This window comes from Cryptomeria japonica, chromosome 7, assembly GCF_030272615.1.
Source record: "Cryptomeria japonica chromosome 7, Sugi_1.0, whole genome shotgun sequence".
Taxonomy (NCBI): Eukaryota; Viridiplantae; Streptophyta; class Pinopsida; order Cupressales; family Cupressaceae; genus Cryptomeria; species Cryptomeria japonica.
In genome coordinates this window covers 828172324-828244412 of record NC_081411.1, presented here as the reverse complement: position 1 = coordinate 828244412, position 72089 = coordinate 828172324, and the positions used below count along the sequence as shown (strand labels likewise).

Sequence of the window (72089 nt, the reverse complement as noted above, 5' to 3'; positions counted from 1 at the left end):
AAATGAGGCCAGTGTTGCCAAAGCTTGACCGAACCTCATGTTTGGTGAGTATCTTGCCAGAAATGGAAGACACCTCCTGAGTTCATGTAGATCTGGGGGATTTCCTTGAAAGGACTAAGAATCCTCAGGTTGGTTCATTAATGGAGAAAATAGTTATGGTCTTGTGGAAGCTGTTGCATTTCCACTCGTCACGTCGTGTCCAGTTTTAGTGTTGGTTTGCATGAACAAATATGACTCTGAGAACAGGTGCATCAGAAATAGTGATGGTGAGGTATTAGTCGGTATTAATAGGGAAACAATGATGGCAACAATGGGTATTGTGCATAAAGAGGAGTATGAGGATTGGACCATTGGAAATTCATACGCCTATTTCTCTGAGAAGAAGAGCAAATACAGAAGTGTAATTGCAAGAAATTGGCTCTTGACGGTTCAGAAAGGAGGATCACGACTACCCAAACCCCTAACCAGAGAACACCTCATCACAGAGGTGAGAGACATCATTGTGCTTTTGAACAGAGTAAAGGGGAATTCGCATTCCTTCTACTGGGAAGACTGGATGTACTTCTTCATCCAAGTGGTTCTATTTAGTGACAAATTTTTGGATTGGTCTCAGGTAATTGTGGAGAGGCTTCACGAAGGACTAAGCAATTTTGTGGGGATGACTGGATTTTACATGTCTTCTTACCTGTTTTATATTTTAGCCTGCACAAGAGATTGCCCTGGATTACCCAATGAACCTTGGATTGATGGAATGAGGGTTTACAATTATTACCCTTTGTTGCAACAACAGAGATATATTTAACAAATTGACAGATGGAATGGAGTCTTTGCGAGAAGGCTGGCCTTTGAGCTTCAGGGTGATGTAAACAAGAGAATGTCCATTGAGGCTATGGGATTTGTGAGTATATATGGGAGTTTCTTTATCCAATTTCCATGGTTTACTTACATACAGGTAGGTGGTTTTGAAGGCCAACCATTCAAATTACCCAGGTACGCCTTTGATAGCTACGTGCTTACAAAAGTGAGAAGGCAATTGGCTTATATAGATAAAAGATTAGGGGCAAAGGGCGAATCTGGGGTGGTATTTCCCGTTGAACTTGGGTATTATAGTTGCAAATCAGTATCAGATGCCTTGAATTTGGAACTGGAGTTCAAAAGGATGAACCTGCAACCATATGTGGCTAGGCAAAGATTCAACAGCAAAGGTTGTGCAAGGGAGAACCTTAATATAGACAATCATTTCTGCCATGAACCTCAGATAGAGGATTATTGGGAAAACTACAAGGATGAGAAGGAAGTAAGAAAGAGGCTATGGTCAAGATTCACTTTACGACAGATAGCTATCTTGAGGCTCCCAATTAATACATCAGGTGTATTGGAAGATACAGAGGAAGACGTCTTGGATCCTGAGTTTGGTACTGAGATTGAAGGGAAACCGATTCTAGAAATTAACTGGAACAAAAGAGAAGATGATAGCATCCAAACAAGGACCTTCAATGTTGTCAGGAGAACATAGAGATGGTTAAGGAAACTGAAATTCAAGGAGGGTCCTCACATGTCCTCACACGAATCAAGAAGTGATTCACACATTGTGGTTCAATCCCCTGTTTCTACCACTAATGAAATTGTTGATGTTGCAGGTGTCTCAAAGCCCACTATAGAGAAAATACTGCCAAGAAGGTCAAGAAGGTCATCATCCAGTCTTACAGTTGCCCGAGTAACTCAGTCAAGAAGCAAAAAGAAGGGTAGGGAGCCTGTTCTGCAACATGTCATGGTGGACTTAGACCCCAGCAAAGAGCCTGAACAGATAATGAACTCACAGGATCAAAGCGAGCCCGGGATGCAAGAAATGGATACAAATGAAGAAGTGGGAATTCAACAGAATGCCACGAATACCCTGGCAATCGTTACCTCCTCAGATGCACCGATCAACCTGCCACCTAAAGAACCTACCCAGGCACCAAGATGGCTAGAAGCAGCCATTGGAAAGAAGAGAAGCATGGTGCCGGTCACCATTCCACTGGAAGACATGGTTAGTAAATGCTTAGGAAAAGCATTAAAGCCCAAAAAACTTAAAACGCGAGCAATGCTTGATGTGGATGACACCACAGGACACTGGACAACTGAAGTGGCCAAGCCCATTCCTGGGAGAGACATAGATAAGGCCACAGAAGAAGATTTTACTATGGAGAAGATAGATTTGGGGGTTGCATCAAGGGTCGTGGATGTAAAACATCTGGAATCCTCTACAAAGAGGATAATCTCAAGGACTTGGAAAGATGAAAAAGATAAGAGAGAAATGAAGCAAATGGTCACACAGATGGCAGAATACATCAACACTATTCACAATCCATATCCTCAACCATTGTCACAGATACCAGCATCATTTGATCCTAAGTCTCCAACAGACTAGAAAATGCTTGATCAAGTTCAAAGATATAGGGTAGTGACGGAGATGTTTAACAAGTGGTTGGACCTGATAATTCAACAAGGATCAAAATATATCATTAATCTGGTTAAGATTTATAAGGATGTAGAAACCGTGAGTAAAGAGCTCGAGCTGGAGATGGTCGCCCAGGAAAAGGAAAGGATTAAGTGGGTAGTGGTTCTCGCACAAATAAATGATGTCCAAAAGTATGGAGTGATGAAGTTCCTAGCTGAGAAACCGGTGGAGAATCTAGATGATAATGTGCTATATGTGTCAAAGAAGAATGTGGAATGACACAATTCAATCATCGGGCAGGGCCATGAAGAGTCCACCAAGCTACTCAGGGGACTGACTGACTTGATTGACACTATACAAAAGGATCTTAAATGTATTGATATCCAACTCATGAAGGAGGGAGCCAAGGTGATTGAGGAAGTTGCAGACATGATTAAAGTCTTTCAAGGCAGAGTCCATTCCATTCAGACCACAAAATCTTTGACTACTGATGACTTTTCAAAAGTAGCAAGGATTGAATCAATGCTCATTGTCTGTTCGGATCACTTAGAGGTTCATAAAGTGAAGGTCACGTAGGTGAATATGGATAAAGAAGTGTGGAAGCAAAGGATCATACACATTGGCCTGCCCTATTTCCAAGTTATCTAGAACTTTTTGGTAGCACACCTAGAATGGCTTGGATCTGCGACAAAGCAGGACAAGCCCGTAACTTCCTCAGCTACGGTGGATGCTTAGTTGTTCTACAATGAAATGTCGGTCTTTCAGTGGCTATTAGTTTAGTTCTCTTTTATGTTATTTTAATGATTTCTTTCACCGAAGTGAAAGTAAATGTTATTTGTTAATCATGTAAAAACTATGGCCTGGTGGCTATTTAAGCTGAAAAGCTTGCCTGTGAATGGGTTCCAAAAATTGTGATTTTGGGAGCAATAGATAAAATTTTGATATGAATTCTCTGGATGATACAATGACTGGTTATTAATGAAATGTTGTGTTATCTTTGAATCTGTGGGTTCTTAGATTTGCAATCTTTCTTAAGTTGATTATGGGCACAATATAATTTGATGATTAGTTACCATTGTAATTCTTTTCAATTCATGTTTACTATTGGTTGTTGGACGACTCACGCGATTGTATTGATTTGTTTGATCCCCCTTGCCCTATGAGGCATGAGAGAGTCTCGATTGAGCTATTAGTTTCTCTTGTTGAGTCCCCATTTTGTTTTGAATGTATGCAACAAGAATGTTATGAATCAGAGTCTGTGAACTCTCCTTTGAATATTCTTTGAGACATTTTCCTATGTTGCAGTTTTGAAGGCGTTTATTTGTGTTGATGGATAAATGCTGGAGCCTTTCAAAGCTTTCTAGTTAAAAGTGTTAGTATATCAATTGTATAATAAATTCATTGTAAATCATATGAGGAGCTGCCCTCTAATGCAGAGGTTGAATTTTCATTAATTCTTCCAACTGTTGGTATATTTATTTCTTTCTAAAGGGTAAAACGGAGTCATATTTTGCTTTAAGAAGATAATAGTTAAAATTTCAAGAAGGAGACAAATCTGTTTACCAACAACAAGAAAATTTCGTTTGGCTGATAATTACTTGAATGATTTGTTATTTGTTTATTTATATAAGGTTCTGATACTACTCCAGGATATCCATATGTGATTAGAGTAGCCAGGATGGTTCCTGATATCTTTTTCTTTATTTGTTGTTTGCGGATTGTTCCAATGAAGTTCTGGGGCATGTACGAATGGTGTCTACGTGGGAAGTGATAGTTCTGATACTAAATATGATTAGTACAGATGCCAAGCTAGCAATATGAGAGGGGGGGTGAATCATTCTAACTTAATCTTTAATAAAAACAACAGATTCAACCTTGGTAACCTTATCAGAAAAACAGTAATGCATGCAGACCCATAAATAGATAAGATCACAAACATATAACACCAGATTTAACGTGGAAACCCAAATAGGGAAAAACCACTGTGGGATTTCGGACCCACTAAGAAATATACTCTTCTAGAGTATGCTCGATTAAAAGCAAATCTTGTTAAAGATTACAAACACATTGCTAAATGTGACCCGGTTAAGGGATTTCCCTCAGATCTGTTAGGATCTTCACCTTGTTAGAAGTGACCTTGTTAAAGGATTTCAAACACTCAATAAGAATGTCACCTTGCTAGAGGATTTTACAAATAAGACTGTTAAGTCCACTCGGTTAAGAGATTTTCTGCTACTTCACAAAATAACAGTAATAAAAATATGTCTGCAACTTCACATCTAAAAATGCTAAAGCAGATTCTTATTTGTTCAACACAATCTAGACATAGAACTAATCTTGTCTATTTGTTGGGCTCCTATACTCTGTTATTCTAACAGGTCTTCAAGCTTCTGTGCTCGGTAATCACTATGTAGCATCCCTGTGCATACATTTTCCCACATGCATTGTTTATCAACAATTTCCTATTTATAAACAATCTTCCAACCACTTAATCTCCTTGATCTCCCATGATCAATCATAGCCATCAGATCTTCAATCTTGTCTAGGTTCAATGTGTCCTTCGATCTGAAAATGTTTTACCCCGCCTTGGAACTTGCATTTTCATCTTGGAACTTGTGCTAGGGTATTGTGGTTCCATCTGAGCTGTAGATCTTCCTGCCAATCTTTCATTGCCATAGATTCATTAACAATCTTCATACAGGGCTTACCAATCATTTAATCCGCTCCAGCTCATCAACTTCCTTCATTAAATATCACATGTAAACATTTAATGCATTCTGTTATAGCTCGATTACAACTCGGTAAATACTAAACTTCACTTGGTAGACATTCTGCCTTCATTAACCGATAGCGATAACCTTAGGGTTTACTGACTAGGTTCTTTGCTCGGTAACATAGTATAGTATTAACCTTTCAAACAATAGCATATGTAGGATATCAAAACAATCTAAACATCGTGATCTCATCATTGTCTAACTCGGTAATAGTTGCCCATTGAATAACTTATTTCTCCCCTTATTCATCATATTCTTTCTGTGTCTTTTACCGACATCTTTATACTCATCAAATCATACTTCTTAAGATATGGCAACATCATACTAAGTCAGAAAATCAATTTCTTGACATCAATGACAAAATAATAATATTAAGACAGTGAACATCCGTAATCAGTTATATCCATAGTCATCAACAACCTTCTCAATATCCTTATTGAAATGCCAACAATCTCTCATTGTAATTGGAATGCCAAAGATCTCACTTGTCTGTTATAATGCCAACAGGAATTTCACTAAGCTACATGATCCTATGCAAAAATACAGTCATGGATCACTATGGCTTACTAACTACAACATATACCTCGACCATTTGTACATGAACTAGAATAGAGGGGAACTTTCCTTGTCTGCGATGTTTGCTTACAGGTGAAATGCTCAATCGTGGTTTCAGATACCTCGACCAAGATCGATACTACCATGCTCAATGATGAAAATTAAGCACTGTGAATAAGCCATGGATCGCCATTTCATCTCATCTGTATATATTCCATTTCGTTGCATTCCATCCATCCATAAATCCATATTGCTGCATATCATTCATACATAGTCATGACAATGGATACTCTATTTTTCTCCTCTTAAATAGGAATGGGTCCTAGGTCCTCCATACCTTCTACCTAACATTGAATCCCCCCCCCTCATCCTCCCTATCTCGATCATCATCATAATTGCATACCTTGCATCGTTTCCCAACAACTCCATCAAGCCAAGTTCATCACCGTCCATTTCTAACAAGAGGGGTTGCGTTTCCCATCCTAGGTCATCCTATAAGCAAAGCAAGTTACTCTGTCTACACAGGTACATCGACTCATGCACACCTAGACTATCAACATATACTTTTTGATCAAGTATCTCTAGGTCTTATCAGGTAATCAATTATGGCAATCCTAGACTACAAGAGGCATTTACATCAATTACCTAGTCTCAATAGGTACGCTAAGTCCAACAAACGCCACAAACAACCTACAACACAAACACTATCAATTGATTAACCAATCAAATACAATCAAAACTGATAATTACATCAATTGTCTAAGTCTCAACGAGTATTTTGTTTTAGATACCTTGACTTCATTGGACAATTACATCAATTGTCTGAGTATCATCAGGTCAATTTGACTCACTTACTCAGACTTTATCCTATCCAAGCAAACAACTGACATCAACTGTCACGCTTTGACTCAACTGGGGCAATTCAACCGATTGCACCAGATTGTCCAACCAATTTTGATCAATTGTATAGTATCAATCAAAAGCACAAACATTACTTCACCTCGCTCACTATTGTGGTCCCTGTGAACTTCATAAGCCTCTCATTTCTCCATATTCACTCCGTTTTTCTTCCATTCTTTCACCATTATTTCTAATTTATTCTATTCTACCTCCACCCACCTTCTTTCTCTTTTTCGAGAGATCGCTCGATTTTTTGAAATTTTTCGGCCCATCTCTCGAAGGGGCATGCCACCCACTAAATTAACATTTATGGGGCATATTTCTCATACCTATCTTTCTTTCTTTGAAACGATGCGATAGACCGCACTGTCTCAAATAGGGGCAGATGTAGACACATAAATCTGTCCACTTAATTAAATGAATATTTAATATTTATTTGATTATTTAACCATCAGTCAATAGTTAATTAAATTGATATTTAGTTAATTCATCTTAAACCTCTTCTTCTATTAATTAAATAAATTATTCAATTTATTTAAATTAATTCATTAAACCATAATCAAATAATTAATTAAATGAATAAAGCATATTTGTTTAATTAACCCCTCTCCACATTGAAATTAAATAAATATTTATTTAAAACCTCTAAAACCCTCCCACTTGCATTCTCCTACCAAGTTGCACCAATAAATAAATTTTATTTCTAAATAAAATCCGATTTTCTCTCACCCACCAAACCCACTTGCATCCTAAACCCCTTCTAGATTCTTCAAATCCATTCTAAATTAGTCTAATCCCCCTCCCTAATTATTGTTACATTCCTAAGCAAAGAGAAGTCGCTTCTCAAAGCCTCCAAAGTCTTTGAAAAGCATTAAAGGCTTTTTATCCTTCAACAAGTTAACCCCTAAAGTCTTCCAAACCATTTATGGTTCTTACATAACCATTTATGGCTCTTACATAACCATTAATGGTTAAACTAAACTCACCCACATGGTTAGAGGCTTTTCCTCTAACTCAACCTTCATTTAACTCATGGGTCTCTTCAAGCATTCATTGCTTTGACCATGGTTATCTCCATTAACTCTTGCACAAGAGTTTATCCATTGGATAAAAATAATTACCCTTGGATAAAAGCTTTATTCACTAACTCAAGCCTAACCAAACCCTCCTAGGGTAACCTTCATGTCATCTCAAACATTTAATGCTTCTTCCCTCTCCTCTCAAGCCATCTCATGTTGACATTTGTCATCATGGGATTGAGTTGAAAGCCATCACATGGATTGATTAACTTTCAATCCTAGCCCTTGTTAAGATTACTCAATCTTGACCATCCATTGCCCTATTTCTTCTACAAATAGAGCTCTCATTCTTCATTTTTCAGAATCAGAAGTCTTTGTGCATCAAACTTATAGTCATTTTAAAGAGAGCATTTAGAAGCATTTGCATCGAGTTATTATACTAATATTTACATAGACTAATTAGGTGCTTTCTCATAGTAAATCATTCACACTTGCATAAGCTTTTGTTTTCATTTTCACAACCATCTTGAATCTTCATATGGCATCCATGAATAGTGCAAAAAGCTGAGAGCTACACTCAAGTGGGACTTGGAGAGGAGAGGAACAAGGGAGAAATATCTATGAGCATTTTGAGGAGCATCTTTGGGGGTCTTCTTTCCCTTTTTTGTTTATGTAGGCTTCTTATTGTGTGCTTTATGTCTCACTTGATGTGCAAGTTAAGGTTTTTAGGTTCATTTGTATTTGGTTTTGGTTGTGACTAATCTGGTAACGTTTGAACTGTGTCTTTTGTGCCTTGTGCCCCTTTTAGTGTGCATCACTATTTATTTTACTACTAGTTTTCTTATGTTTAACTTATTGGTTTGTGGAGGTTTTTATATATTCTAAACTTAAATCATGTTGACTGTTAAATACAGATTAAGAGTGCATAAAAAATCTTCAAATTTTTATCTATCAAAGAAGTTTGGAGTTTCTTAATTCATAGCTGAAGATTTCCACCTACAAAACTGTTTCTTTACGCAATCCTAGTTGAAGTCTCCTTCATCTAGCTATCATTTCATGCCTAAATATGGATTCAAGTAGTTGCATCTTCACTGGTCTTTTGATAAGAGTGAATCTGGTTCTATTTCTTCAGTAGTTTGAATTGTCATTTAATTGCCATTCCCTTAGTCAATGATCTACTTTGCAATATTGATATTACATACGCTATACTTGAATGTTATATATATATATATATATGCATTCAAAAAAAATGCATCACAAATTTTAAAAATATAAATTTTAACATTTTTACGTTATATTTTTGTGTTTAAACTTTAAATCATAATTATCTTTTTCATATTTAGACTTCAAGTCAAATTTGAAAATACATATATAATCAAGTTATATTGAGTTTAGTCTTTCATTTTTAGAGTAATATGAGGTTGGAGCTATACTTTCATTTAATAGTTCAAATTTGGAGTTGTAAATATAATTTTTGTCGTCTTAAGAAAATAAATTTAAACTTCTACTATAATTTTTCATGAATTTGAGCAATGGAGACTTGAAAAAGGATTCCCAAGGTAAATGTAACAAAATGCCAAGGCACAACCAAATGGGATTAGAAACTTAGTAAATGTAATGTAGTGAAGAAAACAACAAAATTGACAAGTGACATGCAATAAGTGAAAAATGTAATAGGAAAAATATGACAAAGGATAAATTTTAAAAAAATGGAAATGGTATGAAAAGAAGTGATATGCAACAAAGAACATGTGACAAAGAAATAATTGTGACACCAAATGATAGATGGATGGAGTGCCACGAGTTCCAATTAACAACTATTGGCATGCAAGCAAGAAGAATTCTAGTAACGTGACTCAACAAGACTTAAAAAAGAGGGTCTCCAATTCAAAAATATTAGGATTACGTTGTGAAGGGTCACTACAAGGTGCAAATAGTATTTTATTCTATACCTTCTAGGACCAAATTGATGGTTCCAACATATTGGGATACGTGGGATGAATAATATTTTAAGCCATTGTTTCGTTCCTTCGGTTCAATGATCCTTCTAGGTTACATGGTTCTAACAAAGTTATTTAAGAGCCCTAAGAGCATTTGAAAAGGCCAAACTTTGATACAATTCTTCTAAATATCCATGGCAAATAGGAATGTCTCATTAATACCTACAAGTTGATATTTGGTATGTCTATGATAACCTATCTCAATTTCTATCAACTTCAAACCATTTGTCTGTGTTGATGATGAATACATTCTTAAAAATGTCTTGTTTCCATTAAATGTAAGGGTGGCAACTAATATACTTTTTGTTCTACACCTCATGGGACTAATCTAATGGTATACTTTGGTAAATTATATTGGAGGCCTCATTTATTCCATAGGTGTCTTGATCCTTCTAAGCTACATAATTTTGACAAACTCTCTCTCTCTCTCTCTCTCTCTCTCTCTCTCTCTCTCTCTCTCTCTCTCTCTCTCTCTCTCTCAAGCTCTCTCATTATCCCCCCCCCTCTCTCTCTTTATATTCTCATATATCTATCTCTCTTTCTCTTCCCATATCTCTCTCTCCCCCTCTTGTAGTGTCCCTCCCTGATTCATCTTGTCTTTTGTGCATCAATAGATCATATTGATATAGCTTAGTTTACTTTATGATGATTTGATGGTATCTAACCATATACTAACCCCAATTCCTATGATGATGATTTTGATAGTGCTTGACTGTCTTCTACTGCGTTCGTGATAAGGGACGATGTCATACCACTCATTCGTGAGCATGATATGACATTGCGATTTCCTTCCACTTGTCTTCCTATTATATGATATATATGTATATATGTTGTTGTACATGTATTGGTGGTGACAGGGTTGCAGGTACCAGACATCGACTCCACCTGGCTTCATAGGTCTAAGCGTGTCTTATCCCAATGACAAGTTGATTGGAGATGACATGAGAACCCACCCTATACTCTAGGTTTAAGTTGATTACCCTTGATAGTTTAGAGTCTTGGTTTGAGTTGTTGTTTAGCATCAAGTGGTCTCTTGAGTTATCCTATGCTGGATTGTTTTTAGTGTTATGGTTGTTGAATGATTATTAATTAATTGATTGATTTACATAGTTTAGTAATGTTAAATTAAATTAGTAGATTTACATAGTTTATAATAATAAATTAAATAAATAGTTGATATAAATATTTGATAATAATGTTTAATTAATAGTTGGGAATTATTATTATTATTTATCTTTTGGATTTATATTTAATTAATGATTGAATATCATTATTATCTATCAAAGATTATTTGTTATTTATTTAATTGTTAGGTTGTGGCTTTTATATTAATTTGGGTTTTTTTTTTTGATCGATAAAAGGCCGAGGCCAAAGAATTTTATTAATTTAAAAAATAGATAGAATTACATTTACACCTCCATTCGGTGTGGGCATCGATAGGAAAGAATGGAGGGAAGAAAACCTCCGGTCTAGCCCAGATCCCTCAAGGATCAGAAAAAATTAAGAATGTGATACAAAATGGAGATACAAGATCACAAAGGGAACTTGTCCAAAATAATGAAGATTGTATGTAGAAATCCTCTATGTAAAGTTGAGCAGCAGATTGCCCATTTCTTGGGGTGATGCTGCCATTTGTGGGCAACAGTTCTTGCTATTCCTGAAACATAGGGTTAAGCATGCTCTACTCCTCATGCTGCACAAAATCTTGAGAAAATCTCTCACCATAATGTTAGGAAAAGAAAAACCGAACAGGTCAACTTATACAATATATCATACCTGCCTGGATGTTCACCCTGTTAGGATACACAACTCAAAATATCAATCTCAAAAAATCTCCAGAAACATAATGTGAGAGTGATTACCCATCAGAGAACATAAACTTAATAAATATTAACGAGGCAAATTCCATAAGTATTCCTGCAAAGAGATCGTGGGGAGCTACCATCTTAAAGAATATGGTTCGAGAGCCTTCCAGGCCCTAATTGAGTGTCATGGGAAAGCTTTAAGTGAGAATTTTTTTTATCAGGTCGACCCTTGATCTAATAATATGATGTTGGGGATTACTGGGAAGAAAGAGGAAGATTGACATATGCATCTGAGACTGATTAACTTAAAACTGAGAGAACGGGTAGGAAAATAGGAAACTATATATGAATATGATAATATAGATGTGAGTCTGAACAAAATCCTAATATATAATGTGAATGATAATAAATATATATAGAAGTATAAATACAAATACAAATACATATATATATATATATATATATATATATATATATATATATTTCACGACCATGGAAGGCCTAGAAAGCCTGAAGGTGGTTGGGGCCGATCATACAAAGGGAAGAGGATGATGCAAAGGATATACATAGCTTAACAAGTTTACGAAGCTAAGTTAAAGCAACCTAGAGACATTAAAGCCTGAAAGCTTCTTAAGAGACAAAACATCAAGAATATAGGGGACTGAAAAGGTAAAATAGAGATGAGGATAGCTAGGTAAGTGTTAGTCCTAAAAGAAGGCAATATCTACATAAATAATAATACCTATATATCCATGATCACATATATCTAGGAGTGAGATATGCCAGCACATTTATATGCCTATGCTCATTAATGTAAGGTATTGCCTCCTTCTAGTCTTAAAGCTTATCCTAGCAGAGCGGCGATGAACTTCAAAAAAGACTCATCGAAGACAGTAATTCCATCGACAAAAGATATCGAGGAAAGCGGAAATGGTTTTCATCGACGGGAAAAGGTCTTCGAGGGGATAATACCATCGGTGTAACGTAAAAGGGACTCACCAAAAGGAAAGTTCTCATCGAAAGAATAATGTCGATCAGACAAAAGGAAGCTACATCGATAAAAGATATCGATGAGGAAATAGGTTTTGAGGAAGCTAAAAGGCATGCCTCCGATACGCATGATTTCACCGATGCGACTTTATCGGTGGAAGATGATAAGGGAGCATAAAGAAAGGCTTCAGTGAGAGAATAGATCCATTCACCGACAGGGCATGATGATTTCGATGGAAGAAGTGTTTCGGTGGAAAAAATAAAGGAGGTCACCGAAGCTCGAGGTTTCTTTGACATAAAAACCCAATGGATATCAGATGGGTATCGGTGAGGAAACAACCATAGTGACCGAATACAGTATTTCAATGAAAGAAGGATTATCTGTGGAGTTAAATTATAAAAGCCCCCTATTGCTAAAAGAAATCATCATTTTCATTAATACCATGGTAGCTCACAAGTCATCAAGCGGGTGTAATAGCATCCTATTAAGATATCCAGGTTCAAATAATATCGATGAGACCCAATGATGTCTCATCGATATAGAAGGGCTATCGAAGAAAGGAAGCACCGATGAACTTCAGAAAAGACTCATCAAAGACAGTAATTCCATCGACAAAAGATATCGAGGAAAGCGGAGATGGTTTTCATCAACGGGAAAAGGTCTTCGAGGAGATAATACCATTAGTGTAATATAAAAGGACTCACCGAAAGGAATGTTCTCATTGAAAGAATAATGTCGATCAGACAAAAGGAAGCTACATCGATAAAAGATATCGATGAGGAAATAGGTTTCGAGGAAGCTAAAAGGCAAGCCTCCGATATGCATGGTTTCACTGATGCGACTTTATCGGTGGAATATGATAAGGGAGGATAAAGAAAGGCTTCGGTGAGGCAATAGATCCATTTACTGACAGGGCATGATGATTTCAATGGAAGAAGTGTTTTGGTGGAAAAATAAAGGAGGTTACTGGAGCTTGCAGTTTCTTCGACATAAAAACCCAATGGATATCAGATAGGTATCGGTGAGGAAATAGTCATAGTGACCGAATACAGTATTTCGATGAAAGTTATCTGTGGAGTTAAATAATAAAAGCCCCCTATTGTTTAAAAGAAATCATCATTTTCATTAATACCATGGTAGCCCACAAGTCATCAAGCGGGTGTAATAGCATCCTAATAAGATATCTGGGTTCAAATAATATCGATGAGACCCAACGATGTCTCATCGATACAGAAGGAACATTGAAGAAAGGAAGCGCCGATGAACTTCAGAAAAGACTCATCGAAGATAGTAATTCCATCGACAAAAGATATCGAGGAAAGCGGAGATGGTTTTCATCGACGGGAAAAGGTCTTTGAGGAGATAGTACTATCGGTGTAACATAAAAAGGACTCACCGAAAGGAATGTTCTCATCGAAAGAAAAATGTCGATCAGACAAAAGGAAGCTACATCAATAAAATATATCGATGAGGAAATAGGTTTCGAGGAAGCTAAAAGGCATGCCTCTGATACGCATGGTTTCACCGATGCGACTTTATCGGTGGAAGATGATAAGGGAGGATAAAGAAAGGCTTTGGTGAGACAATAGATCCATTCACTGACAGGGCATGATGATTTTGATGGAAGAAGTGTTTTGGTGGAAAAAATAAAGGAGGTCACCAAAGCCCGCGGTTTCTTCGACATAAAAACCCAATGGATATCAGATAGGTATTGGTGAGGAAACAACCATAGTGACCGAATACAGTATTTCAATGAAAGAAGGATTATCTGTGGAGTTCATCATTTTCATTAATACCATGGTGGCCCACAAGTCATCAAGCGGGTGTAATAGCATCCTATTAAGATACCTGGGTTCAAATAATGTCGATGAGACCCAACGATGTCTCATCGATATAGAAGGGCCATCGAAGAAAGGAAGCGCCGATGAACTTTAAAAAAGACTCATTGAAGATAGTAATTCCATCAACAAAAGATATCAAGGAAAGCGGAGATGGTTTTCATCGACCGGAAAAGGTCTTCGAGGAGATAGTACCATCGGTGTAACATAAAAAGGACTCACCGAAAGGAATGTTCTCATCGAAAGAATAATGTTGATCAGACAAAAGGAAGCTACATCCATAAAAGATATCAATGAGGAAATAGGTTTCGAGGAAGCTAAAAGGCATGCCTCCGATATGCATGGTTTCACCGATGTGACTTTATCGGTGGAAGATGATAAGGGAGGATAAAGAAAGGCTTCAGTGAGACAATAGATCCATTCACCGACAGGGCATGATGATTTCGATGGAAGAAGTGTTTCGGTGGAAAAAATAAAGGAGGTCACCGAAGCCCGCAGTTTCTTTGACAAAAAAACCCAATGGATATCAAATAGGTATCGGTGAGGAAACAACCATAGTGACCGAATATAGTATTTCGATGAAAGAAGGATACATGCATTGAGAGTTCTTATTTGTCCCAGATAATTCATGAAAGGATCCTGGGCCGCAAGAATGTGAGATAAAACCTGCATATATATATATATATATATATATATATATATATATATATATATATATATATATATATATATATATATATATATATATATATATATATATATATATATATATATATATATATATATATATATCTTCCACAACATTCACACCATATCCTTGTATTGTAATCCCATGGTACTGAAGAATACTGTCGGTTAAGATCTCTGTGGGTTCGGTAGCTTCCAGTATTTGCTCGGTGTGCATACCACATATAGTTCTTTTGCTTGTACCAACACTTCTTGATACTATGTCCATACCTATTGCAGTTTTTACAATACCCTTTGAATTTTGCCTTCTGATAATTGTTAACAGACTTTGTCCTACATTGATTAGATGTGTGACCATATTTATTGCAATTGTAACAATAACAATTGGACTTAGTATATATATATATATATATATATATATATATATATATATATATATATATATATATATATATATATATATATATATATATATAAATATGTATACATATATATATGTATACATATATATATATATACATACATATATGTATACATACATATATGTACATATATATGTACATATATACATACATATATGTACATATATATGTACATATATACATACATATATATATATGTACATATATACATACATATATATATATGTACATATATGTACATATATATATATGTACATATATATATATGTATGTATATATGTACATATATATGTACATATATGTATGTATATATGTACATATATATGTACATATATGTATGTATATATGTACATATATATGTACATATATGTATGTATACATATATGTATGTATATATGTACATATATATGTACATATATGTATGTATACATATATATATATGTATATATGTACATATGTATACATATATACATATATATGTACATATATACATACATATATGTACATATATATGTACATATATACATACATATATATGTATACATACATATATATACATATGTATATATACATATATATGTATATATGTGTATATATATACATATATACATATATATATACATATATACATGTATATATATATATATGTATGTATATATGTACATATATATGTACATATGTACATGTATATATATATATGTATATATGTACATATATATATATATACATGTACATATGTACATATATACATATATATATACATGTATATATGTATATATACATATATACATATATATGTGTGTGTGTGTGTACACATATATATACACATATATATACATATATACATATATATGTGTGTGTGTGTGTATACATATATATACACATATATATATACATATATATACATATATGTGTGTGTGTATACATATATATACACATATATATACATATATATACACATATATATACATATATATACATATATACATATATATGTATACATATATATGTATATACACACACACATATATACATATATATATATATGTATATATGTATATATATATATATATGTATGTATATATATATGTATGTATATATATATATATACATACATATATACATACATATATATATATATACATATATACATATATATATATATGTATATATATATATATACATACATATATACATACATATATATATATATATACATACATATATACATATATATATATATGTATATATGTGTGTGTGTATATATAGGTTTTATCTCACATTCTTGCGGCCCAGGACCCTTTCATGAATTATCTGGGACAAATAAGCACTCTCAATGTATATGTGTGTGTGTGTGTGTGTGTGTGTGTGTGTGTGTGTGTGTGTGTGTGTGTGTGTGCCGATGAGAGGTTGAATATGCGGATGGATGACTGAATCAAGGTGAGGGTTTGATAATGAAAGTTCCCAGAAAAGTATATACAAAATTATTAGACGAGGAGCCTCTCCTTGGGCTAAAGGATGGAAGACTAAATGGGTATGAAGGAGAGGAATAAAATCTATGATTGAGATTTGTGTTTTAATGATTATATCCGACCATGGATTGAGCCTAACTACCTAAGTTAAAGTTTGGGAGAATAGATATATGGGCATATTTAAACTGAATGTTTGTCTGAGTATCTATACGTAAATACAGGGGGCAGGAAGACAAATAAATAAGGGGGATAAAACAGAGTCTGGGAAAGAGAAACATAAGGGGATGAAAGGAGAAACATGCTAACGACCACTTAGGACAAGAAAACAAAGGAGGGGGTTGCCTTAAGGTGGCACAGACAAGAGATTGATGCCATCGGCTCCCAAGTTGGTCAACTCATCCACTCTTTTATTACCCTCCCTATAAATATGATTGACCGTGAACCTATCAAAATCTCTACATAAGTCAAGAGCTTTTGACAGCAAAGTATTTAGTCTCCAATTAGGCATACTACCTTTCCTCAGAGAATTGACAATTATAGCTGAATCTCCCTCAATTTCCAAGTTCTTAACTCCTAGTTTCCTACATAAATGCAGATCCTCCACCAGGGCCATAAGTTCCGCCCAATTGTTGGTGTTGATGCCAACCGGAGAGGCAAGGGTTGCTAGTTCCTTTCCTTCCCAATTATGAACAACACATCCTATCCCTGCTTGCCTTGGGTTGCCACAGGATGCCCCATCAAAGTTTAGCTTCACCCAACCTTCGCCTGGGGGCTGCCATCTGCATGCATCCCTTGATTGAAGACTTGCAATAGGACCATCTCCTACAAAGGGAGGAAATGATAAGCCTTCCCAACGTTTTATCATCTTTTCATCCCAATAAGTGATAGAGGCATTCTTAAGTGTGCCTGATGACAGTCGGTTGTTCATGAGCTCAGTGATAGCTGACTCTATCCTGTTAATGATTCTGGGAACCTCTAGTTTTTCATTCTTAAAGAGACGTCTATTTCTCTCCTTCCATAGTTCCCACATAATGGAAGAAGGAAGAGTTGTCCATAAACCTTCAAAGAGACAACCATGCCTGAGGAGAGGCCATGCCTTGAGCATTCCAAAGATGGTGTGGGGGAGGCTGCAGACCATTCAAGTTTGTTGGTGAACCAGATCCAACATTTGTGAGCAAAGGGGCAGTTAAGGAGGATATGATTGGTGTCTTCCTCGTTTGCTTCGCAAAGAGGACATCTACTAGGGCCCTCATACCCCATTCTTCTAAATTTGTCTGCAGTTAGGAGCTTGTTCTGAACCGTAAGCCAGGAGAAGATACCTGCCTTAGGCAGATAGTATTTATCCCAGCAAAGTTTCAAGGGGAGCTCAGTCATAGGTCTTAAAAATGATTTGGAGATGAGAGAGTACCCATCCTTGGAGTTGTATTCTCCTCTTAGGGAGCCACCCTAGACGAGCTTGTCCTCATTCTGACCTAAGGTAATGTTCCTTGATTTAAGAATTGCCATAAGTTTTTGTTTATCCCTTACCAGGATATCCTCATCTTCCTTCTCGATCCATTGCCAACCAGCCCCATCCTCTGAAGGGGAGATATAGTTGTTTAATAGGGGTCCTCTATGAGATTCAAGAAGGACACGAGTAGCACCAAAGTCATGGATATTATCAATAGCCTTATATCCACCTCATGAATCCGACTGGAAAAGAGCTTTATCCCCGGACCCCAGGTTCCAAGTAAGTCTATTAGAGATAATCCTCCTACAATCTAACATAAAATTCCATAGGCAGGACCCTTTGGGAGGGTTCGTTTCTCTGAAGATTTGGATAGGATTCCCTCCATTAAGGTATTTGTGGTGCAGCAAGCGAGCCCATTTGAGGTGGGGGTTCTAAACATCCTCCAGACCAACTTGGCACCCAAGGCTTTGCCCTGATCACGAAGGTTTTTAATGCCAATTCCTCCTTCTTCTTTAGGTTTGCATATCTTATCCCAGGATATGAGTGATATTTTACGATTGTCATTAGCACCTTGCCAAAAGAATGTCCTGAGATGCTTGTTGAGCTCTGCAAGTTTAGAAGAAGATAAATGTTGACAGGAGAGCTGGTAAATGGGCATAGCTGACAAGATCAATCTAACCAAGGTTGCTCTACCTACAGATGAGGGCCATTTTCCTTTCCAAGTGTTAATCCTAGACTTGATTTTATCCACCAAGTTGTCCCATAATTTTGAGGGTCTTCTACCCTTGTCAAGGGGAATACCTAGGTATTTGCAAGGAAGAGTTCCTTCACTAATCTCTAGGACATTGTTGATCACTTTCCCTAAGGGGGGGTCTATGTTGAACATAAAAACTACAGACTTGGCCAGATTCACCTCTTGACCCGAGGCTAGCATATAGGAATTAAGGATGCCTTTGAAGGCACTCGCTTCCCTTACACTTCCCTGCCCAAAAAGCATCGTGTCGTCGACAAATTGCTAGTGGGTAAAGGGAGGGAGGCCACTGGTAATGGGGATTCCTTAGATCCCACCTTCCTCTTTGGCCTTAGAGATGGATCTACCCAGGGCTTCAGCCATGATGATGAAGAGGAAGGGGGACATAGGTGTGTAGGGGAAAAAGCGAGACTAGGTTAACATGCCATAATCCTACCTTTTGACACACATTACGGAATACGAAAGAGCCTAGAGATATCGCACAATTGGCTACTTCTTTTTGTGAAAGAGAGAGCCACGGGATATCTATTAGGATTTCTATTCCTTTGTTGAAATTGGAAGATCAAATGATGCAAGTTCAATCCCTAACCCCAAAGTGCAAGTATGAACTAATAACAAGATTGCAGAATTGAACTTAAACAATGGAAAGCTGTAAATACAAGGATGAAATAAGAATGCAGGTGCGTACCCAGAGTTAAAATCTGATTGAAAATGTTCGGGACGGGGGCGCGGGCGCCACTGTCCTGATTCTGCCCCTGAAACTGCTCCAGAAACTGCTGTTTTTGCACTTTGGAAAAAGCTGTCAAAGTTGCTGAAAATGCTGTCGGACTAGGGCGCCCAGCGCCCCTGTCCCAAGGACCAGGGCGCTCAGAAGGGACCAGGGCGCCCAGAAGGGACCAGGGCGCAGGACCAGGGTGCTCAGAAGGGACCAGGGCGCTTAGAAGGGACCAGGGCGCCCAGCGCCCCTGTCCTGGCAGGACCAGGGCGCCCCCCGCCCCTGTCCTGGTCTTTTGCACTGAAATTTGGTGGAAAGGTTTGTCTCAGTCTTCTCTCTCCGGATCTGTGTCCCGCGGCGTCGTCCGAATCCCGAAACCTGCAATAATGTCTGAAAAGGGAGAAGGGCGGCTATATAGGGTTTTGCCTTAGTCAAACCCCCGCTTCGGTGATTTCCACCTCCACGAATAGCCAAGTTGTTTTGTAAAATGTATTGTGTGTGCAGACCTAGTGTGTGTGCAAGGTCCAAAATGCAAGAAAGCAAACTAGAGCAACCTAGAAAGTAAACCCTAATTGCTTGTAAATGATAATGCAAATGCTCTAAATCAAGATGCAATGTGATCTAAAGCATGAATAAATGATATATCAAAGCTTATGTAAGGACATGAAAACAATATGAAATCATACCCAACCCTCAAGGGAGGAGTACAAGCCAATCTTCAGTCGGTAATCTCCTATTGTTCTTCAATGTCTTCCAAGCCCTAAATGGATGAATGAATGAATTTGATAGATGCTTGATAGAATGTTGTTGAATGTTGTTGAAGTCTTCAAAGATCTGCTCTTTCGCTGCATATAAGGTCCTTGAAAGCCAAAAAAAATCCGATCCTTTCCAATGAGGAAAGAGAGCTTTTATGTATGAAACCCTAGGTTGTAAATTCGTATTTTGGCTGACCTAGAGATTGAACATCCCGCCAATTTCTTGGGGTTAAGCTTTATTTTATGATTGGATCGTGCTCCCAAAATTTCGGGAAAAATGTCCGGGACCATGTTGCACGGGCGCCATGGTCCCGACAACTTTTCACCAAATTTTCAGGGCCGTCAGATATGATGATTTTAGAGAGAATCCCAAAGTTACAGGTGATTTCAAGATGTTTTGACCCCCGAAATCAAGCCCCCAAGTTCGAAATAGGACCTAATTAGGGTTTTTGATTAAATGATGTATAGGAGGAATAAAATGAAAAGGGCACACTTTAATGAAAGGGCCCAACTTTATGATATGGGAGATGATAAAATAGGACCTTAGACCTAATTAATTTAATTAATTAAGTGCTAAAGGGGAAATGCAATGCAAAATGCAAAATGCGCCAAGGCGGGTGCTAAACTAGGTGTGAAATTGTACCACCCTAGCAAGTGCGTACAATTTACGACGCTACATTTAGCCCCCACTTTAGCGGTCATATGAACACTACGTGCATATGCAAGCTAAAGTACAGAAAAGTAAACATTATTTGAAAAAGGATATATCCATAAGTCTGTCGAACGAAGCCCCCAGCGGTATCTGCAGTACACAGTTAGGAACCACACCCTACAAAACACACGTTAGATCACAAAATCACCTAATGCTTACTAAGGAAGGTGATGAAAATTCGAGGGTAGCTATATGCCCCCCCCTGTTTCGGCTTGCTAATTTTAGTGAGTTGAAACAGGGTATCATGTTTACCACTTCGAATTGTTAAAGAATATTGATGACAAATGCTCACAAGAAGATTTGATATGAGATCAAAAACTAATGGAGAATCATTTGGTAAGAAAGAGGACTAAATCTCAATTTCAACACAACAAAGAGTGTGAGGATTTGAGAGTTCTCTAACACAAGATGAAGGATGTACATGGAAACAAAATGCAAAGAGAAGAAAAAGAAAGGAAAAAAAGGCATGAATACACACATTGGTGATCCATGAGTTAGACAAATATAACATCTTCTAGAATAAGACAAAGAAGAGAATAAGAATGCAATACTTCCTTCTTTTGCGAGGTGAAAGTGATTCTTAATGAAGGATGACGCTCCTTTTAACGCAATTAGGAGAGTGAATTCATTATAGATGTATTTTACCAAGTGCAAAAGAGGTTGTAGTCAAGGACTTACACCTCTTGTAAGAGAGAATCCTTGAACAAACAACAAATGCCTACAAGGAATAACATCAAGTAATAAAATTCACAGCATCCACGAAATAGGAAAAAAAAGTGGATCCTTAGATAAAAATAAGGAAAGATCATTGCCTCAATGAGAAGGACTTACACAATCTTCTAGGGAGAGATTTGGACATAAGCAAAAGAAGAGATATATGAAATCACTCTTGTCCCCATAAGAACAAGAAAATTAGGCTATTATGTTGCTTCAAAAAAATATGATTGCACTTGAAATTGTACCATCATGAATTACAATGAGCCCCCAGTAAATGAGCTACCAATGTCACATAATGATGAGCAACATAATAGCCATTAATGTTATTTAAAGACATGATAGATTGAATGAGGTATTTGAATATGACATGCTAAATGCTCAACTATAAGTGAGATCAAAAACATGTATAAAATTGAAGAAGAAAAGTCACAAGAACTCTTAGAAGAGGGATGAGTGTAATTTATTAGAGTCTTATCCCTGGAGGAAAGGACTTTATGATGAATAGGAGATAAAGATTCATAAGTGGATTTAGAAATTTCAGGGGATTCATAAAGAGATTTGTTCATTGCCAAGATTTCCTTATGAGAGGAATGAGAGTTGATAGAAGTAGAAGATGATTTAGTTGAAATGAGATCATCATCACTACTAAATATAGCATTCACATTGAGAGATGGTCTTTTAGATGCTTTAGTGCGTTTGCAGGGATTATAGCCAAGTCCAAAGGCATAATTGTGAAAATTAGTCTCTAGAGGAACTTTTATCCCTTGTTCATGAGCGCCACAACCATTTCCATGATACCCATGCTTAGCAAAAATGCGAAAACCACGACCATAACGACCAGCCATTTCAGGAAGAGAAGGTGGTTTTTCATAAGACAAAGAATCAAACTCTTCATAATAAGAGGTGTGAGGAGAAGAAGTTTGAGAAGCGGCCACAAAATTATTGCTCATAGATTCAGGTAAGACTGATTGATCTCTAGTTTCTTCCTTCTTTTTACCTTTAAGATCTCTAAGAGGAACCCTATATTCACCTACAAAGGTGGGATTAAAATCAAGAGATCCCCAATCGTCTTCCGCGAGAACCTTCTCAGGATCAAAAGCCTTTTCATGTGTAGACTCAAGTCCAGAAGGATCTTCTTCAGGAGCTTTAGGCTCATCCAAAGAATTTTGATTATCAGAGGGTGATGATTCATCCATAGGTATCTTGTTTAACGAGTCATCACTAGAAGAGGAAGGCTTAGAAGAACTCCCTTTGGAAGTAGATGTTTGCAAACAAGCCTGAAGATTAGTATCACCTATCAAGGTATATGTCTTATTGTTATAAATGAATTTAACTTGTCTATGCAATGTAGAGGGCACATCTTGCATACTGTGAATCCAAGGCCTCCCTAATAACAAGTTGTATGTTAAATTTCCCGACATAACATGGATAGGAGTAGGCAAAGTAACAGGTCCCACTGTGATGGGTAAGGTGATAATACCTAATGAAGACTTAGCCACATTATCAAAGCCTTGAATGGGATGAGAGTCAGGCTCAATAAGGGATGTATCCACATTCATCTTATGCAATAGATTAATGCTACACACATTAAGGCCAGAACCATTATCTACCAGTGTTCGTCTTATAGCAGTGTCATTTATGATAACCACAATCATCAAGGGATCATATTGTTGTCGAATTTCACCAGTAGGCAACTCATCTTGGGTAAACACAATTTGAGCTTTAGGATTCATCACAGAGTTAACCAAAGACACTATATTACTAGATGTATTAGGTGGAGGAACATTCAAATCTTTCAAGGCATCTTGTAACATTCCATGATGAGCAGAAGAAGTTTGGATCAAATCCCAAAGGGATATCTTAGCAGGGGTAGCTTTAAGTTGTTCTATGAGATCATAGTCCTTACTAAGCATTTGTGAAATACAAGGCGCTTGAGGAAGAATAGGTTGGGAAGGAGGAAGTGAAGTGGGGATAACTGGAGGAGGACTAGGTTGCCTATTGTTTCTTGTGTTATAGGTATGAGCAACCGCATGATAACTCTCTCTAGTCAGTTGCTTAGCATACTCATAAGGGCTCTTAGAAGAATAACCTCCTTGCACAGTAATAATAGGTTTCTTAGGAGTGCAAAAAGAATCATTAGCATAACCACCTTGAACCACTAAGATAGGCTTATTTAAAGGTTGAGAATTTTGAGAAGGACAAGCACCTTGGACAGTGAAGAGAGGTTTGTTAGGTGTCTCATTCACATGTATCAAATTGATTGAGGATGGTTTAGAAGAATGAACAAAAGTGTTGGAAGAATTATTGATAGTCTTCTCTTGCACTAAAATCTTATCACAGATTAAATCAATTTTAGGAGAGAGACAAGGGGTAGGCATTGATGTTCTAGTAGGAAGAGGAAAGGTCATATCATCCTCTATCATCAAAGGATCTACATGGGGAATAAACTCTCTAGGAGAAGGATCAACATTACCTTCTAAAGTCTCACTTTTGAGAGGGAGATCTTTGAAAGAGATGTTAACCATCTTGCTTTGAACTGGGGTTTCCTTATGAGTAGAACCAAGTTGAGGAAAGGGAGAATAATTGAGATTCAAGGAAGGTGAGAAATTATCAAGGGAGAGAGAATAATCTACACCTTCTTCTAATGGTTCATCCCAAATAGTGAAGTTGTTGAAAGGAATGTTTGAAGTATTGTCAATTTTGAGAGAGGAGATAACATTGTTTATTAATTCATCCTTAGAAGGGAGAGCATCAATAGATGTGTTAAACTCATCCTCTTTCCTCAAAATATGTTCAATATGATCTTTAGGGGAGAGAGAATTAAGGAAAGTGCTTATTATTTCATCTTCTTTCTCTAAGGGATGCTTATGGGTAAGGCAAACTTTAGGAGAAGGGTAAGCATTTATCATTAATTCATCATCTCTAGTGGGAATTTTGTTGGAAAAGGAAAGGCCATCACTAGGGATTGTAGGGATAATGTCATCTTCTTGCACACAAGGATCCTCATGAAGGGAGCATTTTTTAAGAGCCACACAGTCATCAAGGTCATCATCCAATAATGCATGATCATATCTATTAAAAGGTTTATCTTTTGATTCAAAAGGAGATAATTCCTCATAGAGGGGATTATTGAACACAACCATGTTACTAGATTCAGTGGAAGAGTTGATAGGAATGTACCCTTGAGAGGAACCATTTGACTTATCTTTCTCATCACATCTAAATGGCATAGTAACAAGGTTTATGAGTTTTTGGTAAAATGAAGGTTTGGTATATTTAGGTTTCAAAAATTCATCTAAAGCTTCATCTAACTCATAATCATCACAAATATGATCATCTTGCAAATAAAAATCTAACATTTTGAAATTGCATAAAATTTAAACACACAATGCAAAGAAACACACTTTTTTTTTTTTCTTTTTAATGAAAATGAAATGAAAACACACTAAATCTAGATCTAGATCTAACAAATGCAATGCAAGAGGAAGCAATGATAGATTCACGTCGGGTTCACCAAAATGTGTAGGGGAAAAAGCGAGACTAGGTTAACATGCCATAATCCTACCTTTTGACACACATTACGGAATACGAAAGAGCCTAGAGATATCGCACAATTGGCTACTTCTTTTTGTGAAAGAGAGAGCCACGGGATATCTATTAGGATTTCTATTCCTTTGTTGAAATTGGAAGATCAAATGATGCAAGTTCAATCCCTAACCCCAAAGTGCAAGTATGAACTAATAACAAGATTGCAGAATTGAACTTAAACAATGGAAAGCTGTAAATACAAGGATGAAATAAGAATGCAGGTGCGTACCCGGAGTTAAAATCTGATTGAAAATGTTCAGGACGGGGGCGCGGGCGCCACTGTCCTGATTCTGCCCCTGAAACTGCTCCAGAAACTGCTGTTTTTGCACTTTGGAAAAAGCTGTCAAAGTTGCTGAAAATGCTGTCGGACCAGGGCGCCCAGCGCCCCTGTCCCAGGGACCAGGGCGCTCAGAAGGGACCAGGGCGCCCAGAAGGGACCAGGGCGCAGGACCAGGGCGCTCAGAAGGGACCAGGGCGCTTAGAAGGGACCAGGGCGCCCAGCGCCCCTGTCCTGGCAGGACCAGGGCGCCCCCCGCCCCTGTCCTGGTCTTTTGCACTGAAATTTGGTGGAAAGGTTTGTCTCAGTCTTCTCTCTCCGGATCTGTGTCCCGCGGCGTCGTCCGAATCCCGAAACCTGCAATAATGTCTGAAAAGGGAGAAGGGCGGCTATATAGGGTTTTGCCTTAGTCAAACCCCCGCTTCGGTGATTTCCACCTCCACGAATAGCCAAGTTGTTTTGTAAAATGTATTGTGTGTGCAGACCTAGTGTGTGTGCAAGGTCCAAAATGCAAGAAAGCAAACTAGAGCAACCTAGAAAGTAAACCCTAATTGCTTGTAAATGATAATGCAAATGCTCTAAATCAAGATGCAATGTGATCTAAAGCATGAATAAATGATATATCAAAGCTTATGTAAGGACATGAAAACAATATGAAATCATACCCAACCCTCAAGGGAGGAGTACAAGCCAATCTTCAGTCGGTAATCTCCTATTGTTCTTCAATGTCTTCCAAGCCCTAAATGGATGAATGAATGAATTTGATAGATGCTTGATAGAATGTTGTTGAATGTTGTTAAGTCTTCAAAGATCTGCTCTTTCGCTGCATATAAGGTCCTTGAAAGCCAAAAAAAATCCGATCCTTTCCAATGAGGAAAGAGAGCTTTTATGTATGAAACCCTAGGTTGTAAATTCGTATTTTGGCTGACCTAGAGATTGAACATCCCGCCAATTTCTTGGGGTTAAGCTTTATTTTATGATTGGATCGTGCTCCCAAAATTTCGGGAAAAATGTCCGGGACCATGTTGCACGGGCGCCATGGTCCCGACAACTTTTCACCAAATTTTCAGGGCCGTCAGATATGATGATTTTAGAGAGAATCCCAAAGTTACAGGTGATTTCAAGATGTTTTGACCCCCGAAATCAAGCCCCCAAGTTCGAAATAGGACCTAATTAGGGTTTTTGATTAAATGATGTATAGGAGGAATAAAATGAAAAGGGCACACTTTAATGAAAGGGCCCAACTTTATGATATGGGAGATGATAAAATAGGACCTTAGACCTAATTAATTTAATTAATTAAGTGCTAAAGGGGAAATGCAATGCAAAATGCAAAATGCGCCAAGGCGGGTGCTAAACTAGGTGTGAAATTGTACCACCCTAGCAAGTGCGTACAATTTACGACGCTACATCATCGTGTCGTCGACAAATTGCTAGTGGGTAAAGGGATGGAGGCCACTGGTAATGGGGATTCCTTAGATCCCACCTTCCTCTTTGGCCTTAGAGATGGATCTACCCAGGGCTTCAGCCATGATGATGAAGAGGAAGGGGGACATAGGATCTCCTTGCCTGAGCCCTCTTGAGCTGCTGAAGAAACCTTCCGGGGAACCATTAACCAAGACCGAGAATTTGGGGGTGGATATACATTCAAAGATTAGGTTGATCCAGGATTTGGAAAATCCAAAGGCCTCCAAGAATTTGCATAGGAAGCGTCAATCAACTTTGTCGTAAGCTTTGCGTATGTCTAATTTGACTAGCATACTCGGGGCCCTGTTGAGCTGGACCGAATGAATGGCCTCTTGGGCTATAATAACCCCATCATAGAATGATCTATCTGCTATGAAGCTGGTTTTTTCTTCACTAATGATAATGGGGAGAAGATTCTGGAGTCTAGCTGCTAGGGTTTTGGTTAAGAGTTTGTACAAAGTGTTGCAAAGGGCTATTGGTCTGAAGTCATTAAAGCTTTCTGGATTCTCTTTTTTGGGGATGAGAGCTAAGAAGATATTGTTGATTTCTTTGAGAATCTTACCAGAGTTACTAATACCTTCTAAGGCATCTATGATCTTTGTCTCCATAAAACCCCAACATTTTTGGAAAAAGCTAGTGGGGAAGCCATCTGGGCCCGGGGCCTTGTTGGGATTCATCTTCATAAGGACAGATTTAACCTCCTCCTCAGAGATTTTCTTTGACAAGATTTTGTTGTGGTCATCGTTAATGAGTTTTGGAAGATTCTTGATAATATTGAGTTGGCCTATGAGGTTGGAGCCTTCAATATTGTTTAAGATTTTATCAAAAAACCTTGTTGCCTCAGAGGCAACATCATCCAGTTCAAACAAGATGGAACCCTGGCAATTCTTAATTTTAGAAATTTGATTGATCCATCGCCTCTGCTTAGTACTATTATGGAAAAACTTAGTATTTCGGTCCCCATCACTTAACCAAGTCTCCCTCGATTTTTGTTTCCAAAAGATCTCTTCATTGGAGAGTGTCTTTTCATACTCAGAGAGTAGAGCCTTTTCTTTGAGGAAGAGATGTTCATCCATCCCCTTCTCAAGAACCTCAATGTTAACATTCTTAAGATCATTTTCTATTACGAATTTTTTATCGAAAATATTTCCAAAATTAGTCCCGTTCCATTCTAAGAGTTTCCTTTTGATAAGCTTTAACTTGCTTGTGATAATAAACATCTTCGAACCAGAGAAAACAGAGCTTCTCCACCACTTCTCAATTAAGTTTAAAAAGTTATCATCTCTGAACCACATGCTCTCAAATTTGAAGGGACATTTTTTAGGGGAGTGGTCAGATAATAAGATTAGTTGGAGTGGGAAATGGTCAGATCCTGCTAAAGGGAGGGGTTCTGCATTCAGGGTAAAGTTAAGCTCTGGGAGCCCCCCATGGATAAAGAACCTATCTAGTTTCTCAGCAATGTTACAGAAACCAAGCCTTCTATTGTTCCAGGTGAAGGCATTTTTTGTCATCTGGATTTCCAACAAGGAGTTCCTATTGATCCAATGATTGAAATCTACAACCGTTGGAGGAAGTTTGTTGCTACCTCCTCTTTTGTGTGCTGCATTAGTGATAGCATTGAAATCGCCCCCAATGATGCATACATCATTTGGGAAACTTCTGAGGAAAGACTCCAGTTCCACCCACACCCTAGCCTTATCCCTATTTTGGATAGGACCGTAAACGTTAATCAATTTGAATCTTAGGTTATTTTTATAACTTACTACTTCTTCTCCCATCCAATTTTGCTTAATCTCTAAAGGTGTAAACGAGATGAATCTAGAGTCCCAAATGATGGCTAAGCCCCTTGAGGCCCCTGTAGCAGGGGAGTGCTTTAGCTGTCTAACGCCTAGTTTTTTTCTCAAAAAGGACTATCTCAGAGGAGTTCATTTTGGTTTCTTGGATTAACATTATATCTGGTTTAGAATCAGAGATGCAACACTTTAAGATGCACTGTTTGTTAGGGGCATTCAGACCCCTAACATTCCATGTTATGATTTTCATGGCTCTCTGGGGAGGAACTTCCCCTCCCCTACATTAAAAAGAGTAGATATTTTAGCCTGACCCTTGGTATCTCCATCCTTTGATCTTAGTTCAGCAAGGGATCTCCCTCTTCTCTTACTGTGTTTAGCACAGTCAGGAGAATCTTTGCTTCTGTCAGAGCTGAGAATGCCTAGAGTATTTGGGTTATCGTTTTCTAAGTTATCTAATGCTATAAATAGATCATTTGTATCTAAGTTGACTCTAGTAACATCCACTAGATTTTTGACTAAGAAATCCCTTTGTCTTTCCAACTCCTCATCATCACAAATTTCAGCAACCAATTGATCCATGAGGTCGGTTACTACTTCTTCCCTACAAAATTAGCAATGATGTTAACTTCCCTAGCCACATGATCACTCTCAAATTCTACAATTGTATCAGAAAATAGCTTTCAAAGGTGGAGAGCGAGCCTTTTCCTCCTCAAAGCCCTCCAATCTTGAGGCTAGAGAGATTGGATGATCCTGCAAGGATGCTAATCCTGGATCCGGGGAAAGCCTATCCGTCACTGCTAATTGCTTAGAGGTAATTAGTTCAATTAAAGGGGGAGACCCCAAGGGATTCAGCTTTTCTGGTGGAATGAGAGAGCTAGATGATGACATATTTGTCAGACCGAGCTGCTCTTTCTGAGGGATAACCTCATTGATTTCACCATCTTCCAGATCTCGATCCCTGAGAAGAGAGTAATCTATAGGTGAATTTATAGTTAGCAGTGGAGGAAGAGGGGAGCGAGAGGGCTTAATAGGGGGGCTATGAGGGCAGAGGTCTGAGGTGAGATTAGGGTTATTATCAATCTTATAGCCCTCTAGGGTGAAACCCCCTCCTTCCATGAAACTGAATGGTGCGCCATTAGACATGGGCAACGATTTAGGGAAAGGTTTCTCGAGGGGGATCTTCCTTGGCATAGAATCTTCAAAGAACCATTATAAAAGGGTAATTCTAGGGTTAAACAAGATTTATCACATTTAAGAGTTATAGACTCTAAAGATTTAATGTTAATATTCATTTTAACAATTAGGAGCTAGTTAAAGAAGCTTAGGGCTGATTTTTTGACTTCTACAAATTTACCTATTTTGTTGCCTATTATTCTGAAAAAGTCATTATTTCACAATTCTATAGGAAATTTATCCGGTGAAATTGCTCTATTAACCATGCAGGAATTGAATTGAGATGGGAGAAAGAGAGGTTGCCATTCCTAGCAATCAAACCCTAGACCCTTAAATGTTAATATATCCCCATTTAACAATGAATTTCTTAGACTCTAATTACCACATTCAATAGCTAAGAAATTCTCAGGAAGGATATCAATTTTTACCTGGTTATTGAAGGAAGATGACACCCCGTTGGCAATTTGTTTAGATGGGACCCCCCAACCTTTCCACCGAGCAAAGATCATTATGTCATTGCAATGCATTTGATACCTGGCCTGGGTATGATTATCAATTTCAATGACCAACTCGTTAGGAGAAGCTGGGGAATTTGAAGGTAGATCTGACAATGGGTGCTCGACTTCCTTAGAATTGTGACAACTAGGGGTTTCCATATCCTCTGAAAATTTACCCAAAGATTTTCATGAAGGAAAAATATGACAAGCAGAGGAACTCTTTGAATGGTTAGGTTTTACAAAACCCTCCTCCCGACAATGACTAGAATTCCATTTGGGGCCGTTTGGTTGCCCTAAAGCCCTGTTATTTTTGTGGCTCACCAAATCACGATCCCAGCCCTTGTAGAGAGGGGGGGGGAGCCCTAACTGCATTAACCAAAGAGTATTTTGTTTTTGCAAAGAAGGCCTCTTGATTGCGGGTCCGTGGTATGACCCTTCCAGGATCCTCAGTCCCGGAGTTGTTAGCCAAAACAACAAAATGATTTGCAGAGCCTCTGTAATTTCCCTGCGGCGGATAAGAACACTCAAAAAGGATGTCGATGCATTGCATCGCTTTTTCGCACGCAGAGGCATTTTTGCAGAAAATAATCTTTTCACTTATTATTATTAATTTGGGTATTTATTTATTCACCCTTGATTATTTTATTATTGGGCCTTTATATTTAATTGTGTCGTGGGTTAATTTATCATTGGTTGTTTATATTATTATCCCTCCTTTTACCCTTTTGGGAATAATTAATATATTTTCTCTATCTACCCTATTTTGCTATTGGTTGTGAGTTTGGGGTAAGTTTATTAAATGATATTTTATTATTCTTACCTTGGTTTTTGAGAAGGGTTGGTAAGAAATATATTTTATTTTATTATTTTGATTGGCCAACATTTTCAATAGTTTTGGTTTTAATTTTCTATTTAATGAGTTTTCTGTGCATTCACTCGGGTTGGCTTTTGGGAAGAATCTTTTGCACATTCGGCTTTGGCTTTGGATTTTGCTTGCTTGAGGATTGTTGGCATGACTAGAGTATTGGATTGTTCTTCTTCAGATTCATTGTCCATAATTTCTATTGTTCCATGTTGGAGTTCTAGCTTTGTTCTTTGCATTTGTTTTTTCAAAAGATTGTCTGCACTGAGTTTGTTCAGGTTGGGTTAATTGAAAATTCATTTGGATGATAATATTACATCTTGGAATAAATTTTATTAAAGGGAAAACTTTATTCATCTCTTATTGGTTTTGTCGTTATTGTTTCTCCGTGAGAATTTCTGAGAGGTTCCTATATGTGGATGTCGAGAATGATCTTTCAGTGTGATCTCTTGTTATAGCTTGTGATTTGTTACTTTGATCATTTCATTAGTTTCCTCTCTCTTGGGTGCCTCTGATGACTGAATTTTCGGGCCATAGCATTACCCTTTTGATTTTATTTTCTTTCTGCAAGTTTCTTGTTCCATTTGTATATTTTAGAGTAAATGTGCTATTTTAACATATGCGCTAAAACTATTAGCATATGCGAGATTCTATTTAGCAAATGCGTGAAACTGTTCTACATATGTTGTATTATTTTATAAATGCGTTATAGATTGTTCTAAATGCGCTTCAAAATTTTATATATGTGCTATATGAATTAGTAAAAGTGATGTAGGATTGTGTAAATGCACTGTTCTACGGAACAAATGCGCTAAACTGTCCGTCTGAGTCAGTTTTGTCAGTTTTAGGTGATTTTTGAGATTTCTGTACTTGTTTTCCGATATTCAGAGGTTGTTTTTTGATGCCTGAGTTTTGCTAGGATTGATATATGGTCTGTGTAATGTTTCATTTGGCTATTTGGGCTTATATATGTGATTGTTTGTAGATAGGCTCCTTGGTTATAATCCTTTATGTTGGTTCCTTGCATTTTCTTAAGAGGTTGTCATGTTGACTCCTTTGGACTATCAGATCTTGTTTGGATTTGAGCCCATGGTCATGTTGAGATATTTTATGTTGAGAATTGTTATGCTGTTACTCTAAGGTCTAGGTGCATGCAAGGGGGAGAGTGGGCTTCTAAGTGAGTGACTAGGAACATGTGGAGCAGACAGCCAGGTCCACCTGGGGTCCAGATCACTGGGAGTTTTCCTTTGTAACCAAGTGATAACATAATTAATAATTCTTGGGGTTTGGGTAGAATAGTTCATCCTAATAAGATAAGAAAAGGTTGGGCCCCTTTGCCTTGCCCACTAGCGGCGGTCTGGGATAGGACTAGGAAGGCCTCGATAACCCAGGAAGATAATCTCCCTCACTTCATAAAGGTTGAGATGGCTCTGCATGTGCATTTGGGGTAACCGAGACTAGTGCCCAAGTACCTACATGTTGCATGTGATGACACTCTTTTCTCTACAAGTAGGTCCTAGTTCCTTTAGCCTTGTTGGTGTGTCGCCTCTGGAGGTTTCATATTGGATTGTATGTTTTGCATCCTTGTTGTATTGGTCTTTCCTTGGTTGTTAGGTGTCAGCCTATATCTAAAGTGTGAGTGGGATCTTGTGTCATCTCCTAGCATGAGGGGTCCAGTTCCTTATGGTTCCACATGGTCAGGTGGTTTGATGCCTTCTTCCATTGGGATGTTCTTCATTGGATGCTTTTGCATGGATGTGGATCTCTTGTCTTCACACTATGGATGGATACTTGTAGCAGATTGAAGTATATGATTATATGGCATATGAATGTAATGGATTTTTGATGTAATTAGTTATTATGTAGTAGATGGTATAGTATTGGACATATTGATGATCATGTATATCTTGTGATTGATTCATTAATGGAAAATGGGATTGGCTCTATGGTTGTGCATTTAGTGTTGTATGTATGTCTATTATGGTTTAAGGAATGGATTATTAATGTGGTAATTGGTATTGGTAATAGAGTAAGTGATTGAGATTAGGAACATTTGGTATTGATGATTTAATATGAACATAATGGGGTTAATTAGTAGTTGCATGGTTGAAGATTGCATTTATGATAGATAGATTAGAAATGATCTTGCATATGTGCATGGAAGGAATAGATGATATAAGAAGTGTGGATTGGATTAGTTGTAACTATGATGTATTTGCTTATGATTAGTAGTGTAAGTAATGACGTTGATTTACCCTAGGGAAGAAAGATGTTATATTGTGTTTAATTTCCGCTTGCGTATCATGTTTGGTGATTATGTTCATGATGGGTAATTGTATATCATGTTAATGGATGTTAGATGCATATGAGTAGTTAGTTGATTATGTTGCATTAGTAGTTGTTTTTATTTTTATTTTTTTATCTTTGTTTGCATGTTAGTTGGTTAATTTCTCTAGGGTATTTTGGCGGCATTACACCTTTCTACATCCTTATTTCTCTCTCTCTCTCTACCCATAACTATTTTTCTATCTCTATTTCTCTATATTTGCACACCTTTCTTTATCTCCTTCTCCCCTGTCTTTATATCATCTTATATCTCTATCTCACCTCTCCCTTTTTCTCTATATTTCTCTATCTCTTTCTCTCTATCTCTCCCTCTCTATCTCCCCATTTCTATCTTTCTCCCTCTACCATTCTCTAACTCTCTATCTATTCATATCTCTCTATTTTTTATATCTACATCCATCTTCATCTCTCCCCTTCTATCTGTAAACATATCTCCGTCTCTCTATACATCCATCCATCTCCCTCTTTCTCCCTCCCTCTTCTTAGACCTCTATATCTATAACTCTTTGCCTCTATATTTCTATCTTTCCATATTTCTTGTTCCATCTCTCTGTATCCCTATAAATATATCCTTCTCTCTCTCTCTCTATATATATATTACTTCTTATCTCTATATTATCTTTCTACCTCTCCCTCTCTCTCCTCTCTGTTCTCTCTTTTATCTCTCCCTCTCCTTCTCCTTCTCTATCACCATCTCTCTCTATCTTTTTCTCTCTCTCACCTTCCCCCTTATAGCTCTCCTTTTTATCCCCATCTCTCAATCTTTCCCTATTGCAAATATAACATAATCTTATTGGTAACAAAAATATATAATCTTCTTGATTCAAAGATATTATTTGAGCCATATTTGGATCCATGTAATTCGATGTACATGGTTGTTTTGAAATTATCATTTCTCCCTTAAGATCTTTGTTGCACAAACAACATATTTTTCTAAGTGGCCTACCAATTGACCTCATGTGTTACATAGATATATGCAAAAAATAGACCAATTTTTTTCCTAATTGACCTCATAACATGACCATGGAGTCTAATAATCTTCTCAATTCAAAGGTTTCATTTTAGTCATGTTTGGGTCCCTATAAGTGAATGCATATTTGATTTGAAACCTACCAAATGATCTCATGTACTACACACATGTATGCAACAAATAGACCAAAACTTTTCGTAATTGACCCTCCACACCTCTTCGATGTACCCATTGCATACAAAGGTACCATTGCTAGTTTTAGATTCTAAATATATGGGAGTGGATCCCGACCCCTTGTCCACAATTTGACAAAAAAAAAGAAAAAGGATGCTTCTATATCTCAAAAATATATTTTAAATAATTTGTAAGTAAAAGCTATATATATGTTTATATTTTCTTATAGCTACAAATCTTAATTATACTAAATTCATTTTGTAATTCATAGAATTATCAACGATATGGATGCATATATTCATCGAATATATCACAAATTGGCTATCTGGGTCTGCGAGCAGTGCAGCGCGAGGAGAAGGAGAAGTAGCTGAAGCCGATTAGTGATGTGATACACGCGAAAGGCTATTATACACTCAGGTCAGTCTTAAGTTAGGGTTTTACAATTCTGTTATTGATTTTTTTAAAAGTTCTTTCAGCTGTTTTGTATCTCTGTTAAAATTGACGAATTTGGCCTAAAATTGCAAAGAAAGGGTAAAATTCAGCATCCACAAAGAAGATTGAGAGCTTCGCGTATAATTTACGAGGCAATTCATTTAATTTTATGGATTCAATGCAATATCCTAAATAATTTAATGTCTATTCAACCCAAGGGTTTGTGGATCTGGTCCTATTTTCAGAGTTGTGGGACGATGTTTCTTCTATGAATTTAGGTGACAGTCCCATGGAGGGGGGCTAGCTTGGCCTGCCGAATTATTTTGGAGCTACTCACAGGTAAAATAATTCCATAGAGCATCCAATATTTGTTGGAAGAACAATCCATACTCGAGAGCTTTAAGGGCCGAGTAGCTCAGTGGTAGAATGATCTGCACACCTGAATAGTAATTTGGTGGTAAAGCTCGACTCAGAGGTCTTAGGTTTGCGTCTTAGTTTTGGGACTTTAGTACTTTGTTGTGGAAGCATCTGTACATAAAACATTTAAAATACAGAGGGGAAAACCAAATATGAAATATATGGGTGTAATCATCACTAGGTAAAAGAGATCTTAGAGAATTCTATACATTTCAAAATATCATAGATTAGATTTGTAATTTAGGACAAAATTTGTTTCTTATAATTTTAGTTTTTCGTTATTATTATTTTAGTATACCTATGGTTGTGGTTCTTCCGGCTATTATGATCTTTTTCTAGGAATATCCAGAACCAATATTACTACCAGAATCATTTTGCTTCAGGTATGGAGAGGGGTTTCTGGAGAAGTCTACTATAGGCTTTTTGCTCCTAGATATAATTTTTAGTAAGTGTTTTTTAAAATTTTTTTATAATGTCGAGGATCTATTACGGGCTCCTGCCCTACTATATCATGAACACATGTTTGCATATAACCATAGAAACCACAGAATGTAGTTCATATGACTTCCTTCCAACAAAACATAGTTCTCGAAAACCCTAGGCATAAATTGCAAGTGTAGCTACAAAAAAACTATTTTACAGATAATACGTTACCAACCAAAGCAATATTGGCTCTACCGTAACCTTTACCAAATTAAACATCACCACAAAAGCAAAGAGATTAATACCACTTCTCCACAAACACTACCGGCACCTCCAACCAAAGCAATATTGGCTCTACCATAACCTTTACCAAATTAAACATCACCACAAAAGCAAAGAGATTAATACCACTTCCCCACAAACACCACCGGCACCTCCAACCTCAGATAGGGGAACTATATTGTAATGTACCCCTTTGAAATGGGATTTAATAATAAATAATAATAAATTAAAATATAAAACAATAAATAAAAATAAAATATAATATAAAGAAAATTTCAGTAAGTTTAATCAATAGTCAAAAATCATGAAATGAAGAATTTTGAATTTCAATTGATCATTGTGTTGGCCTCCTTTAATGGTTTAATAACTAAACCCTTAAAGCTATAACTCAGAGATTACACATCTATACTAAGTAGCTATCAGACTCATTATGAAGATTCATTTAACTTATCAACCCAGGAATGTAAACTTGAAATGGGTTAGCACTGTATGTGCACTAAGACTCTGTTATGGCCATCATGACTTAAGCAAAGAACAGTGCTGGAATTGGAATGCTGTAAATAACTAATGAAGGAAACTGAACTTAGATTAACAACTAATCCGAACATGCGAATCTTAAATTAACAGAATCTACAGGAATGAAATTTCAAACAAACAGACAGGAAACTACTCTGCTTGCTTTGGCTGCAGGAACAGACACAAAACAGAGTTCTGTAGCTGCAGGAATAGTCAACTGTTGGAACGGTGTTAACTACTGAATGAAGAATAACTACCAAGCTAACCGAACAAAGTTCTCACCAAGTGGGCCCCCTTGAGTGAGACTTCCAAGATTAACACAAGTGCTGAAAACTTAGAATATCATTTTTTTCATCAAAATAGAAGTACACAATATATGACAGCATGCTCTTAAATTGTATTTCAAAGCTAAAAGTAAACTTACAATATAAGAATATTCAACCTTCCACAAGAGATCATCCAAACATTATTTATAGAAAGAAAAACTACCAACTATCCTAACTAATTGGGCGACCAGCTCTGTTAGTTTTCGTGATCAGATTAACAATAATGAGCAAGAAATAATAATGCACACAAATAAAAAGGGCACACAACACGAGTCTACCCTAGGAAAACCTCCCTCTTGGAGGAAAAACCCAGCAACAACAGATCCTCAGATCTGATTATTCATTATGAATAAAATTGCAGTTTTACAACACTTATCTCAGACTGAATACATGTGCAGATATCTTCAGCTTCAAATGACCTTTTTGTAATCAGCATAACCGTGCCTTCTTCAGCATGAACAATAGACTTAAGTTCGCATCAATCAGAGCAGAGTCGCATCCATAGATCAGGTATCTTCACACCAAGGGAGAGCAGATATATTTCGTACTGTTATTGCAGATCTGATTCGCATATATATTAATTGTATCAAGATGCATTCTATGTAGCTTTTATATATGAGGATTGGTGCCTTATTGGGTCGGCCCAATAAGACACTTTTTGACGCTAAAGTCTTTGTACTTTTCCCATGTTATATGTGCAAGATAGGGTCGGCCCTATATCTCACTCCACAATTTATTTAGGTTCAGCCCTACCTTGGGCGCTAAGGTAGATGCTACAATCTCACACGTTTGACCTTGCTTGGCATGTGGAAGAGAAAGGGCCCAGCCCTTTCCTAATTTGTGCACATAGATAGGGCCCAACCCTATGTGCCCTTTTACATAAATACATTAGATGGAGATAGGGCCCAACCCTATTTACACGCCTCCTTAATGAAGAAGGGCCCAACCCTATAAGGATTCAGATGATGCCTTAAGGCAATCCGAATCCTTTTTATTTTCCTATGCTAGCTACACAAAAAAAACAACAAGCTCCACAACATAAGGAGGGCACCATTTATTGAAAGCATGAAAAGAGGAAAGGAAAGCTCATGCATGCGTTTAGCCAAGTCAGACAGGACTTCCTCAACAAAAGTATAGTGTAGCATGCGCCTAAATAGACTCAACTGATTGTACATGATTAGTTGAAAAGGTAGTTGCAGCATTAAGTAGAGAAAGCTCCTCTACGTTGGTTACTCCTTGACTTCTTCAACAACCGGCCAGCTGGTAAGAGTCCTACTCCTTGTTGCAAGCTTCATCATAACACCACTTTTTTAGTTTAGACCTACAAAACATGTTAGCACATACAAACAACCACATTTCCCAAATCATCTTGAAACAACATTCTTTTCAACACATGCACATTTACTAGATAATTACATAGCATATGCATTAGTATCATGAATTGTTTCAAGGTTAAACTTAAGCCCAAAAGGTAATAGTTTCTAAGAAAATAGCATAGTAAATAGTGACATCACAATATCAAAGTCTAAAGTATCATCATGAACAACATAATAAATTCTTAGAAAACAGGACTATAAACTTGTCTCATCACATTGTATGTTTAAACTTATACAATTTCAGTCTCACTGAAATGTTCATATATATATATATATATCGGATGCTACTGTGTGGAGTTGATTATGCAAATGGAATATTATATCCTATGATATTCATCCAGTGAATAATATATTATTCCATTATATCTTCAAGCGAATCATTTGCAAATATTATTTCCTACTTTTTGTTTTTATTAAATTATTGCGGCAGGTTGATATTAATAAATATGCTTAAATGACAGATTGGTATTGATTGGTGCTTTGTTTCCTTGAGTTGCCAGCCATACATTTTATTAAGGGAATCCAATGCTTAGAAGAGAGTTTCTAATGCAAGAATCTGTTTTGTCTGGCTTCATTATTTTTGATCAGTTTGGAGAGTTTAGAAATACTCAAAAAATTTCAGTGTGCTTTATAACAGTTGCATTCAGATTCTTTATATATATTCTTTCACATGTCAGCCTCACCAAATTTGTCCAAGAATGAGGTTGTGAGCCAACCTAGTATATGTTTGTGTTGATTTGCATGCAATTTCAACATGAATGATGAATGTCCTTAAATGCTATAACATATCATATAAATTAACACAAATGCACATTATGTCAGCTCACAATGACTAGTAAGAGATAGTCAGTAAGATTTAATTTGAATTTGAATTTTAAAAAGTTTAGGGTTCATATCTGCACATGCAGAAATAACCTGGGTTAATTTTGCACCTTTGGATCTGAAATAGGGTTCTGAACAGCTAGATGTGGAGATTAAATTTGGATCTTTGGATATTGTTGAGAAAAAGTAGCGAAAACATTTGGAATCCAAAAACACAGAAAAAATCACAAAAACGAGAACTAATAGACTTTTTTTTTAAACTTTAAAAGCCATCCTAATTGCACAGAGAGTGAGAGTAAAAGTAAATAAGGTTTACACAATGAACTTTGAAAATAAGACTTTTTCTCATTAATTTTGAGATTGCTGATTAGAGATAATTGTAATATAAATCACTTTAACAATGTTAATAAATAACTCTGCCATAATAATATTGAAACCTTCATACAATAAAACAAAACTAAGATAAATCAGATCTGTTAACACAACCATTCTTCATTCTTCTTAACTAGTAAGTCCTCGAGTCTTAATCTATGCACAAAATGGTAGCTATATTGGTAAAATTGACAAGAGGTCTCCCTAACCTCTTCACATAGCTCGTAAGTTTACTGCAGTGACACGCCTGGCATTTCAGGAAGAAATAACCTGTTTTAACAACAATGTTTTATATTAATCATTATGATCATGAATATTTACTATAATGTTATCAATGTTGTGGTAGTAGTAATAGTGCCTATGTTAAGTTATCACGGTACTACTACAATGCTATTCGTAATGTCCCCTTTTGGGATATACCTGAAATTTGCCCAAAAATAACAATAACAATTCATTTACAAGAGCATTGTTTTACTAAATTTCACCATAGTAATTAAATTTAGTTAACATTAAAATAATAATGGAGACTATTTTTGTAAACTTGCAAACTATAGCTTCAACTGTATTATAGAAATGTGAGGGGAAAGCACCATAGGATGCCAGGAGACTATCCTCCCCAATTAAGCCCAAGGGTGCTGAATATCCAACCCTTTGGCCCACAAGTATCAACTCAATGGGGGTCCACGAGTACCAACTCAATTGAGGGGACTCATACTGTTGCATCTTTCTATTATTTTTCCGTGCCAGTTTCTAATATGATTGCTTTGCTAAAATCAATAAATAATTACTTATCCTAAATCTTTGATGGATTGGCAATGTAATACATAATAAATAATTAAATAAATTAAAGACTTCATGAGAGATTTCATGATTAATAATAGATTTTCTGTATTGCATACCACACACTTTGTTCTAAATATCACATGGCTGCCTTAATTCTGCATTCTGTTTAGAACTCCAATTGCTGATCTTGTTCGATCCATATGGCTGCTGTTTTCTGAATGCAAATTATATATTAGAATTTCTGATCTTCATAGATGCCTTTCTACAAATGGGAATCTACCTTAAATAGCCTTCAAGAGAAGATGTGGGGTCACAACCTTTGCTAAGGATATATCTTTTCATAAAAGAGTCCTTTCTAAATTAACTGCTGTCCCTTCACTAATCGCATCTGCTTGGAATCTATGGTAATTTAGGCCTTGTTTAGATATTATTCTTTATGCTCTCCAGGTTGCTGCTTTAGACCAAAGAAGGATTAATTGTTTGGGGAATTAATCGACAAAACAAAAGTATAAGATTTTTTGAAAAAATCGGGAAAAAATCAGATTTACAAAAAAACATAAAAAATTGCAGAAAAACAATCAAAAACTACCTTTTTTAACATTTAAGAGCATTTCCATTGCATAGAGATATTGTAGGCAAATAAAATAGACACTTCAACACATGAATTGTTGAAAATAGATTTTCGTTGTTTATATTCATATCATCGATTGCATTGCACAAAACATACCACGACATTAATAATATATAGATGGTGATAGATGTCAAAATGTCGATTACAATATAGTTCAGATAACACATGAATTGTAGAAAATAGATTTTCGTTGTTTATATTCATATCATTGATTGCATTGCACAAAACATACCACGACATTAATAATATATAGATGGTGATAGATGTCAAAATGTTGATTACAATATAGTTCAGATTAGAAACATGTAGCAACAGGTGAAAAATATAAAAACTTGAATAATGCTTCCGTGGTATTTGGTGAAAAAATAAATAGGTGCCCTCGACTTGCAACCATTTGAATGCCAACACCCCCCATCAAAATAAGATTTGGCAACAATAAGATTCGGATAAAATTCGGCAAAGCAAAAAATTTGGAAAAAAAAATCGTGATTAAATTCACCTATATAATTTTTTTTTAAAATATAAGTATAAAAAAAATTATATAAAATTTGAATGCATTATGACAAATTAAAAAACATTTTAATATAAATATATTTAAAAAACTAATATAAATATTATTATTATTTATAATAAATATATTAAATTCTATATGTTAACAGATAAATTTATTATAAGTAAAATTCTAATTTAAATATTTTAAACTACTAAATTTAATACATAAAAAATCCATAAAAATATAACAATTGAATACATTATTTATAAGTATAAAAAAAGCTTAATTTAAATATTATTAATAATAAATAATAAATACATGAAATTAAAGTTCGTATATCAAATACTAAATATATTATAATTAAAGAACTAATTTAATATTTTTAAATATTTAATTTAAATATTTAAAAAAAATAAAATTAAAAAATGAATTGACAGTGTTTTAAAAAACATATATTGAAAGGTATTAAATTTTTTTTTTTTAATAAAGTAGAAAGCTATGGCCCCTCTTCTAGATTAGCAACTTTGAAAAGTCCCACCACCTAACTTTTCATATGTTTGTTTTGAGAATATTTTTAATTTTTTAATTTGACATACGAAAAACCTACAACCTCGATATCAACCCCAATAATATATTATTATTAAATCCTTTAAAAAGAAATTTTTGACTCTCTTACATGCATTGTATGGAGCTACATTTGACGCAAGTATAATGGTTTATTTTGTTTCTTTATTGGCAAAAGAGTCTTCACACTTTTTCTAAGATGAATTTCCAATGATGTTTTTTTTCATAAACTATGCAATCATTAATTGCAAAAAAATATTATTTATAGAACTGAAAGAAATTCTTAACAGTGAAATTTTTCGATCGAGTTAAATTTGTCTTGTCCCGCTCCATTCGGCAAACCCTATGACCCTACCTATGCCCTCGACTTGACCAAAAAAAATTATGTCTGCCCTCGACTCATGTTTGCTTTGTATTCATGCCGTTTAGGGTTACATGTTTTTTTCTGCGTTTTTTTTGCGTTTAAATCACATTTTTTTCATGTTTTTTTTGTCGATTTTTTAGGAAAAACTATTGACCCAGTGTTGACCAATTAAATCTGATTTTTTGGGGGAAAAAACCGGCAAGCTCCCCGACTCGCAATTAATTGGGTATAATTGCGATTTTTTTCTAGATGTTTGCTTCTTTGCAGTTTAGACAATGCTGTCCCTTGTTGGAATATTTAGACCGAGTAACATATTTTATTTTATATATTTTCTTATTTGTTATCTCCTCAGGTACTTGCTACTTTTGGTAATAAATGTCATAGCTCTTAATCAAGGAATTGCTACCTAACAAATTCCTATTGACCCTCATTAGGAGAACCACCTCTTTTATATTCTGAATTCATCAAGGTTTTAAGGTCGCGATGCGGCGATCTCTCCGTACATGGCGTAGACATGACACTACTGGACACTGTATTGATGAAGAATGATACAAATCACAAAAATGACATAATGCTGGTGATCAATGATCATAAGAAGACTAGCAATCAGAGAAGGTTATTTATGTCAAAAGACAATTGATGACATCATCTCAAGTGATATATATTCTGGCTCACTAAGCTAGTAAAATAGTAAGGACTAACGTATCCAAGCCACTACACAAAATGAAGCTCCAATACTAGAAGGAAATCACCACATGGACAACTACAAAACGCCTGGGATAGTAAAATTGGGCAAAAAAAAGACAACATTCTAATTGGCCATGATCACCATATTTCAGTAGGATCAAACAATAAATCAAAGACTATACCTAGTAGCTTTTTATGTTGTTGCTGCCCTTGTATTCATCACATTTGAAGTTATCAGTAACTGGCTGCACTCAATATGTCATTATCACTTTGGCCACGTTCTTTTACAAAATGTTTGGCCACGTTCTCTGTGTTTTGGTGTTTAGTAACTGTTGTCATTTTAAGACACTTGGTTCATCAGTGAGAATCGATCAGAGATATGTTTCATGGACCAACGCTGCCCCTAGTTGATTAAGGACAATGCCAATGGTCATGAAGTCTTAAGTGTTGTCTTATCGGGAGGCAGGTTCCAAGCCTTTCCCTTCATGATCCCAGAACCCCCAGGTTCCAAGCTTTTCCCTTCATAATTGTTGAATCTCGGAACCCCCAGGTTCCAAGCTTTTCCCTTCATGACCCCAGAATCCCGGAACCCCTAGATTCCAAGCTTTTCCCTTCATGACACCGAAATCCCGGAACCCCCAGGTTCCAAGTTTCCCTTCATGACCCCAGAATATCGAAACCCCCAGGTTCCAAGCCTTTCCCTTCTTGACCTCGGAATCCCAGAACCCCCAGGTTCCAAGCCTTTCGCTTCTTGACCCCGAAATCCCGGAACCCTAGGTTCCAGCTTCTTGACCTCGAAATCCTGGAACCCCTAGGTTGCAAGCTTTTTCCTTAATGACCCTCAAAATCCCAGAACCCCCAGGTTCCAAGCTTTTCCCTTCTTGACCTCAGAATCCCGGAACCCCCAGGTTCCGAGCTTTTCCCTTCATGACCTTGGAATCTCGGAACCCCTAGGTTCCAAGCTTTTTCTTTCATGACCCTTGAATCTCGGAACCCCTGGGTTCCAAGCCCTTTTCTTCATGACTTCGAAATCTCGAAACTCCCAGGTTCCAAGCCTTTCCCTTCTTGACCCCGGAATCTCGAAATTCTTAGGTTCCAAGCTTTTCCCTTCTTGACCTCGAAATCCTAGAACTCCCAGGTTTCAAGCCTTTCCCTTCTTGACCCCGAAATCCCAAAACCCCTAGGTTCCAAGATTTTCCCTTCTTGACCTTGGAATCCTGAAACCCCCAGGTTCCAAGCTTTTTCCTTCATGATCCCAGAATCTCAGAACCCCCAGGTTCCAAGCTTTTCCCTTCTTGACCTCGAAATCCCAGAACCCCTAGGTTCCAATCCCTTTCCTTCATGATCTCGGAATCTTGGAACCCCCAAGTTCCAAGCTTTTTCCTTCATGACCCTAGAATCTTGGAACCCCTAGGTTCCTGACTCCTCTCCCCTTGTGGCAGGACCCGACATATGACTTGCGACGACTTGTGACACTTCCAGATGACGTGATCAACACTCAAGGCTCTTAATGCTCCATCGAGCCTTGCGACTTGTCTACTTTCATTCATGGAGCTACAGGGGCACATTTAATGTTTTTTGCAGGATTGCCATCAAGAGGAGTCCAGGGTCATGCTTATTTATGGTTATTTGATGGCTTTCATGTCAGGTTTGCATGCTCTGACTTTGGAATGTCAGACAATCCACCTTCTAGAAGTACTTTTCTTTTTGGGATTGCTTTGTTAGGGTATGGCCAGTTTGCTTGCATGCACACCATGTTAGGTCTGTGCACTTCCCTGCCTTCCTTGACTAACATGCCAGGGTCAAGGTTTCTCCTCTTTGACCATTGGTCTCTCCTTTGCAAACAGTTTGCTATATATAGGCTTTTAAGCTGTGTTGCATGGGTACCCGTACCCAACCCCCTAGAACGTGTATTGGAGACTGGTACGCCTCTCTCGTACTGGAGACCTGTCACGAGACGTCTCTACACATAGCAGACTCCACGTCAATGAACCCTCCTGTCTCCACCCTAAATAACACGTGCAAAAGTCAAAAAGTTTGACGCGATGCATTGGCAGAAGCAAAAACCACCGACGTGAGCCCCATTTTCAGACATTTGTATGACATTTTGAATTGACTCATTTCACATTTGTGTACTTAAACTTCAAAGTGAATGTTAATTCTTGTTTTGAAAGTTCAATGCCATTATATTTTCAGATTTTCTATAAATTATTAAATTATATTTAAAAAAAAATTGGCGTCTCCAAGTACCCTGTCTCCTATTTTGAAAAAATAGCCGTACCGGTACCGGTACCAGTCTCCAACGTCTCCGAGTACCCCCGTACCCATGCAACCTTGCTTTTAAGCCTCATTGTAAAGGGTTCTCTCCTTGCTGGCTTGAGCTACACTTTATTCTTTCACTTCTTTTGAAGATTTGTATATTTTTTGGCATTTCTGCAATTGTAAGTTTGGCCATTGGCTTGAGAATGAATTGAAATTATCATTCTTGCCTTCCTTCAATTTATGCATGTTGTGTATGTTTTCTTACCTTCATTGTAAGTGTATGTTTTTTGGTTTTCTTTCACGTATATGTTGTGTTAACTTGTTTTAGGGTGTGACTTGTGGGAAACCTTCTCCCCTTTTGACATTCAACAAATTCTAACCTCCATACATGTGTTTGGGGTCATTCATGCAACTGAAGTTTGTTCCTCTACTGGGTATTTCGATTGGTTCTTTGTGTCAAATTTGGGTGGGGAGAGAAATATCTCTTATCTTGGTGCATCATCTCCTTTAATTTAACATTTCTTTCTTCCCTTTTCCTTTGCACGCTGTTAGGATAGGTTTAGAAGTAGAATTTGGAGTGTTGAGTTGGTTCAACACTTGCACTTGGATTGAGGAGGAAGCCGGCCTTCTTCGGAGATTCAACCCCATTGTGCAAGGTCCCACACTTCGGGGTTGTTTCCATACCTGTTGTGACGTATTCACACATCGCCCCATTGCAAATGGGGACCTCTACTTTTTTTGCTTTCTGGGGTTTGCTTTCTAGGTTTTTAGGGTTTTGTCTGTTAGCCTTTGCATTTTGAGTGTTGCCAGTGGGATCACTAGGATGGCAGGTTCTGCTTGAGCTAGGGAGAGTCAGCAGGTGCTCCAGGTTAGGGTTTCTTTGAAAGTCTCCCTTAGGCCTAGTTTTGCTCTTGTTGCTAATAGTGTCTTGTTTGAGTTTCAGGAGGTCAATGAAGCTTGGTGAGTGAATATCATCTTTGAAGGTCTGAGTTAGGTCAAATTGGTGAGTGATGAAGTCGGGAATGTCATCCTGAGCCTGAAATTTGACTAAGTCTGGAAAATTGAAGAATCCTCCAAAAACTAGATTTTGCATTATAACTCCTGGAGGTCCGAAACCACTCTCAAACATCCTGACAGTATATATGGAATATAACTTAAAGTATAAGAAAGAAGAAAGATATAAGGAAATGTCACTTATACTTTAAGTTATATTCCATATGGCGTTGAAGGACCTTATAGAAGAAGTACAAATGGAATCACTGCCAAAAATTTTTCAAGACAAACAAGTTATGGTGAGTGAGGTGGTTCATCATCAACTCCAACCTCCCGAGACTATGCATGAAGGAGAAAGGCCACCAAAGATTATATTTGATCAACTAGAGGAGATGTTTGAAGCTCAATCCATCAAGGAGACTTTCATTTTTGAAGATATGTTAACAAAATTTCATGAAGATGCTTGGTTTATGCAAGATGTCTCAATGAAAACAGAGAATGTTGAGCTATTCAAAGGGGCGCTGAGCTTGTTTCAAGAGGAGCTTCCTAATCAAGGCCAACACACCGTGAATGCTTGTGGAATGGTTCATCATCAATGGCGACCTCCCGAAGCAACTGGTGATCTCGCTTCCGACAATGCAGTTTCATCTGAGCATGAACAATGCCAGGTTGTCTCTTTCCCTAATCCTAGCCTTGAAAGTTATTATGATTTTGATTATGTGGATTTTGGGAAAACAACTTGCATCTGGATTGATCATGGCCCTAACGAATTACCCCAGTTGATCATTTTAAGTGAAAACTTGCCTGAATATGAGAGATGCATGGTGAGAGCTTGCTTTTCTGTGTTTAAGGATGAATTTGCCCGATTGAGAACCATCACGTTTGCCATGCTCCTATTGCACTACCTGAGAAACCATGTAAAGACATGTGCATATTTCGCTTCCTTGAGTCCTGTTGAGTCTGGGAGTCTTGTATATAGGTTTAGAGTAGGTTTTCCTTTTGTGTGTTTTAGATTAGAGGTCTTTTGAGCCTTGTTCTTAATTTGCTTTGAGTCATTTGACTCATGATCCTAAGTGGCTCAGGTAGTTCAGTTGTTTGCTTTCTTTAGATAGTTTGCTTTTTGGTGTGCGCTTTAGCTTAGTTTGCTTTTGGGTTAGTCGTTTGCTTTAGTTTAGGTGTCTTGAGTGGGAACCTCCATTCGTGAGAATGGCGTCTGTGTTGTTGCTCACACATTGGCAACATCTTGGATCTTATGTCAGACTCATTTCTTAGATATCTATTCATGAAGTGCTCGGAATGCGAGGCTGTTCCTCTCCAACTTTATCATCTGATCAGGACCTGTATTTGACTTGGAAGGGAATCATTTTCTGTATCTTGATGCTAACATTTGTTGATTACTATATCTTTACACATTAATAGACTGCGAGTCATTATGGTTTTTAGGCAAAGCTATGATTAGTGAAAAATCTAAAATCTGACTTCAGCGCCACCATAATCCTCAAACCCTAGTAAGCTTCACTGCTTACGAGCCAAATGAATTGACGGAATGAAAAAGCAATATCAAAAGGAAAAAATGAGCAAATGAAAGAGAAAAATCAAGAAAAAATGAAATGAAATGAAATATCAAAATTGGCTAATGGGAATTTGCGAGTAACTCCATCGGGGCTATGGACGCTCGACTGGCAATGGAGCAATGTTCGTGAGATTGCGGCGATAACCTCGTCGGGACTATAGACGTCTGACTGGCGGCGAGGTTCTATCCAGGATGCTTATGAAGTTTAGATATACTACGTAGCCAATCACAGGGGAACTTGAAAGTCATAGTTGTCTTGTCGAGAGGAATGAATACACTTGCACACACCTGGGTAATCAAAGACTAAGTGTTTGGATCTGGTTAAGGGTTTTCCTTCCACTTTGAGTGCATTTTCTAATCTCTTGATAAGTTAGGTTGAATTTTCGGGTGGTTCTAAGTGTCAATTGAGTCTTCATCTCTGAAATGTATAGGAACATTTATTCGAGGTGGCGCTAGATGTTGTGACGTATTCACACATCGCCCCATTGCAAATGGGGACCCCTACTTTTTTTTGCTTTCTGGGGTTTGCTTTCTAGGTTTTTAGGGTTTTGTCTGTTAGCCTTTGCATTTTGAGTGTCGCCAGGGGGATCACTAGGATGGCAGGCTCTGCTTGAGCCAGGGGGAATCAGCAGGTGCTCCAGGTTAGGGTTTCTTTGAAAGTCTCCCTTAGGCCTAGTTTTGCTCTTGTTGCTAATAGTGTCTTGTTTGAGTTTCAGGAGGTCAATGAAGCTTGGTGAGTGAATATCATCTTTGAAGGTCTGAGTTAGGTCAAATTGGTGAGTGATGAAGTCTGGAATGTCATCCTGATCTTCAAATGTCCTGAAATTTGGCTGTCTGGAATGTCATCTTGATCTTGAAATTTGACTAAGTCTGGAAAATTGAAGAGTCCTCCAAAAACTAGATTTTGCATTATAACTTCTGGAGGTCCGAAACCACTCTCAAACATCTTGACAGTATATATGGAATATAACTTAAAGTATAAGAAAGAAGAAAGATATAAGGAAATGTCAATCTTTCTTCTTTCTTATACATAAATGTTATATTCCATATATGAATCTTGACGGAGAGGCTAAAACTAGAATTTCGCTCCTGACCCTTCCAAAGGGTCTAGAGCGAAATTCTTGAAGGACACCTATTTTCCCTTGGAGATGGTCAAATCCTTGGTTTTTATGGCATAGATAGGTGTGGAGTGACGTGTCCTTGCCTTTTGAGGTGGTTTGGAGTTGAAAGAATGAAGAAATGTGCTCAAAACTAGAATTTCGCTCCTGACCCTTCCAAAGGGTCCATAGTGAAATTCCTAGAATCCCTCTTTTCCTTACATTTTTGTGTTAAGCCAAGTGTGGATCAGGGTAAATTAAGATTGAAGATGTCCTTAAGCATGCCTTTAAGTAGCTTGTGATCATCAAATGTGAAGGAATTGAGCTAAAACTTGAATTTCGCTTTTGACCCTTCCAAAGGGTTCAAAGTGAAATTCTAAATAGGTCTTGTCCCTGGCCATGGTTTTGAGCAAATTTCTCCTTTCAAGCCATTTTGAGGTCAAGCAAGTGTTGTCTTCATGAGAGAGGGATCCAAAGTTGAGTGTTAAAGGAAAACAAGGTATGAAGAATGAATCTAGGTGAAGGAAAACAAGTAAATCTTGAATTTTGCTGCTGACCCTTCCAAAGGGTCCAGAGCAAAATTCTCAAAATCACCTAATTTGCCCATGATTGAGATTAAGAGATGGATTCCCAGGCCTTGGTGGAGAGAAGACTAGTGTATGCTTGCCTTGGGAGGCATTTTGGAGGGGAGAAATGATAGAATTTGAGCCTAATCAGGAATTTCGCTCCTGACCCTTCCAAAGGGTCTAGAGCGAAATCCTTAAAAACTCCATTTTGCTCCAATTTTGCATCAAACTTGGTGTTGGTTGAGATTAAGGGGATCCTTAAACATGCATTTGAACAAGTTGTGGTCACAAAATGTGAAGATTCTGTCCTAGTATGCAAATTTCGCTCCTGACCCTTCCAAAGGGTCCGGAGCGAAATTCCTTATAGGTCATGTCCTTGGCCAAGGTCCAAAGCGAAATCCTCTTTTTTGGTCTTTTTGGAGGTCAAATCAATGATGTCTTCAGGAGAAAGCGATTCAAAGGTCAAGAGAAGTTCAAGGCAAGGAGATGATGAGCTAAAATGCAAATTTCGCTCCTGACCCTTCCAAAGGGTCCAGAGTGAAATTCTTATAGGGTTTGTCCCTGGGGAGGATCTTGAGCGAATTTCATTCTAATGCCTTTTTGTTGATGATTTAAGGTAGAAAATGCTATGTGAGATAAATATATCATGTGTACTTAAATCATCTTTTGGTTTGTTTTGTAGGTGGAAGAAAATCAGGCCAGGACAAGGACCACCTATTCCAAGCCCATCATCATCAGGGACGTTCCAAATGCATAAAGGAGGACTCAAGGTATTTTGAAGCGTTAGAAGACTTCGAGTGTTCGAGGAGTTGCAAGCTAGCCTCAAGACCTCATTCTACCACATGAAGAAACCACATGATGACAGAGAACAATGACACTTCAAGGCGAGGTATGCTTCCGGAGAAAGAAAACTTGACAGTAAGGAAGCCTCATCAAGCACATAGAAGATCAAGGAGTGCATCTTTCTTTGCATCAAGGACAGAGGAGGATCAACCAAGATACAAATGTCAGACAAGGTGGCATCCTAGTCATTTTTTCTCCAGTTGGATTGGTCCACCTCAGCATGTCCAGATTTAATGTACCTAATTTATCGGGGACTGCACTAACTTCGATGTACCTACCCCTGCTTCCTATTGGTCCTCACTCCTGGAATGCAATTTTCTCATTGGCTAAGGAAGTTTGTTATAATAAACCCTAATTAGGGTTTCTATTTTTTAATCCTAACCATTGATTCTAAGTCAATCAGAGCTGTCAATTTGTAAAGGGCTCTCTATATAAAGCTCTGGCTCCTCATTTGTAAAGGTTAATAGTCAGAGAATAATTAGGAGTCAGCAAAAGAGAGATAGTCAATAATTAGTAGCTCAATAGTAAATAGCATTTTAGAGTAGAGTAGAAAGAGAAGGCAAAGATTGTTACCAAGAGATTGTTGCAAAAGACATGTAAATTTCATTGAAGGAATGGTGACTTCTATGTGTCGATTCTACAATTTGCATGGTCTCTATACTTTTCAAATTTAATTGCATGTTATTAGATGAATGGAGGAAATTTGTATGATCAATGGTGAAATTTGTATGTCCATACTACTAGCGGTTTGTTGATTGCAAAATCGCCTTGCGTAGTCAACTGGAATCATTCAACTTAAGCTTAACTTCAATTATCGCTTATTCATTGATATGCATCAACTTGACAATGTCTATGCTTGTAGCAGTGATCTGAACATCATAAAGCTTTCCTTAGAAGATCGCACTAATCTTGTGGAGATGATCCTAGCATGTCAAAGCAAGACTTAGTTAAAGTTTCATCAAAGGTCATCCATTGCTCCTACATTTTTAGTGTTAGAATTAGATCTTTCTCCAACCCTTATCCTTTTCCCTTTTTAAAAAATCAAGGATTAGTAAAGACCCACGTTCTAGTCATCGAATGTAAGTCCCCTTGTGATTCCAGCATAATCACATCATACTGCAAGAGCTTATCCACACGTAGAGAACCTACAATCAGAACCTTGGAGCTATTCCGATTGATCCTTCGGCAAAATCTTCAGCATTCGGGGAAGCTTTATTCAAGAGAGGATACTGTACCTTTAGGTATTTTATTCTGTGTTTGGTCGTGTACAAAAGACACATCAACAATACCTCACAAGGTTGTTGAGTTGATAGCTCAGAAAGGGTGCAAAATTCTGTGACAACAGTAACCACCAGGTCTTTTCCTTTTGAGTGCATATTTCTTGTTTTTTCATCATAGAAATCTGGGACATTGTATGCTTGGATCCTTAAATTTTCTTTTTCCATATAATTTTTAACAAGTTGTTCATCAACAACTTGTCCTTTCATGGGGCTAAAAATGTGCTTTTTTAATTTCATTTCTATTGAAGTTTGAAAATGCGGACTTGGCATGGATTCAGCTGTCCAATGCATTTAGAGCACACAAAAGTCTATTTTGATCATCAATTTGTCATAATTCAAACATTACATATGTCGTATGACCTGCAAATGCTCAAAATTTGAAATTTCAAAGTTTCATAGTCAAACAATACATTGTATTACAACAAAACTATAAATAATAATTAACACCATAACTGTTCACACATGATGAGATGTTGAACAATAGCCAAATGCAATTGATATCCTTTGCTCCTCCTTCCTAGTGTAAATTTTCTGGGCCTCAAACTAGAATATAAGTTGGTATTAAAATGATGACTGTTTGTTTCCTAAAAAAATGTCTTCATTTTCCTCCAACACATCCAACTTTGCAGCTTCTACTGCTCCTCTTTCCAATAAAGGAAGATCTTCATGAGTGAGCATGACATCCAATATGTTCTTTGACAGTCCAATCAACAAAGGGATTGATGTCATCCACATCAATGGCATCATGAGAAGAAATCTCCACTTTTTTTATTTGAAGGGGAAGGTTGCACTGGACAAAGACAAGGTGACTGAGGTGCTTTTTTCTTTTTTTCATGTGAATGCGCTCAAATAGGCTCCAATTGCATTCACACCTAGAAGCAGTACAGGGCTGAGATAAATTATGGAAAACAAAGTATTGATACATACTAGTTTTAATATTTTAAGGCACCTTAAAATCTTCTTCCAACCCCTTCCCTTAGTTTGTTTTATCACTTTGATGCTAAACACAGTCTTTTGGGCCAAATAAAAGCATGCCAAGAACTAATTGCTAAAATTATAAATTGTAGGTTTTTTAAAAGGATTCTGCTAGGCAAGTCCACACCAAAAAATCGTGAATCAATCTCAAAACTTGGTCTTGTTTCATCAGAAACTTGCGAGTCCTCAGTGAGTTCTCAGCTAGGACATGGGGCATCTTACAGAAAGACTTGTGAGTCAAGTCAAGTCTATTGAGTTTTCAGCAAGTTTTTAACTATGATTTATGTAGACAGCAGCCGAGCCATTATTCATCAGCAAAAAAAACTTCACCTTGGAGATTTCCAAGATCATAGTAATCTACAAAACAATATGAAGAATAAATTCAGTAAGAGACTTTGTAAGGTATCTGTTACTCTGGATTACTTCATCCTTTCTATCTCTCCAGATATGCTAAAGAATCTTGGTGGACAAAATTGAACAAAACTTATTAAGAATATTATCAAATTCATTCACATAATCAAATAAATTCACATAATCAAATTAGGTTTCATTCCATGAAATGTCCCAAGCTGAGATATTAGCTTGCTTTACAAATTTTCAAAAGCAGAACACAAAACCTAGTGTTTTGGTTTCTATCATGAATATCTTGATATGCGTATGGTGAGAACATATTATAACTGGGATATGAACAATGAGCAATTAATTTTATTTATTGGTGGCAAGCTACCCAGTTTACAAATTCTGCAAAATTGGAAAATAAATGCGTTGTCTCCAGCAGTAGGCCTTCCAAAGTGATGCATGCAACTTTCCAATCAAAATTAAGAAGTTCAGATCTTGGTGGCCATGCAATCCAATCTGCGTTACAATGTCAATGCAAATATTAATGAGGGATTTAGTGGTAACCGTAAACCTTTTAGTATCCATGTACAATATTAATGGAAAATATTATCTGGCAGTTGTAGTATCCCCAAATAGGGATAACAGAAAAATAACAATATCTCCTAAACTAGGGCACATAAAATTCTGAAATTTTATTTGCATAAAAAGAAACTCTTCAACAAACTCAGAAATATATTGAGATTATTGATCTCAATTTTCTGCTCATATAAAAAATTTCTGAGTATTCTGAACTCGAAGTATAAATAAATTATAAGAAAGCATTCTAATTCCGCCCAGAAATTTCAGAAGTGATTTACATTGGTTTTTTAATTTTTTTTAGAGGAAGATGCTTGAAGTATGCATATTTTCGATACAAATACCTCAGAATTTGTTTCCAAACCCTAGCTGTACTCAGAAATGACTTCAAACCTTAGCTGTCCATGCCAAACTCCCAGAAAACTAGTGCTAGGTTTGATCCACTTGTCCTTTCTGTTGCTATCCTCAATGATGCTCTGAAATATGAAGACACATTGATGTGGATTATCCAAATTTGAACCTGTAGCTCTGAATTTCACCTCCAAATTGGCCTCCAAACCTGATAAAGAATTGCAGCCCTGAAAAATGATGTGCTAGGCATCACAGACCAAAGCCCTTCCATCAAAACTGTCTGTCTGTCAATAGATAAGTTCATATTCCTTTTATGTTTAAGACTACAAAGAGCCTCCTAGGCATCAACCAACATTGCATAAAGTTTTTTGGAAGAGACTTTATAAAAAGAGGTTGCATCAGCTCAAGAGAATTTACCCATAATTTCAGTATTCAACCTTAAGAGTTTTTGTATACACAGCCTTTTGAAATATAGAGTAACATGAGATTCGGGTACAGAAAAAAGACATTGGAATAGTTCCTAATTGAAGAGCAGCCCATTAGAAAAGATGTCTACAAAACCCTTAATCCCTTTAAATGCCCAACATCTAGCAGAGCGAATTTGAAAAATGCTAGTGGTTTATTCTTTCACTCTAGATTTCACTAAATAGACTTGTAACTGGTGAACTCCCCATCCAATTTAGAAAAAGCCTATTGCCCAATAGTGAGATGTTTGACAAACTCCTATGCTCTCCGAATGTTGCAAAAAAGAGTTTTATAGAGAACTTGTCAAACAATAAGTCATGTGGGTGCAACACTTCCCAGTTTCTCCCTTTCTTAGAGACCACCAATGCAGAGTTGTTTCTTATCAAAATTTTCCAAGGTTCTTGCCAATTAAAGGCATTAATAATCCATCTAATTACTAGAGCAATGTCTTGTAACTCGATGTCTTTAAGACAGTTTCTTAGAATCTTTTGAATTTTTTTTCAAATTGGCAACTCTTAAACAAACAATTAAAGGAAAAATATATATTGTAGGAAACAAGGATCTGTAAAAAACCTTCTGCCTGGGAGAGAAAGAAGTTTGGCTTTGTCATTTGATGTTTTCAGCTTTCTTAAATATCCATTCCCACATTTCTTTCAGGGAAGGGTTAGTTGCAAATGGAAGGCCTATGTGTTTGACTGTTTTGTTCGCCTCACCTCATTACCATTTAACCTTTTTTTTTAACCACTTAGGAGGGGCTTCTCTCCACTTGAGCACAATAGATTTACTTTGAAATATCTTTGAACTAGATGCCTTGTAGTATATTTATAGCCTTTTCATAGCATTATCAAAGTTATTTTCAACCAATTCAATGAATAACACTATCATAATCAAATTATCTTTATTTGGCAAATAGATTCCCTTCATTGGAGGAGCAAATATATTAAATATCAATATATACTACAAGGCATTTAAGACAATGAAAAACATTGTCGGGGCTAGAGGGCACCCCTGTCCTATAGATCTTTGTAGAGGAAAAAGATTAATTAATAAGCTATTTATTATAATCTGAGCCTGGGATAGATGGCACCGTTGTCTTAAAGATCTTTGTAGAGGAAAATGATCAATTAATGAACTATTTATGTCAATCTGAGCTTAGGCATTTTTAAAGAGCATTTTAACCATATTATAAAATTTGGGAAGAAAGCCAAAGGACTCTAAACACAAAGACCATTCCACTTTATTATGTGCCTTTTTAAAATCTAGAAGTATCATAGAAACATCTTGATTACATTTCTGAGCCCATTCCAAACCTTCCGATCTGTTTATCTGATTTCTGAAAATGCACTCGCCTTTTATGAGCCTAGTTTGAGTCTCAGAAGTGATTTTGGGGACGATATCAGTAAGCCTACAAGCCAACTAAAGGCTTCTTTCATGTCATCTATGTGCTCATTCAAGGCCCCAACCAATCATAATAGAATCAATGGCCTCCTAAGTTTGCTTGGATTTAGGAACATTGAAGAAATGTTTTGTTCCCTTGGCCCGTCTAATCCTTTCATCTTAGCATTTTTCTTCCCATCTTCTAATGCCTTTTTTTTCATCTTCTAATGTCTTTTTATCCTTGCCAGTTACAGGTCTACTATTATTCTTAAGGATATTTTAACATTCTTTCTTTTGATGGCTATTTTTTTACATGGAAAACAAGCATTTGGACCTCTTAGGTTTGAGAGAAACCAAAACCCTGGCATTAAGATAAGGGAGATTAGATCTTTGTTTCTTCCACTTGCAACACATTACCCAGAGGCATCAGAGCTTGGGGAATAAAAGTCTAACTTGAGGGAGAAGATTTTTTAATTCTAATCACTTGGGGGCAGTGTTAGCCAAAACATCACATTGAGTGGACTCAGGCGACCGAGAGATGGCCCTATAAACTGATTTATCTAAATGAATACAACTTTTTGAATAATTCTACGGACATGTAGAAGCCCATTTTTCTTCCCACACATTGGCAATTCACTCATCCAAAAATTTCTTCAATGGGAGGAAATCACTATCCAAACAAACTAAGAAAACAAGTTCCTTTTTATCTCTTCTTTCCTAAATTTTCAATCATATCTAGTTTTGGCTTGATGCAAAGTATTTTAGGAAGAGAAGATGGCTTACCATTTTCTCCTCCTTTTGGTTCCTTAATTTTGAGGTTGCCGTCCCTTCCTCCATCTCCACCATTAACTTAAACTAGCGCTTGCATCAAATAGAGGTGCAATGGTAAAGCTGATAGTAATATATACTAAAGTTTTGGAGTTATAAATATAATATAAGATATTTGTACAATGTAAGACATAATTCATTATTTGTCTTGAGGCTGAAATGTCTTTTTTCCGTCTACATATCATTTGAAGATATCATTGCATGATATGTCTACTTATACACTTATACATGAATCACTCTAAGATATTGTTGTATGACACTCTAAGATATTATGGTATGACATAAGATATTTGTACAATGTAAAACATAAATCATTATTCGTCTAGAGGCTGAAATGTCTTTTTTCCGTCTACATATCGTTGTAGACGTACAACAATATCTCCACTTATACATGATGGCGTTGGTCTTGCAAGAAATTTCCTGGGGATCTGCTTGCACACCTTGCACATCGAAACCCTCTTGTGCTTTCAACTTTTAAATAACAGTCCATACACAAATAAGTGGAGTCCGCAAAGGATAGCAAAGAACTCTTAATTCTACAGCCGTCACTGGGCTTAGACATGCTTCACATTTGAAACAAATCTTTTGTAATGTAATTGTCCCTATTTCAATTTATTTTTTTTGGTTTGAAGTCATTGCAGAGGGCTGAAAGTCTTATGCCTTGTTTTGAATTTTAAGCTCTTTGTTATAAGGCTGAAAACTTACTGTGTTTTGCTCTATATTTTATTTGGCACTGTATGCTACTTCAGTCTTAAACAATAATATAAAGCAAAATCCTTAAAATAAATTATATATATCAATTTTCTTCTTTCGTAAAAGAAAGTGAAACTCTTTGGAGATTTTAACTCGTAACATAACTTGGATCCATGATGGGGGGATTTGATTTTTGAGTAAGCTTTTATAAATAATACTAACTTCATCTATAAATAAAAGTACACTTGATGTGACACCCAATGCTCACATGTTTTTAATGGAAATTGTCATTATGATTGAAGTCATGATTATAATAAAAAAATTGAAACACCTGAGCAAGAAATATGAATCCGAGTATTTCATTTTTCTAATGTTACATCTTTCTCACTAAGACATGAATTACAGGTCTGGTACTATTGGCAAGCACAATTAAAATCAATCTCAATCTAGAATATAAATATTGGACTTATGTTCGACTTTCACTCTTCCGAAGAACTACGGTAAAAATTCTTGAGCTAGAAATACAAATCTTAGATTTCCTATCTTCCATAGGACAATAATAATTAAATTTTCAACAAGATAATAAATATCAGATTTCCATTTCTGAATGCATATCTCCAATTATATCTGACAGACGATATTATTAAGAATAACAAACAACAGGCTTTCATCAGTAGTGGTTATTACCGTCCAGCTCCAGCCATAGAAAAGCTCTGCAGTGGTACCCAATTTCTATCCACTAACATTCATTTGCTCATATAGCTGTGAATGTTAAATTTTGTCAACTTAATTTTTTTTCCTCGAAGAACAGCATATACAGGAAACAACTTCGTGCAGTGAGATACTGATCAAACAAACATTGTACCCAATCACTGTAATTATGCAAAAGACACAACAGACCAAAAAATGACCAAATTTTTTTTTTCTGAAAGCTGGCCACAACCTAATATTTTCATATTGTCTCCTAAAAAATCAGAGATTTTTACCTAAAATTTTAGTGCATGAGTGCATCATTTTCATCAACATTGTGCCTAGTAATGATGCATTTGGGAGTAGTTCAAACATGGTTTGGGTTTTGGGTCAACTTACATGCTCATTTTGCTGAGAAGCAGCTCTGATGAAATTATTATCATATTAACCGATATACACCAAAGCCATTGTGGGAAAAACGGATTTGAATTTTAGAGCTCTAAATTAGAACCACAAATTTTCATGGCCATATGCCGGCAATGAAACAAGATATTTCTATGCTTGTGACAGTAACAGAACACTATGACGGGCAAACTACGACTCACTCGAGTCTCCCTTAGGCCTAGTTTTGCTCTTGTTGCTAATAGTGTCTTGTTTGAGTTTCAGGAGGTTAATGAAGCTTGGTGAGTGAATATCATATTTGAAGGTCTGAGTTAGGTCAAATTGGTGAGTGATGAAGTCTGGAATGTCGTCTTGATCTTCAAATGTCATCTTGATGAAGTCTGGAATGTCATCCTGATCTTGAAATTTGGCTAAGTCTGGAAAATTGAAGATTCCTCCAAAAACTAGATTTTGCATTATAACTCCTGGAGGTCCAAAACCACTCTCAAACATCCTGACAGTATAGATGGAATATAACTTAAAGTATAAGTGACAATATACTTAAATGTTATATTCCATATATGAGTCCTGAGGGAGAGACCAAAATGTCAAATTTCGCTCCTGACCCTTCCAAAGGGTCCAAAGCGAATTTCAATTTCGCTCCTGGCCCTTCCAAAGGGTCTAGAGCGAATTCCTCTATAGGGCATTCTACTTTGATCCAAACTTAGAACTAACTCATTCCCAGGCATTATTGAGGGCAAAACACTTATTTGGAGTGAAGAAATATGAAAATGAAGTCAGGATTTGAGCATAAGGAGGAATTTCGCTCCTGACCCTTCCAAAGGGTCAGAGTGAAATTCATATGAGACTCTTTTTTCTTCACAAAACCTTGAAGTGAATGCTAACTTGGACTGGAGGATGATCAGGAGAGGCCTAATAAGTTATATCCAAGCCAAAGAAGGGAGGAAAAAGGTGAAAATGAGCCTAAAATGAGAATTTCGGTCCTCACCCTTCCAAAGGGTCCGAAGCGAAATTCACTTTTCCTCTATTTTGCTCTTTGATATGGCCAAGTTTTGGATTTTTGAGGCATGATTGAGGAGGCTTTGATGCATATTTGCCTTTGAGAAGAGGTTTGAGGCGATGAAGTGGTAGAAATCAACCCAAAAGGAGAATTTCGTTCCTGACCCTTCCAAAGGGTCTAGAGCGAAATTCCCTATAGATCCTGTCCTTGGCCTAGGTCCAGAGCGAAATCCTCGGTTTGACCCCCTATCTTGCCTAACATGATGAAAACGACCTTGTTTTGAGCTAAAAGGATGGCAGATGGATTTGATTATTGTGAGGAGAAGTGAGTTTGATCAAGCTTGAAGGCAAAGAGAGGCAATGGAGTGTGAAATCAACCTTAGTCAAGAAGTTTGCTCTTGACCCTTCCAAAGGCCAGAGTGAAATTCCAAGAAGACACCCATTTCTTCCTTGTTTGGACCAAGATCTTAGTCCCTTGGGTGTATTTGGAAATAAATCAACATGTTTTTGCCTTAGGAAGTGAATGAGGGCGAATGGAGTGAAGAATCAAGCCTAAATCTTGAATTTCGCTCTTGACCCTTCCAAAGGGTCCAGAGCGAAATTCTTGCAAACACCTATTTTTCCCTTCTTGCGAAATTCTTGCAAACACCTATTTTTCCCTTCTTGTTAATAATTTAAGGTAAGAAATGCTATGAGTAGGATAAATATATCATGTGTACTCGATCATCTTTTGGTTTGTGTTGCAGGTGAAAGAAAATCGATCATCTTTTGGTTTGTGTTGCAGGTGAAAGAAAATCAGGCCAGGACAAGGACGACCTATTATAAGCCCATCATCATCAAGGACACTCCAAATGCATGGAGGAATACTTCAAGTGTTCGAGAAAAGCATTGGGAGATTTCAAGTGTTCAAGGAATTGCAAGCTATCTCCAAAACCTTCGCTTCGCTACATTAATGAACCACAAGATGACAAAGAAAGGCTTTGCCAACACTTCAAGGCGAGATATGCTACCGGAGGAAGAAGACTTGACCATAAGGAGGCCTCATCAAGCACAGGGGAGTCAAGGAAGTACATCATTCATCACGTCAGAAATAGAGGAGGATCAACCAAGTCACAAGCGTTAGACAAGGTGGCATCTCAATCATCATTCCTCAAGTCGGATTGGTCCACCTCAGCATGACCAGATTCAATGTACCTAATTTATCAGTGATGGCACAAACTTCGGTGTACCTACCCCTGCTTCCTATTGGTCCTCACTCCTGAAATGCAATTTTCTCATTGGCTAAGGAAGTTTGTTATAACAAACCCTAATTAGTGTTTCTATCCTGTAATCCTAGCCATTGATTCTAAGTCGATCAGAGCCGTCAATTTGTAAAGGGCTCTCTATATAAAGCCTTGACTCCTCATTTGTAAGGGTTAATAGTCAGAGAATAGGAAATAGTTAGAGAGAATAGTCAATAATTCGTAGCATTTTAGAGTAGAGTAGAAAGAGAAGGCAAAGATTGTTGCAAAAGACTTGTAAACTTCATTGAAGAAATGGTGAATTCTATGTGTCGATTCAACAATTTGCATGGTCTCTATACTTCTCAAATTTGATTTCATGTTATTAGATGAGTGGAAGAAATGTGTATGATCGATGGTGAAATTTGTATATCCATACTACTAGCAGTTTGTTGATTGCAAACTTGCCTTGTGTAGTCAACTGGAATCATTCAGCTTAAGCTTAAGTTCAATTATCGCTTCTTCATTGATATGCATCAACCTAACGGTATCTATGCTTGTAGCGGTGATCTGAACATCATAAAGCCATCCTTAGAGGATCGCACTAACCTTGTGGAGATGATCCTAGCATGTCAAAGCAAGACTTAGTTAGAGTTTCATCAAAGGTCATTCATTGCTCTTACATTCTTAGTGTTAGAAATAGATCCCGTTTCAACCCTTACCCTTTTTTCCTTTTTCAAAATCAAGGGCTAGTGAAATTCCACGTTCCAGTAATATCCAAAGTAAATCAGACGCTCAGGTCATCGAGTGTAAGTCCCCTTGTGATTCCAGCAAAATCACATCATATTGCGAGAAGCTTATCCACACATACAGACCCTACATACAAGAACCTTGGAGTTACTCCGATTGATCCTTTGGCAAGATCATCAGCAGTCAGGAAACTTTGTTCAAGAGAGGATAAGATACCTTCGTATTTTATTCTGTGTTCGCATGTGCATGAAAAACACATCAACACAACGCTGTCCGGTAGTTCTCCAGTCTGCTAAGTCCAGGTATATAGACACGGTTCACCCCAGGCGGTGGCTAATGGTACTTCACCTAATGGCAGTCGTTCAAACAGTACGGGAGTTTCGTTTGAGCCTGGTTTTACCATGTATGATTCAATTGCAATGACATGTTGATATTAAGCCTAATCCAGAATGGTTTCATCACAGCACGTGGCAGATTTAATCTTTATGAAAAGACGTTAAAAACTCTTGTTGCAAGCGTTGCACAATGGCACGATGAAGAGGAAAAAATAAAAACAATATAATCTTTCACTTGCCAAAATCACTGGAATAGCTGGAAGTTTAATAAAATGGGCACGCCCTGAGAGTTTAGTTTTACTGGCATGCGTGAGACAATTCCGGTGGGCTGTGCCCACGTTAAAATAGCCTATCGGCTAAAAACAGCAATCTCTGACACCACCACTGGTTCTTTGGCTTTTTGAGCCGCCTTGTAAATTTGTCACTTTTGATGCAATTTCCAATAATATTTCCCACTGCAGTACATTACCAATTTTCTGTCCGTCATTTATTTTCTTCTTTAAATTTTCGGTGAAATTACTGGGCAATATATTGGTGAACAATTTGGTAAAAGTACAGTCGATGATATTTTGAAGATCTCTTAATATTTTCAGGAAAATGTCAGGAACCGTATCAATATAAGATATATCAGGATATATCTTGATATTTTAAAAATCTGTTTCTTATGAGATTCTTGCACACTATTCAATGCATAAACGAGAACTCAGTTGCCATGGGTTCAAAACATAAGAGAAAAGGGCACGGGCATGCAATTTTCACCATTACAAGGTTGAAATTTTAAATATAGTTATTTCTACCCCTGGAATTGAAATGTACTTAAGCTTTTGCTGTCTAATGAGTCTTTTATGACCCAATTATCTGTCCGTTCTTCCAACTAAATTTTGTGCCTTAAACATGTTTCTGCAATCCTTCTTGGGTTTAAAGCTTCACTGTGCATTCCATAGTTTTTTGGGCATATATGGAGATTTTATGGTTTTATTTTGTTAAAAGACAGGGCAATCTGAAACGGAACCAGAATTGGGATTCTATGCTTTCTGAATGGTTCTAGGTTTTATTTAGTGAGTATATTTTTATTTCAATGGAATTTGTGATCCTCTGAGTTGATAAATAATACTACATTTGTATAACTACAAAATGAGTAGCAAATGGTATGCAAATGGAAATCATAGATATTCTCGTCTGATTTTAATTTCTGGCTGACAGTTCAGTTCATCTGAGAAGTATTTATGGCTAAGATAGGCACAGCAGCTGCTAAACTTAAAGTTATTGCCAAGACTGGCAATATGACAGAAACTTTTGTTAAAGGAAAGCAAACTATTAAGGCTTTTGAGGAGAGGTTTAAGGCTGCTGCGGCAGATAGTGTTAACATAAGGATGCATAAGGAAGAAGAACAAAGAAGGATACCTTTGAAGGACGTAGTCACACTATGTACAAAGCGTTGGTTTCAAGATACTTTGAAGGAAGCAAGATCAGGTGATGTAGGAATGCAAATTCTTGTTGGGCAGATGTATTGTAATGGCTATGGTGTTCCCCAGAGTACACAGAAGGTATTATGGCTATGAATTAATAGATATCTACGGTCAAGTGTAATTCCAGGCGTGTGTTTGCTTTGTTTAATTTTTCTCAATTTTTTTTGTGCGGGCAGGGAAAAGCATGGTTCCAGGAAGCTTCAAAATCTAGATTAAAATATTTGGCTTTAAGTTCCAAGCCACCAGGTGGGATTGCAGTTTCTTTAGATGCTTTGAAAAACTTGCATCCTTTCATTGATAAGGCTTCCAGGTTAATCAAAAGTTGTTTTGCAGGTTACAATGCAAGTGAATCAGATTCGGACAAGAAGGATAATAAGAAAAAATAGTTCTAAGTATGCATGCCCCCGTGAAACCAACCCATGTAAATTGTTTAGCTTGAATGTGCAAATAAGCCCTTTAAAAGGAGCTCGTCTTTGTAATATAAACTGTTTGCCTCTGTTTATACATTGTCATGCTGCAAACTACTGTACTGTTTCGTTTATTTACCATTTTTCAAGTTTCTTGGCCGATTTGGTCATATAATTGTAAATTGGCAGACAAGTAAATGTAAGGGTATCTGATGGGCATTCGAGTTTTAATGATTCTTTTTCCGAGGGAGGCAGGTGAGGGCTAGGGTGGCAGTTGCGGTGCTGCAATTGATGCGGTGTACTCCAATTGTGTTTGAAGGTCCTAGACAGCTCGTGGGTGGGAAGCAGATGTCAGTTTGTCTGCATAGATGATGTTTAAGGTAAGAAACAATAATTCAGGAGTGAATATGTGTTGAAATATTTACAAAGTTCATAGGCATTGTTAACAATTGACAGTGTAACTGTAAACCCTTTGGCTGGTGATGTGGAAATTGAAATGCTAAGAATTCAGGCTTGTGATGCGATTTTCTTGACACAATCTTTCACATTCACAAATGAGACAATATTAGCTGGAATTTACATAGAATTCTGGAGAGATGATCTCATGAAAAGAATGACGCACAGAATTCATCATCCACATTACAATTAAGGAAATTTATCTATGCATTTGTTTTATTAACATCTCTTTGTTAACATATTTTACCTACTGCTACTAGTATTACACATGATAACTGAATATGCGTAGATTGTGAAAAACATGAGGATATCTCGTCACTTTTAATCTCGATATCAAGAAACCAAAAATAGAATGTTTATGATTCCATCTCGAGTGGACAAGTCATGCATCCCTCCCCTTTTGAATACTGTATAACCGCAATGCTCTGCGAGTTCACATATTTGTTGTTGGCTTCAGTCATTTGATTGAGGCCATCATAGCCAAGTCTGAAGCAAAGTAGTTGGTGCCAGGCCTTGTTCTATTTGCTCGCAGACTGGTTTACTTTGTTGAAACCTTGTTGCAGAAGTATATTTGCAGCATGGGAAACAAGTAGAGATATTAGATTCGTGGGTAAGGATAGCTGCAAGTTTCCAATACATTGCCTTTAAATGTCTCACGTAATTATCCTCCTTCCCATCCACTCGCACTGATCATGATTCCATCTCAAAGCCGAGGCCTACACCACCTTTCACGTCAACTGCAATGAGTGCAGATGTTTGAGATGGCGTGTACATGTGCTTGCAATTAGCTATTATCAAGGGATAGTGTTCTCTTTATTAGTAATGGTTCTATAAACTCAAAATTTTCTGTTTTATGAGAGAAGCGTTCCTTTGATCCACTCCATTTTTATTCTCTTCATTTTTAGATGAATTTGAGCTTTTAATAAAACTTTGCTAAGATAAGAACATAATAGTGAGGTGTTAAAGAGAGGCAGTGATTTTAGCGGTTGAATAGAATTCGACTCAATATTTTCTGGATGCGGGTTTACTCAGGTAAATCCGAGATCTCCAATTTGTGGCGATGTTTGGCTTCCATTTTCATTGAATTTTTTGAGGTCGTATTTCCATAGAATTCCGGCCTTTGTTTTCTATTAAATTTGTATGTTGAGGACGTGTGTGGATTAATCCATTATAATTTACAGATCAAGCGGTATTAGAGTGGTTTCTTCCCTTTTAAAAAGTTTGGTTGTTCGGTGAGTTCATGCCCACAAAAAGATCAACTGGAGGAGTTTTCTTTTTTTAAAAAGACATTGAATATCGTAAGCTAGAGAAAGAATTAGAAAGCATGGCAAGAGAAACAGAATTTGTTAGATGAAGAAGCTGGGTTTTTTCAAACTAGAAGTTAAATGTGTCAATTATTTCTTAGTTAATGGAGACAAAAGGGCATCATGGAGGCTCTCATGGAGAAAATTTGCTCTTTAAAAGGCATCGAGGATAGGGGAAAGTCAACTCCAAGAAGGAAGAATAATCTTTGCATGGTGAGACAAACCTCTAAAATTCTATGGAATGCTAATTCCCATTGGTGGCTTTAAAAGTCCTGATGGAATGCATAATTCCTATTGGTAGGGGTTATTGTTACAAATGAAGGTCACGTTGATGTATGTAGCCAGTTCCCGTGGGTCTAATCTAGCATGATTTTACTCTTGTTACATTGGACATGACCTTGCAAAAAGGATTTGACCCTTGCTAGGTCGCATTCCACAAGTTGCTACTCAACATTATACATGTACAATGGAGGATTGACATTTGCTTGTGCTAGATACGTTCTTGCCAATCCCTTGCAAAGAAATATTTTTTTAAAGATATTGATATAAACGTTTATATGCAATAAATGTGTTGCATTACATACTGAGTAGATGTAGAAGTCATCACTAGAGCCTATTGTTGGTGTAATTAATTATTCATCTTGGATATAATTACACTCTACTTAAGTTTACTTAAGTACATGCACCACATAGTAGTTTGTATATGAGATACTTAGGGAGATGCGCATACATTGGAAGTGTGTATGTAGGAGAATTTCCAACCTTTTATGGTGTGATCTTGTTGTTACTCTATCATATCCACTTATTGTGGAGTGATAATTCCACCTTCGATGGGTGATCCACCTAATGTAGAATATTTTACTATTTCTCTTACCTACCTCTACCTACCCTTGCATCTCATTGAGCCACATGTCATCGTTGTGTGCTCTCGTCTTTTAGCCTTGCCTTTATAAGTAGGCTCATCTACATTGTATGTAACAACAACAACAATCTAGATGATCCAGTTGATCACATTTTGCATCATTGATAGGAATACAATTTTTTCTTGTCACATTTTTGTTCTCTCTTATTTGTGCTTTCCATTGTCTCTAGATCTTGACAAATTCTCACACCTATTATACATTGTCTTGATTAAAATAAGCACCTAAACAAGGATGCTAGCCTTTTATACAAACAACCCATAGGCAACAAGAAAGAAAGGTAGCAAAACAAAGGGTGCCAACCCTTAACAAATCTAGGTTTGATAGTTTTTTAAGAGCAAGTCGAGAGACCATTGCTAAAAGCTTGCCAAACCATCAACAACCCAAAACACCGACTCGAATGGGGAGAGACACCCAAAACATTGTCATTGAAAGAAAATAAAGCATTTTTTTCTTAGTGGTCTTGGTGATAAATTATAAGATTAGGTTTTGAATTTGTATAGGGAAATATGTTTTTGATTAAAAAGAAGCAGTGTTAGTTAGGGCACTGACCCTTAACATAGTCAGAGACTATCAAAAAGACAAAGCAAACCAAGGGAGCAAGCCCCTTTACAACAAACATATCAAAAAACAAACTAGACCCAACTCAAGGAGGGGGAGAGACACCCAAACCTTGAGAGGGAGAGGTTAGGACAAGGGGGGAAGACCTCCCCTTTCGCCTTTGACGAACCATAGTGTAGGCGATACAATCATTAGGACCAAGAGAGAGATCAGGTGGAAGTGATTCAATAGAGTTGTGATCAGAAGTAGCTGTAGAGTGTTGTTGTAGAACCATAGCAAGAAACTGAGAAGCAACGGCATATTGTTGCAAGGTAGGCTGTCCAAAGAAGAGTAGCACCCAAAGCAGGCTCAACAGTAGTAGAACAAGGCTGTTGAACAACAGTGAGAGGGTCAGTAGAAGGTTATGCAACAGTGAGAGGCTCTTCATCACATGAGGAAACATTGTCCTCATGAGAGGAACAAGTAGTATCCAACGCATTGACAGTCAAATGTTCAATGGTGGCATCTTTCCACCAAGTAGCAGCACCCTTATGGCGAGGAAGAGAACAATTTGAAGCAAGATGCCCCGTTGAGAAACATTTTCGACAACGGAGGGGCAGACCCTCATAATCCAATGGTTGAGACCAAGGCCTATCCCCAACCATAAGAACAACATCCTTGGGGAGAGGCGAGGAGATGTCGATGTCAACCAGCAAGCGAGCAAAGGTAGAGTGCCCCATAGAAGACGTGGCCTCATCCACCTTCAAAAAATGACCAATGGAGTTGTCAATGGCCTCGTAGCCTTAGGGAAATATGTTATGCTTACCTTCAACTCATGGTTTCCCATTGGAATTGTGAATAAATGTTCGAGTGGACTTCTTACTATTGCAAATGGATACATTGTAACTAAATTGACATTATTTATGGTCGTTGTTTAGAAAATGGGAAAAAGTAAGTTGAACCTACAATATCTATTTGTGATGAAGAGGGTGACAACTTGAGATAATATTTCAAGGAAAGTAGTTGCCTTATATGGCAGAACTATGTGTTTCTAGATATTATGCACAATTATAGGTTTTTGATAGGGGGTGCTACACAACCACCAACTCCAACCTGTGGCATTTTAATTTTTTTTTGGGATATTTTCATAACTATTGAGGCATTTTTGAAACCACTAGTTTGGAAAGAAATGGTTTTGTCTTATGGTAGAAAAGTGACTAGTTGCATTTTAAAATTAAATATATAAATAATTATGCAAAAATGCGAGATAAGTGATTTTCAAGCGTCTTAATAGATGTATAGATGATAGAAGATTGAAGAATTTTGTCCTTGATTGAATGTTTGTATATATACCTTGATGCCCCTTCACGGAGAGAGGTAACTTACTTGAAAGAAACTTGTTTCGTAATGTGTCTTTTCATTAAATAAATCATACCTCGACATTTTGTTGTTTGTCTGCAGACTTCACAACCTTATACAAATTGTACCTTTTCATGAATATTTATCAATCTGTTTGCAAATTGCATCATATGCTACTGCTGTGTAATCAGTTGCTATCCTTATCGGCCTTCATGAACAATAATGAGTATGAATGATTGCTCTTTTAGATCACTGCTCTGTTTAGCTATATTTAAATCGCTGCATATTAATGATTAATATATAGATCGCTCTTTAATTCCATTTTATCCTTATTTTAAAATGTCCAACATATTAAATATACAAACTTATTAATGATTCGGTTAAGACTTTGTAGCTAAGATAATTGTGGCGACTTGTAAGAGAGTCGATCTACCAAACAATAATTATGATTTATTGTTGAGAAAACACCAAGTGACTAAGGCAGGGGTCCCAATTGAGGGGCTTAAGCTCTATTTTTAAGGAAGAGGCGGCCCCATGGAGATTTTTTCTTTGGGCTACAAGATTATTTGGAATCTGCGCTTAAAAAATAGAAGCTCCTACAAATTGCCCCACCAGCTTATGCTGGTGAAAATGGGGTGGGGCTAGAAATTGCCCCACCAGCTTAAGAATTTTATTTGCCACTTGGCAATTCGAAAAGAGTTGAGATGAGTTCCACCAAACATTTTAGAGGGAAAATAGAAAAACCAAATTATTTCATTTTTCAATGCTGTTTATGGGACCACTAGCTTCCTTCAATTTAGGGGCTTAAACTTTTAAGTAGAACTGTGCTACACATTTCATGGGACCACTCGCTTTCAAAAAATTCTTAAAAAATCTCTACAGCACCCGCTCTATTTTTTAGGAAGCCCCCCTCCATGAGACCCCAGCCTAATACACATGAAATTATTAATGTTTTATTTGACATCGCCACCTTTCTTAGTTCGTCTTCTTCTCTTAATATGTCTTCAAATAGAATCACAACTTCCACATTATTAACTTATTTTAAAATTAATTTTACTGACTTTCTTTGATCGTTGTCATTTGTAAATGCTTTATCGCTGCACATTATACTCTGATCGCTTCTCCCATGCTTACTAATCAAGGATATTGTTGCATATTAGATCTTTTGCGTATTGAAGATTAATTGCCATTTTAACTATAATTGTTGTCTTTAGTTTAATAAGAATAGTCGCTTGTCCTTGGAAAATCATTAGTAAAGCTAATTGGTGTATTCTCCTTGTTTGTCTACGTTAATGTTTTCTTGAGATTGATTAAGAAAATCATGAAGTCGTTGATAAAAAATAAAATAAAATTGTGAACTCTTAAAGAGAATTTTCTTTATTAGCGTTTTCGTTGTTTAGGCTGGGGCAAGACAAGGGTGGAGTTCTTGGTGCTTGTGGGTGACTCCCCCCATTCTCTGTTAGAATCAATGATAGTCCCAAAGACACTGAGAGGGGGGGGGGGAGCGGGTGAATCAGTGTCTAACTGGTTAACATAATATTTAAACTTATTAAGAACTTTGTATCCCAAAACAGTGTACCGGTAAATAAGAATTAGTGCAGCAAATAAGAATAACAGAGACTAACATAAAGAACACACCATAACACAAGATATTTAACGAGGAAACCTGGTGTGGGAAAAACCTCGGTGGGATTTGTGACCCACAATATTCACTCACTGGCCAATGAATAAATATTACTTACAATGAGGGGCTTGCACATGCAGGGAGGCTAGCAGCCTAGAGCTCATTGCTCAATCACAAAACAAAAGTCTCACCGACTTACAAAATGGATTATCAAAATCCAATACAATGTACTGCTTCAGATCAACATCAACTATGCTAGGTTCAATACCGGTTTAAGCTCAGTCTATTACCAAAACCTTTGCTATCAACTGTATCAAAATATCATCTATCCTTTTTTTAATCTCCTCTTTCTCTTACAGAATGACCTATAAGATCTCATACATATATATGAGTCTTTTACAAAATGCCATGTCGGCTTTTACAAAAGATAATTACAATATAAAACAATAAACAAAGTTTATTCCATGTCGGCTAGAGTGTCGGTATGCATTATTGCCGCTGTCGGTGAAGTGTCTGTCGATGTATGTAGAAGTCTATTGCCGGTGCCGGTAACTGCCTGTGGGTTGACAAATGTTTGCCAGTTGGTTGCCAGTTGGTTGCCATCAATGACAACATCAACTATTCTCATAAGAGTGTAGAATGCCAACAATCTCCCCCTTTGGCATTGATGGCAACACTCATGAGAAAAATCAAAAAACTGTTCCAAAAACTGAAGTCCAAAAAGTTTCCAAAAAGATGTCCTCCCCCTGAGCAAATGATCTCCTATGAAGAAGTATTTTTCTCTCCACTACTCCCCCTTTGACATCAATGACAGGTTGTCAAAAATAGTCAAATGAGTGCAAAAATTCACCTCAAGGTCTGTAACCGGTTGGTTACAATCTAAAAGATATCTGCCAAAACCAAATTCAAACTCTGCATAAACCTTTTGTTGTCCTTCAAAGTTGCCTCAGTTTGTTGGATCGTGTCGGTGAGATAATGCATGTGATCTTCCGGTGATCGTTCTTCCTGAAGTAATACCTTAGATATTTCTATTCTCTGAGAAATAAGATTGTCCAACTTAGGACCAAGCTTATTTTTAAGCTCTTTGGCATTAGACCTTATCCTTGCCTTTTCTTTTTCAAGTTTCTCTAATTTTTCTTCAAAACCTGCCATTTCTTGCTCAAAAATTGATATGTGACTAGATGAACCAATTATGTTATCTGCTATGTCATCAATTTCCTTTTGTGTTTTATTGATCTCCTTGTCTATGTCCTCTGTCAGAAGGTGAGGTTTGCATGTTTCCCTGTATAGCTCTTTGTACTCCAAAATAGTAGAGTTCAGTGCCCGTAATAATGTATTCAGGTGTTCAGTGCACTTTTTTATTGTGTCATCAAAGAATTTGTTCTTCTCCTTTTCAACTTTATCCTTTATTGTATCCTCATTCACTATATCAACCGTTATTACATTGTCAACAATAAATTTAGACAATGTATCCAATTTGCCTAAAGAATCCTTAATATGATCTATGTTACAATTAGGTGCAATCAATTTGAGAATAGGTACAATGTTACCAATTGCCTTGTAGGCCAATGCATTGCAATCTGTTATCTTTTTTCTTGAATCCAAGAGTACCTCTGTAACATTTGTAGGTCTGAATTCACTTGATGTGTCGAATGTCTCACCAATTGCCTTTATTACCTCTGTGCTTCTATCAGTTGTAACCAATTTACTTGTGTTTACCTCCGGTGGATCAGTCTGTGTTTGCATCTCAACTAG

At 37.0% G+C, this 72089-nt stretch overlaps 1 protein-coding gene across 3 annotated transcripts; it reads left to right on the top strand.

Moving 5' to 3' along the window:
• Nucleotides 1–35412: 35412 nt before the first annotated feature.
• LOC131038976 (uncharacterized) lies at nt 35413–64645 on the top strand. Of its 3 annotated transcripts, none has more exons than XM_057971605.2 (4): nt 35413–35570; nt 63459–63802; nt 63901–63970; nt 64058–64645. In XM_057971605.2, the coding sequence occupies exons 2-4, from the start codon at nt 63482–63484 to the stop codon at nt 64108–64110; spliced, it is 444 nt and encodes a 147-aa protein (XP_057827588.1). In that variant the 5' UTR covers nt 35413–35570; nt 63459–63481; the 3' UTR covers nt 64111–64645. The 3 variants fall into 3 exon arrangements, with proteins under 3 accessions (XP_057827588.1, XP_057827589.1, XP_057827590.1); XM_057971606.2 differs by having other exon boundaries at nt 35414–35570; nt 63464–63802; XM_057971607.2 differs by lacking the exon at nt 35413–35570 and adding an exon at nt 63270–63313.
• Nucleotides 64646–72089: the final 7444 nt, after the last annotated feature.

What these genes read in the sequence shown, in the direction of transcription:
- LOC131038976 (XM_057971605.2), top strand. Translation starts at nt 63,482, where the DNA reads ATGGCTAAGATAGGCACAGCAGCTGCTAAACTTAAAGTTATTGCCAAG. An exon ending in TTCCCCAGAGTACACAGAAG is followed by an intron (nt 63,803 to 63,900) that starts GTATTATGGCTA and finishes TTGTGCGGGCAG; the next exon opens with GGAAAAGCATGGTTCCAGGA. An exon ending in TTTAAGTTCCAAGCCACCAG is followed by an intron (nt 63,971 to 64,057) that starts GTGGGATTGCAG and finishes GTTGTTTTGCAG; the next exon opens with GTTACAATGCAAGTGAATCA.